Here is a 72089-nt window from a genome sequence, read left to right as displayed (position 1 = left end):
TCGCCCCACTCCGGAAATTCCGAAGATGCGAAAAAGGGTTTTGTTACGACTGAGTTCCCAGGATACAACTAGTCTTGAACCTCAAGAGAGTCACTGCTTCGCAAGAACAGATGACCTCTCCCACACATGAACTCTGCAAGCCAAACCGAGAAGAAAGAAAGGAGAAAAACTGGAGAGTCAGAAATTCTGATGATTTCAAAAGACGAAAAGAGAAGATATTTATAACCTTTTAGAGAGGCCAAAACGTTTTGCGATAAATGAGATTAAATGCCATAAATCTGACAGTTTGAAATTTGGATGAAAGGTACCTGAACGGTCACCCACCTTTGACTGTCAATCAAAGGCCTCCAAAACCGTCCAACAGTCACAAAGAGCCTTAAACTCAATATAAATGCTATTAAAACCTTTCAAACGGCCAGATGTCTCAAAACCGAAAATCAAAACGGATATTTGCGCCTCATATGCACCTCGCACCGCTGCGAGCGTGCGAAGTGCAAAGTGCGCCATCAAAACGCCACATTGCGCCTCAAGCGCCCTTGCGCACGCACGCGCGCGCGCGCGTGTGCGCGAACGGCGCATCCGTTGCTGCACGATGCGCAGCAACGTCCGCAATCCACCTAAATACTCAAGGCTTACCAAAGTAAAGAATAGATTACAAACTCTCTATTTAAACCTCTCGAAAAACTTTTCTCTCTTAGATATGGGACTAAACTTTTTCAAAACACTTTTGGTAGTAACCATTAATAATTTAAAACTTTCCTAACAATCCCCCACTAGTTTTAAAATATATTTGGCTTGCATAAAAACTTATGCATTAGTGAGAGTGTCTGCATAACTTGAACCCCCACTATTTGAAAGAAAACCTAAATTAACTAAGGTACTAAGTGGACTTACCTTGAACTTAGCTCCTTATATTGTTAACGGAGTTTTCAATCATACATAGGTTTCCAAAAGTTTGATTGTGTGGATTTCATGTTGGCACATTTAGAGCCTTGTGCTTTCCTGGATTCATGAGTGCTCTAGAGAATTGCCAATTCTCATAAGAAACGGCTCACATTTCTACACTCATATAGGTGAGTTTGTCTAGGTGTACTGTAACAACCACCTTAGCCTTAAGGCCTACAAACTCATTAAGAGCTATTTGCTCAACCCTCATATTAGTTACAGCTCATGAGCACACATCAGTAATGGGCTTACATAAATATGCTCAATATCTGTCATTCACCAATTCGTTTCCTATTGAACCTATGCATGTGGGATCTCCAGCGCTCTAGGTTGGGTATCCTTAGGTGATGACTTAATTGGCTTAATTCCCATTCTCCTTGATGTTTTATTGATGACATCTCTCGAAAGGCCTTTCGTAAATGGGTCTGCCAAATTTTGACATGACTTCACATATTTCAATGAAATAATATTGTCATCAATCATTTGTCTTATAAAACTGTGTCTTAGACTAATATGTCTAGACTTCCCATTGTATTTCATATTACCTGCTTTACATATAGCTGATTGACTATCACAAAACATTGAAATAGCAGGTATAGGCTTCTCACCTAGTGGAATATCCACTAGCATATTCTTAAGCCATTCAGCTTCTCTACAAGCAGATGCCAAGGCAATAAACTCAGATTCCATTGTAGAATGAGTTATACAGGTATGTTTCTTAGACCCCCATGCAACTGCTCCTCCTCCAAGGGTAAAAACCCAACCACTCGTAGACTTGGAATCTTCAAAGTCAGTATTCCAACTTGCATCACTATACCCTTCAATAACAGCAGGAAACTCGGTATAGTGAATTCCATAGTCTAAAGTATGCTTTAGATATCTAAGAATCCTGTTCACTGCATTCCAGTGTTGATGACCAGGATTATTAGTGTATCTACACACTTTACTCATTGCATAGGCAATGTCAGGCCTTGTGCAGTTCATTGCATACATAAGGCTACCTACAACACTGGCATATTTTAATTGTTGAACACTAGCACCATTATTAGGAGTCAATTTCATATTTGGATCATATGGGGTGCATGCTGGTGAACTATTAAGATATCCATACTTTGTAAGAATTTTCTCAATATAATGTGATTGACATAATATAATGCCATTTTTATTTCTTATTATTTTGATTCCTAAAATAACATCTGCAACACCCAAGTCTTTCATACAAAACAAGGAAGATAAAAATCTTTTTGTTTGATTTATGCATTCACTATTGTTACCCAAAATAAGCATATCATCAACATATAAATAAATAATAATAATTGAGCTACTATCTACTTTACTGTAGACACATTTGTCCGCATCATGAATTTTAAAACCATTATGCACCAGAGAACTATCAAATTTTTCATGCCATTGCTTAGGGGCTTGCTTTAATCCATATAAGGATTTCTCAAGTTTGCACACTTTGCGCTCTTGCCCTAGCACTACAAAACCTTCAGGTTGCTCCATATATATCTCTTCATCTAATTCTCCATTCAAAAAGGCCGTTTTCACGTCCATTTGATGGATTTGAAGCTTATATATGGCAGCCATGGCAATCAGAATTCTAATAGTAGATATTCTGGTTACAGGAGCAAAAGTATCAAAATAATCAATACCTTCTTTTTGTTTAAAGCCTTTTGCAACCAAACGTGCTTTAAATTTATCGATTGTACCATCAGCTTTTAATTTCTTTTTGAAAATCCATTTGCAGCCAATAGTTTTGCAACCAACAGGTAAATCCACTAATTTCCAAACATTATTAGACATAATTGATTCTATTTCATCATTAATCGCTTCTCTCCAAAAGGCAGCATCTTGAGAAGACATAGCCTCTTGAAAAGACACAGGATCATTCTCAATTAGAAATGTATAAAAGTCAGAACCAAAATTAGTTGGTTTTCTAATGCGTTTACTGAGTCTAACTTCAGTTTCTGGTTCATCAACACATTCATTAGAATATTCAATCATGTCATTTACAGGAAGTTCATCTACTATAATCCGGCTGCCATCAAGAAGAGAATCAAATGCATTTTTATGTTCTATGAAAGATGCATCTCTAGATTCTACAATAACATCATTAACAATGTCCAAAAATCTATATGCTTTACTATGTTCAGCATACCCAACAAATGCACATTTAAATGCTTTAGGTCCAACCTTCTTCCTTTTATTTTCTGGAATTTTAACATATGCTAAACAACCCCAAACACGAAAATAACTAAGATTAGGTTTCTTACCAAAACATAATTCATAAGGTGATTTATCAGATTTGGAATAAGGAACTCGATTAAGAATATAACAAGCAGAAAGTATAGCTTCTCCCCATAAGTTGGAATGCAAACCCGTATTAAGAAGCATAGCATTCATCATTTCTACAAGTGTTATGTTTTTCCTTTCTGCTACTCCATTCTGTTCAGGAGTTCTAGGAGCTGACGTTTGATGGATAATACCATTATCTTCACAGAATTTATCAAATTCTCCACCTAAGTATTCACCTCCTCTATCTGTTCTTAAATGTACAATCTTTGTTTTAAACCTATTTTGTACTTCAGCTAGATAAAGAAGAAATTTGGAAAATGCTTCAGATTTATGTTTCAACAAATAAACATAACAAAATTTTGAGTAATCATCTATAAAGGTAATAAAGTACCTATTGCCACCACGACTCAAAACATTATCCATCGTACACATCAGAATGCACTAATTCAAGCAATTTATAATTCTTTTCTACACTAGGAAACGGAAGTCTAGTTAGCTTAGTTTGAATGCATGTCTCACACTTATGTTTATGTTCTATTTTCACATGACACGGAAGAAGACCAAAGCTATTCATATTATGAATGCAACGAGAATTTATATGTCCTAATCTTGAATGCCAAAGAAAATAACAGTCAACCATATAAACAGAAGTAGTAGCTTCATTTATGCTCATCTTGAACATACCACCAGTGGCAAACCCTTTTCCTACAAAGATTTTCCCTTTGGTCACAGTTACAATCCCAGACTCAATAACAATCTTAAAACCATTTCGTGACAGGAGATCTGCAGAGATTAAATTTTTTCGAACTTCTGGAGCATAGTGGACATTCTCAAGTGTTAGGACTTTCCCGGAGGTGAACTTAATTTCCACACTCCCTTTTCCCAGCACTTTAGTTGAGGAAGAGTTTCCCATAAAGAGATTGCATCCCTCCCCCACTACTTCATACGACTTGAACAAGTTCCTGTCGTTTGCCACATGAACAGTGCTTCCAGTATCCAGGTACCAGTCCTTATTTGCAGCCACCATAAAGGTTTCAGAGATTACAGCAACAAGCCTCTCTTCTGACTCATTTGGCTTAGGACCAGTCCTCTTCCGTTCTCTGCATTCTCTAGCAAAATGGCCAAACTTGCCACAAACATAACAACTAATTTTCTTTTTATCAGTTGGCTTTTTCCCTTTCACAAAATTCTTTTTTATTTTCTGGGTTTTCATGATTTTGCCACCCTTGTTACTAACAAAATTCACTTTAGGATAACCTTCTTTAGGACTCGAATTCTTTTTGTCACGAAGACGAGTCTCTTCCTCAATTCGGATGTCCTTAAGAAGACCATCTAAAGTGATTTTCTCATTTTTATGTTTTAGGTGATTCCTATATTCTTTCCAGGAATCCGGCAGCTTCCCAATGATGACAGCAACTTGGAAGTCATCATCAAGATACATACCTTCTCCTTTGATCTTATATGCCAGTATTTGCATCTCATGAATTTGAGCAAGTATAGGATTATCATCAATAATAGAAAAATTAACATACTGATCTACTATAAACCTTTTGTTACCAGCATCTTCTGCATTGTACTTGATCTCGAGAGCATTCCATAACTCTCCAGCCGACTCCAATGGTGAATACAGGTCAAAGAGTGAATCGGCTAAAGTGTTCAGGATATGCCCTTTGCATCTGTAGTTGTCAGTATGCCACTTCTCTCGCTCTTTCTTCTATTCTTCTGTCTCAACTTCTCCAGCAACGACAGTGGGACAAGACTTTTTGAGGACATAGTCGATATGCAGTTCGGACAGCAAGAAAGATACCTTTGATTGCCACCGCTTGAAGTTTGACCCATCAAATCGATCGAGTTTTTCAAGGTCACGACTAAGCAGATTGATGGAGTTGGATGTCGAACCAGAGGCCATAATTGAAGTTCTAAAATTGTTATTCCAAACTGGTGAAAACTGGATTTCAGAAAAGAGAATTCAAGCCTAGAGGCACGTTCTTAAGATCGCTATCTTTAGAACTTCAATCGCCCCACTCCGGAAATTCCGAAGATGCGAAAAAGGGTTTTGTTACGACTGAGTTCCCAGGATACAACTAGTCTTGAACCTCAAGAGAGTCACTGCTTCGCAAGAACAGATGACCTCTCCCACACATGAACTCTGCAAGCCAAACCGAGAAGAAAGAAAGGAGAAAAACTGGAGAGTCAGAAATTCTGATGATTTCAAAAGACGAAAAGAGAAGATATTTATAACCTTTTAGAGAGGCCAAAACGTTTTGCGATAAATGAGATTAAATGCCATAAATCTGACAGTTTGAAATTTGGATGAAAGGTACCTGAACGGTCACCCACCTTTGACTGTCAATCAAAGGCCTCCAAAACCGTCCAACAGTCACAAAGAGCCTTAAACTCAATATAAATGCTATTAAAACCTTTCAAACGGCCAGATGTCTCAAAACCGAAAATCAAAACGGATATTTGCGCCTCATATGCACCTCGCACCGCTGCGAGCGTGCGAAGTGCAAAGTGTGCCATCAAAACGCCATATTGCGCCTCAAGCGCCCTTGCGCACGCACGCGCGCGCGCGCGTGTGCGCGAACGGCGCGTCCGTTGCTGCACGATGCGCAGCAACGTCCGCAATCCACCTAAATACTCAAGGCTTACCAAAGTAAAGAATAGATTACAAACTCTCTATTTAAACCTCTCGAAAAACTTTTCTCTCTTAGATATGGGACTAAACTTTTTCAAAACACTTTTGGTAGTAACCATTAATAATTTAAAACTTTCCTAACAATCCCCCACTAGTTTTAAAATATATTTGGCTTGCATAAAAACTTATGCATTAGTGAGAGTGTCTGCATAACTTGAACCCCCACTATTTGAAAGAAAACCTAAATTAACTAAGGTACTAAGTGGACTTACCTTGAACTTAGCTCCTTATATTGTTAACGGAGTTTTCAATCATACATAGGTTTCCAAAAGTTTGATTGTGTGGATTTCATGTTGGCACATTTAGAGCCTTGTGCTTTCCTGGATTCATGAGTGCTCTAGAGAATTGCCAATTCTCATAAGAAACGGCTCACATTTCTACACTCATATAGGTGAGTTTGTCTAGGTGTACTGTAACAACCACCTTAGCCTTAAGGCCTACAAACTCATTAAGAGCTATTTGCTCAACCCTCATATTAGTTACAGCTCATGAGCACACATCAGTAATGGGCTTACATAAATATGCTCAATATCTGTCATTCACCAATTCGTTTCCCATTGAACCTATGCATGTGGGATCTCCAGCGCTCTAGGTTGGGTATCCTTAGGTGATGACTTAATTGGCTTAATTCCCATTCTCCTTGATGTTTTATTGATGATATCTCTCGAAAGGCCTTTCGTAAATGGGTCTGCCAAATTTTGACATGACTTCACATATTTCAATGAAATAATATTGTCATCAATCATTTGTCTTATAAAATTGTGTCTTAGACTAATATGTCTAGACTTCCCATTGTATTTCATATTACCTGCTTTACATATAGCTGATTGACTATCACAAAACATTGAAATAGCAGGTATAGGCTTCTCACCTAGTGGAATATCCACTAGCATATTCTTAAGCCATTCAGCTTCTCTACAAGCAGATGCCAAGGCAATAAACTCAGATTCCATTGTAGAATGAGTTATACAGGTATGTTTCTTAGACCCCCATGCAACTGCTCCTCCTCCAAGGGTAAAAACCCAACCACTCGTAGACTTGGAATCTTCAAAGTCAGTATTCCAACTTGCATCACTATACCCTTCAATAACAGCAGGAAACTCGGTATAGTGAATTCCATAGTCTAAAGTATGCTTTAGATATCTAAGAATCCTGTTCACTGCATTCCAGTGTTGATGACCAGGATTATTAGTGTATCTACACACTTTACTCATTGCATAGGCAATGTCAGGCCTTGTGCAGTTCATTGCATACATAAGGCTACCTACAACACTGGCATATTTTAATTGTTGAACACTAGCACCATTATTAGGAGTCAATTTCATATTTGGATCATATGGGGTGCATGCTGGTGAACTATTAAGATATCCATACTTTGTAAGAATTTTCTCAATATAATGTGATTGACATAATATAATGCCATTTTTATTTCTTATTATTTTGATTCCTAAAATAACATCTGCAACACCCAAGTCTTTCATACAAAACAAGGAAGATAAAAATCTTTTTGTTTGATTTATGCATTCACTATTGTTACCCAAAATAAGCATATCATCAACATATAAACAAATAATAATAATTGAGCTACTATCTACTTTACTGTAGACACATTTGTCCGCATCATGAATTTTAAAACCATTATGCACCAGAGAACTATCAAATTTTTCATGCCATTGCTTAGGGGCTTGCTTTAATCCATATAAGGATTTCTCAAGTTTGCACACTTTGCGCTCTTGCCCTAGCACTACAAAACCTTCAGGTTGCTCCATATATATCTCTTCATCTAATTCTCCATTCAAAAAGGCCGTTTTCACGTCCATTTGATGGATTTGAAGCTTATATATGGCAGCCATGGCAATCAGAATTCTAATAGTAGATATTCTGGTTACAGGAGCAAAAGTATCAAAATAATCAATACCTTCTTTTTGTTTAAAGCCTTTTGCAACCAAACGTGCTTTAAATTTATCGATTGTACCATCAGCTTTTAATTTCTTTTTGAAAATCCATTTGCAGCCAATAGTTTTGCAACCAACAGGTAAATCCACTAATTTCCAAACATTATTAGACATAATTGATTCTATTTCATCATTAATCGCTTCTCTCCAAAAGGCAGCATCTTGAGAAGACATAGCCTCTTGAAAAGACACAGGATCATTCTCAATTAGAAATGTATAAAAGTCAGAACCAAAATTAGTTGGTTTTCTAATGCGTTTACTGAGTCTAACTTCAGTTTCTGGTTCATCAACACATTCATTAGAATATTCAATCATGTCATTTACAGGAAGTTCATCTACTATAATCCGGCTGCCATCAAGAAGAGAATCAAATGCATTTTTATGTTCTATGAAAGATGCATCTCTAGATTCTACAATAACATCATTAACAATGTCCAAAAATCTATATGCTTTACTATGTTCAGCATACCCAACAAATGCACATTTAAATGCTTTAGGTCCAACCTTCTTCCTTTTATTTTCTGGAATTTTAACATATGCTAAACAACCCCAAACACGAAAATAACTAAGATTAGGTTTCTTACCAAAACATAATTCATAAGGTGATTTATCAGATTTGGAATAAGGAACTCGATTAAGAATATAACAAGCAGAAAGTATAGCTTCTCCCCATAAGTTGGAATGCAAACCCGTATTAAGAAGCATAGCATTCATCATTTCTACAAGTGTTCTGTTTTTCCTTTCTGCTACTCCATTCTGTTCAGGAGTTCTAGGAGCTGACGTTTGATGGATAATACCATTATCTTCACAGAATTTATCAAATTCTCCACCTAAGTATTCACCTCCTCTATCTGTTCTTAAATGTACAATCTTTGTTTTAAACCTATTTTGTACTTCAGCTAGATAAAGAAGAAATTTGGAAAATGCTTCAGATTTATGTTTCAACAAATAAACATAACAAAATTTTGAGTAATCATCTATAAAGGTAATAAAGTACCTATTGCCACCACGACTCAAAACATTATCCATCGTACACACATCAGAATGCACTAATTCAAGCAATTTATAATTCTTTTCTACACTAGGAAACGGAAGTCTAGTTAGCTTAGTTTGAATGCATGTCTCACACTTATGTTTATGTTCTATTTTCACATGACACGGAAGAAGACCAAAGCTATTCATATTATGAATGCAACGAGAATTTATATGTCCTAATCTTGAATGCCAAAGAAAATAAGAGTCAACCATATAAACAGAAGTAGTAGCTTCATTTATGCTCATCTTGAACATACCACCAGTGGCAAACCCTTTTCCTACAAAGATTTTCCCTTTGGTCACAGTTACAATCCCAGACTCAATAACAATCTTAAAACCATTTCGTGACAGGAGATCTGCAGAGATTAAATTTTTTCGAACTTCTGGAGCATAGTGGACATTCTCAAGTGTTAGGACTTTCCCGGAGGTGAACTTAATTTCCACACTCCCTTTTCCCAGCACTTTAGTTGAGGAAGAGTTTCCCATAAAGAGATTGCATCCCTCCCCCACTACTTCATACGACTTGAACAAGTTCCTGTCGTTTGCCACATGAACAGTGCTTCCAGTATCCAGGTACCAGTCCTTATTTGCAGCCACCATAAAGGTTTCAGAGATTACAGCAACAAGCCTCTCTTCTGACTCATTTGGCTTAGGACCAGTCCTCTTCCGTTCTCTGCATTCTCTAGCAAAATGGCCAAACTTGCCACAAACATAACAACTAATTTTCTTTTTATCAGTTGGCTTTTTCCCTTTCACAAAATTCTTTTTTATTTTCTGGGTTTTCATGATTTTGCCACCCTTGTTACTAACAAAATTCACTTTAGGATAACCTTCTTTAGGACTCGAATTCTTTTTGTCACGAAGACGAGTCTCTTCCTCAATTCGGATGTCCTTAAGAAGACCATCTAAAGTGATTTTCTCATTTTTATGTTTTAGGTGATTCCTATATTCTTTCCAGGAATCCGGCAGCTTCCCAATGATGACAGCAACTTGGAAGTCATCATCAAGATACATACCTTCTCCTTTGATCTTATAGGCCAGTATTTGCATCTCATGAATTTGAGCAAGTATAGGCTTATCATCAATAATAGAAAAATTAACATACTGATCTACTATAAACCTTTTGTTACCAGCATCTTCTGCATTGTACTTGATCTCGAGAGCATTCCATAACTCTCCAGCCGACTCCAATGGTGAATACAGGTCAAAGAGTGAATCGGCTAAAGTGTTCAGGATATGCCCTTTGCATCTGTAGTTGTCAGTATGCCACTTCTCTCGCTCTTTCTTCTATTCTTCTGTCTCAACTTCTCCAGCAACGACAGTGGGACAAGACTTTTTGAGGACATAGTCGATATGCAGTTCGGACAGCAAGAAAGATACCTTTGATTGCCACCGCTTGAAGTTTGACCCATCAAATCGATCGAGTTTTTCAAGGTCACGACTAAGCAGATTGATGGAGTTGGATGTCGAACCAGAGGCCATAATTGAAGTTCTAAAATTGTTATTCCAAACTGGTGAAAACTGGATTTCAGAAAAGAGAATTCAAGCCTAGAGGCACGTTCTTAAGATCGCTATCTTTAGAACTTCAATCGCCCCACTCCGGAAATTCCGAAGATGCGAAAAAGGGTTTTGTTACGACTGAGTTCCCAGGATACAACTAGTCTTGAACCTCAAGAGAGTCACTGCTTCGCAAGAACAGATGACCTCTCCCACACATGAACTCTGCAAGCCAAACCGAGAAGAAAGAAAGGAGAAAAACTGGAGAGTCAGAAATTCTGATGATTTCAAAAGACGAAAAGAGAAGATATTTATAACCTTTTAGAGAGGCCAAAACGTTTTGCGATAAATGAGATTAAATGCCATAAATCTGACAGTTTGAAATTTGGATGAAAGGTACCTGAACGGTCACCCACCTTTGACTGTCAATCAAAGGCCTCCAAAACCGTCCAACAGTCACAAAGAGCCTTAAACTCAATATAAATGCTATTAAAACCTTTCAAACGGCCAGATGTCTCAAAACCGAAAATCAAAACGGATATTTGCGCCTCATATGCACCTCGCACCGCTGCGAGCGTGCGAAGTGCAAAGTGCGCCATCAAAACGCCACATTGCGCCTCAAGCGCCCTTGCGCACGCACGCGCGCGCGCGCGTGTGCGCGAACGGCGCGTCCGTTGCTGCACGATGCGCAGCAACGTCCGCAATCCACCTAAATACTCAAGGCTTACCAAAGTAAAGAATAGATTACAAACTCTCTATTTAAACCTCTCGAAAAACTTTTCTCTCTTAGATATGGGACTAAACTTTTTCAAAACACTTTTGGTAGTAACCATTAATAATTTAAAACTTTCCTAACAATCCCCCACTAGTTTTAAAATATATTTGGCTTGCATAAAAACTTATGCATTAGTGAGAGTGTCTGCATAACTTGAACCCCCACTATTTGAAAGAAAACCTAAATTAACTAAGGTACTAAGTGGACTTACCTTGAACTTAGCTCCTTATATTGTTAACGGAGTTTTCAATCATACATAGGTTTCCAAAAGTTTGATTGTGTGGATTTCATGTTGGCACATTTAGAGCCTTGTGCTTTCCTGGATTCATGAGTGCTCTAGAGAATTGCCAATTCTCATAAGAAACGGCTCACATTTCTACACTCATATAGGTGAGTTTGTCTAGGTGTACTGTAACAACCACCTTAGCCTTAAGGCCTACAAACTCATTAAGAGCTATTTGCTCAACCCTCATATTAGTTACAGCTCATGAGCACACATCAGTAATGGGCTTACATAAATATGCTCAATATCTGTCATTCACCAATTCGTTTCCCATTGAACCTATGCATGTGGGATCTCCAGCGCTCTAGGTTGGGTATCCTTAGGTGATGACTTAATTGGCTTAATTCCCATTCTCCTTGATGTTTTATTGATGACATCTCTCGAAAGGCCTTTCGTAAATGGGTCTGCCAAATTTTGACATGACTTCACATATTTCAATGAAATAATATTGTCATCAATCATTTGTCTTATAAAACTGTGTCTTAGACTAATATGTCTAGACTTCCCATTGTATTTCATATTACCTGCTTTACATATAGCTGATTGACTATCACAAAACATTGAAATAGCAGGTATAGGCTTCTCACCTAGTGGAATATCCACTAGCATATTCTTAAGCCATTCAGCTTCTCTACAAGCAGATGCCAAGGCAATAAACTCAGATTCCATTGTAGAATGAGTTATACAGGTATGTTTCTTAGACCCCCATGCAACTGCTCCTCCTCCAAGGGTAAAAACCCAACCACTCGTAGACTTGGAATCTTCAAAGTCAGTATTCCAACTTGCATCACTATACCCTTCAATAACAGCAGGAAACTCGGTATAGTGAATTCCATAGTCTAAAGTATGCTTTAGATATCTAAGAATCCTGTTCACTGCATTCCAGTGTTGATGACCAGGATTATTAGTGTATCTACACACTTTACTCATTGCATAGGCAATGTCAGGCCTTGTGCAGTTCATTGCATACATAAGGCTACCTACAACACTGGCATATTTTAATTGTTGAACACTAGCACCATTATTAGGAGTCAATTTCATATTTGGATCATATGGGGTGCATGCTGGTGAACTATTAAGATATCCATACTTTGTAAGAATTTTCTCAATATAATGTGATTGACATAATATAATGCCATTTTTATTTCTTATTATTTTGATTCCTAAAATAACATCTGCAACACCCAAGTCTTTCATACAAAACAAGGAAGATAAAAATCTTTTTGTTTGATTTATGCATTCACTATTGTTACCCAAAATAAGCATATCATCAACATATAAACAAATAATAATAATTGAGCTACTATCTACTTTACTGTAGACACATTTGTCCGCATCATGAATTTTAAAACCATTATGCACCAGAGAACTATCAAATTTTTCATGCCATTGCTTAGGGGCTTGCTTTAATCCATATAAGGATTTCTCAAGTTTGCACACTTTGCGCTCTTGCCCTAGCACTACAAAACCTTCAGGTTGCTCCATATATATCTCTTCATCTAATTCTCCATTCAAAAAGGCCGTTTTCACGTCCATTTGATGGATTTGAAGCTTATATATGGCAGCCATGGCAATCAGAATTCTAATAGTAGATATTCTGGTTACAGGAGCAAAAGTATCAAAATAATCAATACCTTCTTTTTGTTTAAAGCCTTTTGCAACCAAACGTGCTTTAAATTTATCGATTGTACCATCAGCTTTTAATTTCTTTTTGAAAATCCATTTGCAGCCAATAGTTTTGCAACCAACAGGTAAATCCACTAATTTCCAAACATTATTAGACATAATTGATTCTATTTCATCATTAATCGCTTCTCTCCAAAAGGCAGCATCTTGAGAAGACATAGCCTCTTGAAAAGACACAGGATCATTCTCAATTAGAAATGTATAAAAGTCAGAACCAAAATTAGTTGGTTTTCTAATGCGTTTACTGAGTCTAACTTCAGTTTCTGGTTCATCAACACATTCATTAGAATATTCAATCATGTCATTTACAGGAAGTTCATCTACTATAATCCGGCTGCCATCAAGAAGAGAATCAAATGCATTTTTATGTTCTATGAAAGATGCATCTCTAGATTCTACAATAACATCATTAACAATGTCCAAAAATCTATATGCTTTACTATGTTCAGCATACCCAACAAATGCACATTTAAATGCTTTAGGTCCAACCTTCTTCCTTTTATTTTCTGGAATTTTAACATATGCTAAACAACCCCAAACACGAAAATAACTAAGATTAGGTTTCTTACCAAAACATAATTCATAAGGTGATTTATCAGATTTGGAATAAGGAACTCGATTAAGAATATAACAAGCAGAAAGTATAGCTTCTCCCCATAAGTTGGAATGCAAACCCGCATTAAGAAGCATAGCATTCATCATTTCTACAAGTGTTCTGTTTTTCCTTTCTGCTACTCCATTCTGTTCAGGAGTTCTAGGAGCTGACGTTTGATGGATAATACCATTATCTTCACAGAATTTATCAAATTCTCCACCTAAGTATTCACCTCCTCTATCTGTTCTTAAATGTACAATCTTTGTTTTAAACCTATTTTGTACTTCAGCTAGATAAAGAAGAAATTTGGAAAATGCTTCAGATTTATGTTTCAACAAATAAACATAACAAAATTTTGAGTAATCATCTATAAAGGTAATAAAGTACCTATTGCCACCACGACTCAAAACATTATCCATCGTACACATCAGAATGCACTAATTCAAGCAATTTATAATTCTTTTCTACACTAGGAAACGGAAGTCTAGTTAGCTTAGTTTGAATGCATGTCTCACACTTATGTTTATGTTCTATTTTCACATGACACGGAAGAAGACCAAAGCTATTCATATTATGAATGCAACGAGAATTTATATGTCCTAATCTTGAATGCCAAAGAAAATAAGAGTCAACCATATAAACAGAAGTAGTAGCTTCATTTATGCTCATCTTGAACATACCACCAGTGGCAAACCCTTTTCCTACAAAGATTTTCCCTTTGGTCACAGTTACAATCCCAGACTCAATAACAATCTTAAAACCATTTCGTGACAGGAGATCTGCAGAGATTAAATTTTTTCGAACTTCTGGAGCATAGTGGACATTCTCAAGTGTTAGGACTTTCCCGGAGGTGAACTTAATTTCCACACTCCCTTTTCCCAGCACTTTAGTTGAGGAAGAGTTTCCCATAAAGAGATTGCATCCCTCCTCCACTACTTCATACGACTTGAACAAGTTCCTGTCGTTTGCCACATGAACAGTGCTTCCAGTATCCAGGTACCAGTCCTTATTTGCAGCCACCATAAAGGTTTCAGAGATTACAGCAACAAGCCTCTCTTCTGACTCATTTGGCTTAGGACCAGTCCTCTTCCGTTCTCTGCATTCTCTAGCAAAATGGTCAAACTTGCCACAAACATAACAACTAATTTTCTTTTTATCAGTTGGCTTTTTCCCTTTCACAAAATTCTTTTTTATTTTCTGGGTTTTCATGATTTTGCCACCCTTGTTACTAACAAAATTCACTTTAGGATAACCTTCTTTAGGACTCGAATTCTTTTTGTCACGAAGACGAGTCTCTTCCTCAATTCGGATGTCCTTAAGAAGACCATCTAAAGTGATTTTCTCATTTTTATGTTTTAGGTGATTCCTATATTCTTTCCAGGAATCCGGCAGCTTCCCAATGATGACAGCAACTTGGAAGTCATCATCAAGATACATACCTTCTCCTTTGATCTTATAGGCCAGTATTTGCATCTCATGAATTTGAGCAAGTATAGGCTTATCATCAATAATAGAAAAATTAACATACTGATCTACTATAAACCTTTTGTTACCAGCATCTTCTGCATTGTACTTGATCTCGAGAGCATTCCATAACTCTCCAGCCGACTCCAATGGTGAATACAGGTCAAAGAGTGAATCGGCTAAAGTGTTCAGGATATGCCCTTTGCATCTGTAGTTGTCAGTATGCCACTTCTCTCGCTCTTTCTTCTATTCTTCTGTCTCAACTTCTCCAGCAACGACAGTGGGACAAGACTTTTTGAGGACATAGTCGATATGCAGTTCAGACAGCAAGAAAGATACCTTTGATTGCCACCGCTTGAAGTTTGACCCATCAAATCGATCGAGTTTTTCAAGGTCACGACTAAGCAGATTGATGGAGTTGGATGTCGAACCAGAGGCCATAATTGAAGTTCTAAAATTGTTATTCCAAACTGGTGAAAACTGGATTTCAGAAAAGAGAATTCAAGCCTAGAGGCACGTTCTTAAGATCGCTATCTTTAGAACTTCAATCGCCCCACTCCGGAAATTCCGAAGATGCGAAAAAGGGTTTTGTTACGACTGAGTTCCCAGGATACAACTAGTCTTGAACCTCAAGAGAGTCACTGCTTCGCAAGAACAGATGACCTCTCCCACACATGAACTCTGCAAGCCAAACCGAGAAGAAAGAAAGGAGAAAAACTGGAGAGTCAGAAATTCTGATGATTTCAAAAGACGAAAAGAGAAGATATTTATAACCTTTTAGAGAGGCCAAAACGTTTTGCGATAAATGAGATTAAATGTCATAAATCTGACAGTTTGAAATTTGGATGAAAGGTACCTGAACGGTCACCCACCTTTGACTGTCAATCAAAGGCCTCCAAAACCGTCCAACAGTCACAAAGAGCCTTAAACTCAATATAAATGCTATTAAAACCTTTCAAACGGCCAGATGTCTCAAAACCGAAAATCAAAACGGATATTTGCGCCTCATATGCACCTCGCACCGCTGCGAGCGAAGTGCAAAGTGCGCCATCAAAACGCCACATTGCGCTTGCACGCGCACGCGCACGCGCACGCGCACGCGTTGCTGCACGATGCGCAGCAACGTCCGCAATCCACCTAAATACTCAAGGCTTACCAAAGTAAAGAATAGATTACAAACTCTCTATTTAAACCTCTCGAAAAACTTTTCTCTCTTAGATATGGGACTAAACTTTTTCAAAACACTTTTGGTAGTAACCATTAATAATTTAAAACTTTCCTAACAGATCTCACTGTCATGCATTATACATAAATGACTTAAGATGCGGGCTTTCCTCATGGAAGGACTAATTGTTGGCTCAAGAGAATAAAAAACCTAATGACTCAACTATGGGAATTCAAAAATAGAGTAAAAAAAAAAACCCAGCAGGTAGAGGTGGGTGAAAAAAAAAGATTACACCTTCAGAAATATTGGCATAAAAAGCTCCGAAATGCCTATTTTATATACAACCCTATCATTGACCCTTACCTGTGAAAATATTAGAACCTGTGAGCCACGTACTTTTTAGCTAGCTGAGAACCATCACTGATTTTCTATCATGCAAACTTTTCTACATACAAGGAACTGAGTCACCATCTTGATCACTTTGATCAAGCTAATTCCATTGTAGCCCTTCCAGGATGTACTTTGAGTACCTGTGTTGTCTTTAAGAAAAAACTTTGCTTTAAGGTGCACATACTGAAACTTGTATTGTTTAGAAGTTGGAATTTAGAAGTTGGAATACAAACATACGAGAGACAGGTTTAGGTATTTACAAAAGCAGAAAATAACATATCTATGATTGACTCCACCAACTTCGGCTAGAACATACGGACAGCTTTACACCTCTTGTTTGTGGGAATTGGTACAACCTTCACAAACAAACAGTGCGCCAGAAGGAGGAGGAAAAGGGCGTCCGGCGGCAAGGTGGGGCAGAAGGACGACGAGGAGGATCAGGGTGTCCTTCATTGTGGGGGTTTGGGGTTTTCGAGAGGGAATGAAAAGAGAATGGAGGGAGCCCTCCCGCGAAAACATTTCACGAGTGTACGCTGCGTTAAAAAAAAAAGTGTGGTCTTGACTGGCCCACAAGAAAATTCCTGGCGCATTGCTTGAGTTCGCCGGAAAAAATTGTTTTTTTTCAAAAAAATTGAGTCTTCACTGGCGAAATTTTCAGTGCGCCAAAAAAATCAAATATGACAGTAAATTTTAGCTTTTCACTGGCGCTAGTGAAAAGATACTTTCATTGGCGCACCAGTAATTCTGTTATTTATTGTAGCGTAGGGAAGGTCATCCCGGATTATGTACGGGATGATAATTGCCAAGATGCTGACCACGATGACTTTGAATTTGGTCATTGTCTCTAATATCTCAAAGCTGACAAGATGCACTTGGATATTTGGAAAATGCTCATTTTTTCTTTCCTTGGAAAGAAAATGTCCAGGCATTTATATACCATAGGGTTGGGAAATCCTAAAGCAATTGTATACTCAAAACATAAATGCATCCATGACTGCTATAAGCTAGTTATTTTAGGGGGTGTTTGATAGGTCGATCAGCCTGGACAAGGACACCATGTCTTGTCCTGTTCTGTCTGCATGTATCCTTGTCCAAGGCTGGATAATGACACTTTTTTGTTTTTGTTTTTTTTTCAAGTGTCTAGGGTGTTCTGTCCTCCCTTGTTCCAGGGAGAAGTCCGAACACAAAAAAGCATATCAGAAGGACACTTTTTTAAAGGTGTCCTGTCCATCCGCACATCCCATGTTTCCATGAGCACGCATTAGCCCCATGAATTGCGCGCGGACGGCCCCTGACTAATATATTACTTGGAACCCCCAAAAGAATTATATATGATCCAAAAGGGCTGCAACTTAGAGGTGAGTAGCTCGTGGGTCACACCGTGGGCCCCCCTTCTTCTTGGTACCCTTCATCTAAGAGATGGATGGCGATGGATGATTGTTGGTTTTGTCAAATCCTTCAGTAGAGGCAACCCAATAAGAGGAGGGAAGGGCTCATTGTCAATCACACTAAATAAATGAAGGCATGATGGCCGGCTTTCTAGGAGCAACAGGACAACCGCTGAATGAACCCAAAAGTAGCTGCTATACTGACTTAACAATAGGTACCCAAAGTCAAAAGTAGTCCTTTCAGTATCAATGCAAAAAGGAACACAAGAGAGAAAGAGACAAGAGCCTTCAACAAAATCGTTCTGGCCAAATTTCTATGCATATATCACCCAAACTTACAATTTCTTTTGATTTGTTAAATTCTAAACACACTCTTTAGTGATGGGAATATGAGATCATTGAGTTTCGTTAAATTCTAAACACATCTCTCACGATGGAGGTGCTTTCTCCGAGTAAATATACAAAAAAAATCAAACGGTACGAGAAACCAAAAAAAGTCATTTTTATAATTTTAGGGGTATACTCAGGATATGGCAAAGGCTTGTGCGGTTGTGAACTGGAATTAGGAAAATGAAAGCCTTAAATACCTAGAATTGGCAAAGGTGGCAACTGTCAAATTCTTTTTCAAGTGCAAACACAAAGGGGGCAATTGTCCATCATCTCTCCTCTCAATATCTTTTTTTTATGACTAAGAACCCTTGATGAAGCAAGGGAAAACTTCAGGCGGGACTCCACGCTCCTCAAAATTTTAGAAAAACTTTTTTTTAAACAGTGAAAACAACATTTTTTTTTGGGTTAAATATTTTAGGCGAGTTACAGTATAATCAATTATCACAACTGAATTAAAATGTGAACATTAAGATTTAATTTAGTCATAATAATTTAAAATATATATTAGAGTATTTTGATAATAATAATTATTTTTTTCAAAACTATCTCTGATAAAAGAAAAGACTGACCCTTGATGCCTAAGCATTCTGCATCCGCTCTGCAGTCGAACATCATAATTTATCTAAAACCCTATAAAATGGGTCAAACTCATGAAAGCCTGGTAAAAAATAAGATACTTGCATAAATGCATGATATCATAATACATTCAAAGACAACTTCAGATATATCAATCGTGTAATATATATTTTGCTAGACAATAAATATAAAATCATGCTATCAACAAAATAACAGTTCAATTTAATGTGCAATCCTTCATGCTAAGTTTACATCAATACAACAAATTATGCACATATATAAACATATACAATATGCATGAACTTACTATTCCAATGTTATGAGTCTTTCATGCATGAATAACTTCTTATTTTCACTTATTGTTCTCTTGCTTAAATGATGCATGCCGTATTCTATCTATATGCAATTTAAAATTTTATTTCACTTACCAATATTTGTTTATGGGTACAACACACATTCTCTCAAATGGAGGTATGACCCAGATTTGTATTTTCAAACAATTGTGTCGTATTAACCTGCGTGACGCCCCAACTATGCATACTCTTGAGAGAGAATATAATTTTATAAAGAGAGATCTCAACTCCTGTAATTTTGATATATCAGATTTTTCTCATTAGTCTTACCTACCACACCGCAAACAAATCATGTTAGTTCCTTCAGTTACTGGTCCTGTAGATAGGAGACAAAGGCAACCTTCCATGCTAAACCAAATATCCCACAAAATTTGTCAGTACCATGCTTACTCTATCAATAAGCCCTAAAAGAATTAATTTTATTTTAATTTTTTTAATTAACTCTCTTATTAATCGTGCCAATGCAAACATACAACAACATTCAGGGTTTAAATGCAATACTATTCATCGTACTCTATGCATACTTTTGATTAGTCTCTATCATAAAATCAATACAATAATGCAACCATTATGCATTTACACAATCAAGATAGGTTAATCATTGATATCTATGTATGCTCAATTCAATCAATAATGAAATGCATTCATTTAATATGCATATCAGTCCAATATCACATTTAAACATAAACAAACATGCTGCAAAAAGTAAACTACAACCCGACATTAAAATATGTCATATTGTGCAGTTCGAATCTTTGTTAACCCGATTTTTAAAAACCCACAAAAAATCATAAGTACTAAATTTAACTCTCAAAATTTTACTGGGATTGCTCAATCATCTTAGAAACACAGTCCAAGAAACAGAATTGCAAAATTTATTGTAATAAAATCAAGAAATTTTTGGGACTAAACCCTATTCAGAAAAAATATCAGACATACCTTGTTAACTGCAGAAATTTAATCCAGTTTAGGAAATTTATCAAGATTTACAAAAAACTCTTTTGACAAAATCCTTTTTACAAATTTTTTTTATATATATTACCTTTTACTCAGATTTTTCATCATTTATTTTGATTAGATTTGTTTGGGGTTTTAGATCTTTCAAAATATTTGGGGGGAACAAACATGTTGAGTGGGCATAAAATCTATGCTCTATTGCAATGAACATTTTGACCTTCAAACTGAACCAAATGGGATGAAACAAGATTCTAAATTCAAGTCATAAATGTGTAGAACACCCTAGTAGTTTTATTTTTATTTATTGACTTCGTTTGCATAAAGATATCAATTTCGTTTTAGACTGGTTGAAACAAAAAAATGAGGATTGAATAACCAAGATCCAAACTCATGCAAGATCTATTAAGCAAGAACAATAAACAAGGTGAAACTCATACAATCACGAGTTTTAGATGTTCTAAACACATTTACAACATCATACAATACATCTTTGATCATATTTAGGCTAATCTTGCTAAAATATTAACAAACATAATCTAAAAATCATAAAATCTTCATGAAATATCTCAAATACAATTTCATCTGTGAAAGAATCACAAGAGACATAAAAATAATGCATAATCATGAATTATTTATGCAATAATATGATATTTGATCATGCTATACATGTCATAATCTACCATATATGATCAGATTAACTTTCTTTATCATAAAACATCAAAACTCTAAAACGTTTTTGGCAAAACCTTTTTTAAAATAAATTTTGCATATCTTTAACCAAGATCTATGCAAGAGACATATTTTTAACATTAAAATGTATACAAAATACTAAAAAACATACTTCTACATTCATTATTCATGTTGAACAATCAAATAAAATGTAGATCTATTTATTCGCATGATTTTTGCTTTTTAGGGTTTTAAAACTAGTCTTTTCCAAATCGTTTTCTTAAAATTGATCTTTCAAAACACCTTTTTGGGTTTTCAATTTTTTCCATGTAGATCTAATATCCATAGATGTTCTTGGCATAGATTAAATTAAAATTTAAGCCTTGGATAAAAAAGAAGGTATGCTAATGCATTCTAAAACTGAACATCATAAAAGTAAATATTTTCTTAAAAAAAACATACTTTCTGCAACGATACCGTCATTTTTTTCTCTACTCGTACATAGTTTTAAGCTGAAATAGACCTTCACCAAGGTGATTGCAGGTCTCTAATGGAGGTCTGAATTTTTCTAATGGATTGGAGGAAAAAGGAGATGTAAGGAAGAAGAAGGGAGATATGCACATCCCTATCATGAAGGTCTCTATTTATAGATGGCGTAGACAAGAGTCTCATATCTAATATAAGAGATTAATATCTATTAATTATTTTTATTAATAAAATAAGTAAATCAATTATGGGTCTCAACTTATTAAATTTTGAAAATGATTAAGTTGAAGAGAAAGGTAGGGTCTTCTTACCCAAGCTTGGGTTCTAGTGACATGGTAACTTTTAAGGAGGCCTACAAACTCAAAGACTGCACAAAATTTGATGTTTAAATAGTTAATTTAATAGCCCTTGAAACACAGATCATTGTGATGGACTTAGATTTAATTGTACGCACACAGATTGACAAGAAAATTTAGTCAATAACGAAAAATGATGATTTTCGACCTAAAATTAGGCATGCACTTTGGCCGATGATAAAACGCTCAAATCGACACCAATTTGGGCATGTAGATAATCGATTTTGATGCTCTCAAAATGAGAAACTTCAAAGTTGACTCTGATTTAATAAGTGAGTCACTGATTGACTAAAATTTTTGTCAAAACACAAATGGTATTGTTTAGAGCATCAAACACTATAGGTCCAATTCAATCAGATTGGATCCAAAAAAATTATGAGTTATATCCAACCCAATCCATCTCTAATTAGATCCAAATATTATAGATTATATTCAACCTAATTGGGTTGGATCTAAATACCATTAGTTAAATCCATTAATTTAGGGTCCAAATCCATATTGGATCGAATGCTAGGATTTCAATATAAATCCAATATCCATAATCTAAACTTATAAAAATCATTTACTTTATTATTTAGTCTACATATTTTAAAATTTTTAATTATTCTTGCAATGTTCTTGATAACTTGAGACTTAATTTGATAAAAATTCAAAATCAAGAAAATCAAAAAATTCAAGAATTTTAAGAAAACTAAAAAATTGTACTCATGTCATAGATTCAGATAAAGTTCATCATTTATTTATTTTAATTGCCAAAGAAAAATCTCAGGTTTTATACCCACGATCACCCTACCTTACGTGGCTTACATTTGAAAGCTACGGACACACCCACGCACCAGTGGAGTTTGATGCGAGGCCTTTAACTCAATACCTTCACAACCACCCCGCTGGCTACACAAGTGACCCCGACCATGGTAAACTACTTTCTCAATATCATTTTCTCACAAAACATCCACCATGAGAATACTTTGACTGAAATTAAACCCAAATTATCAACTCCCATGCCGAACATAGACCAAGGCATCAACATGATAAATTATGTAGGTAATGGATTTCATAATAGCCAAATAAGTAAGGTAATTAGTCTCTTTGTTAGTAATCTTTTCGAGAGGTTAATTGACTTTGGTTCTTTAGGCTTATCTTGATTTTTCTTAGTAGGCTTTGCATAAAGAGATGCATGGGCCTGAGTAGGGGTGTCAACGGGTTGGGTTTACTCAAACTCGACCCAAACCAAACCCTATAGGGTCCGGGTATGGTCATAAATAAGATCAAAGTCCAAACCTGAAGGTTTGATTAATACATAGACCAAAGTATATTTTATGAAATTTATACCAGGCTTGAGCTTGACTCGAGTTTAGATTAAGACTCGTAAATTTTCATTGTAAAAATGATAGAAAATATTATTTTATCAGGTATGATCCGGGTCTGGTTCATGTAGGTCTTATCAAGTTTGGGTATAGTTTCTCTTATGGTTGATCAGATTATACTCGAGTCTGAACCAAATATACTCAAAAATTCGAGCCAAGTCTGATTTTATCTGGGTCTGAACCAAACCCGACATGAAAAGATCAGGTGCAATATGATTGCACAAATATTTATGCATTAAGCAACTGATCACCCTCCATCTTGGGGACACGCCTGTCACTTGTGGGGCCCAAGGCTTGATGGAGGGCGATCATGTGCTTAATACACAAAATTTGTGCCATGTGATTGCACCTGATCCGTACTCAAACCAACCCCTTGAAACTCGTAGGTCTGACATGGGATCTTGATATGGGGTTATAAACATAAGGCACTACTGGAAGAGAAGGTCGTCCAGGAGTTGAAAGGGGAACTTAAAAAAAAGAGTTTTTTTTTAAAAACCCCTTTTAAGAGGGCGATATTTTAAAAAAGTACTTTTTTTGGGTCCCTTTCTTTTTCATGAATGACAAACCTCAAAGCGAGCCAGGATCAGGTGCCATGACATGGCACACTTTGAGTGTGCCTCTGCACCTGGCTGCCCGCCTTCTGCTTTTGGGCCCTACAATTGACGACGAAGGGCAGACAGGGGTAAAGGTACACTCAAAGTGTGCTATGTGATGACACCTGATCCTGGCTCCCTCAAATCTCCCTTTCGTACAAACTACACAACTAGCTTTTTAGTAAAAATTTCATGTAGAGACACATCTTTTGCTTGGTATTTCTAACACATACTCATGTTTCATCAAAAGACATTTTAGAACCCAACTTTTCAAACTGTTAAAGAAAAAAATACGGATTTTTTTTGAGTTTTTATTTATTTATTTATTTCTTATTTCTTATTTCTTAGTCAACAACAACTTAAAATATGAATTTTAAACTTTTGCTTAGAAAATGTGTTTTTGCTTTTTCATTATGCAATACGGGCAGTTTATTATTATTACTTTTTTTAAAGGCAAGCTGGGGTTAGGCAGACCCCTACGAGACCAACAGCCTTACCATATGACTGAAGGATTAGCCACATGGAATGCCACCCGGTGGTACAGTTTATTAATTCTATTATATACTATTCACAATTCAGTGTAAACAGGAAGTTACTTCCATAATTTTTTCTTTCCTGAAGACAAGACTTTTTTTTTTCTTTTTCCCTGAAGACAAAATTACATACAAATAATATTCTTAAAAGCGTGATCCGACTGGCATTCGAATTCTATCGACACTTACACGATCACTCTTACTTTCTTTAAGCTCTAAATTTAGGGTGAAGAGCTCTTATTTCCAATCTTTTTTCATCAGATGCAGAAACATCATTTAAAATTCAAACCCTGAATCAACTCTACCACATGATCTAGCTAGGACGCGGGTTTCTTGCTTGACCCAACTTGGTTGCAATCGCAGTTCGATTCTTTAGTATTCCAACCCTTATTCCTGTCCTGAAGGAGTGACCGAACGAAAGCTGAGAAAACAGAAAAAAAACAGGCTCGGCTCGGCGCATGCAGCAGCCGCCTTCAACCACTACAGCCTAGATGTCAAAGTCAATGACGCCTAAGAAGAAAAGAAGACGAGAAAGAAGTCGTTGTAAGAAGACGAGGAAGAAGTCGTTGTCTCTCCCTCGTTCTCTCAGAGAAGAAGAAGAAGATAAAGGACAGGAAGAAGGAGGAGAAGAAGAGGGAATCAACGGAGGAAGATTGTTGTCATGGTGATGTGTTATAGTTTCAGAGGAGGACGAGGATAAGGTTGGGTGGTGGGTCGAAAGATAGTGAATTAGTGGTTGGTTTTGAAGGGTGGTGGTGGTAGGGGGAGGATGGCGGAGAAGGAAAAGCGAGGGGAGAGCGATAGTGGTGGTCCTGCTTTGGCTGCTTCGCTTCCTCCTCCTCGGCCGACGATCACCCTTCCGGGAAGACCCTCACTGGAGGGGTTCTTCAAGGGGGGGGTCAGCCCCGGCCCCATGACCCTCGTCTCCTCCTTCTTCGTCGAGAACGACCCCGAGTCAGAGTGCCGTTCCTTCTCGCAGCTGCTCGCAGGCGCCATGGCCTCTCCCAATGCCTTGACCGCCCCCCGCAGCGGCGGTAGGCAGGTGGGTTTAGCCGGGAAAGGGGAAGGAGACGGCGGAGGTTCCGAAGGAGGGTTGAGGTTCAAGCTTGGGAACCCCTTGGGGCTCGCCGTCATCGGCCCTCAGTCTCCGTTCATCTCCATCCCACCGGGCCTCAGCCCCACCACTCTGCTCGATTCGCCCGTGTTCCATCATCCTGCTGGCCAGGTTAGTTGGTTACGCAACTTTTTCCATCTTCCTCGAGGCGTATGTACTCGATTACACTCGCTTTAACTCGAATTTTCTTGTTTGGAATAGAATTGGATCCTTTATATTTCTTAACTTTGATTTTTCTTCGCGCAGAAGTAGTTAAGTCACATATTTGTTGATTTTACCGTTGTTTTTTTTGGAGGGGAGGTGTTATCGATGTTAAAACCAAGAATTTTGGATGATTACAAAATACAATTGCTGTTCTTTGTGTTAGAGATGTGAATTGAAGCTCAACCTTTTACTTTTCTCCTCTAATTTCCCTCTTCTTTTATTTTTACGTTCCCAATCAAGAAGTAGACTTGAAGGCCATGGTGCCGAGTATTTTTCTTTGCAGTTTTTTCGTCATGATTCAAATTTCGTGAGGCTAATGGCTGTCTAAAAAGTTTGTGACTTAGTGTCTTTAATATTCTCTTTCTATTGTAACAGAAACAGATATAGTTTTTCTTTGGGATTCTGTTGGGTGGTTTTTAGGAAGTTCAATTCTAATCATTAACGATGGTTTCATCCACATTTGATCATCTTTTTTGTATGACCACTGCAATTTTTTTAATTATAATTGTTTCTGGTTATATGTTTAAATCATGTAATTTGCACTTCTTGAAAACTAAAAGCTAGCATTTTCCTAATAAATAACATGGAATCATTCTTCCTGTGTTATTTGAGCTTTAGTTAGCTACCATTTCTATCTCTCAAACAAAAGAAAAAATGGTGGCTTTGTTATGTTCTGCACTAGGTTTATCTCTCAATTTGAAAAATTCAGGGCCCTTTCGGAATTTCACACCAACAAGCATTGGCACATGTTACAGCTCAAGCTGTTCAATCCCAAGCCCAGATGCACTGGCAAGCAGAATATGTATCTGCACAACCACCCATGTCACTGTCTCCATTGGCACATGCAGTAGTTCCTGTTGCCAGTTCAGCTCCTGTTCAACAGGTGCCACCCAATTATGCAGATGAGAAAAACAATACCTCGGGAGCAACTGAGCTGTCACATTCGAATCAGAAATCTCAATCGCACCTGATTGCTGTTGATAAGCTTTCGAGTGATGGCTACCACTGGAGAAAGTATGGGCAGAAGCAAGTAAAAGGCAGTGAATTTCCTAGAAGCTACTACAAATGCACTCATCCTAGTTGTCCTGTTAAAAAAAAGGTGGAGCGGTCTCTTGATGGCCAGGTGACAGAGATAATCTACAAATGCCAGCACAACCATCAACCACCTCAGCCCAGTAAACGTGCAAAAGATGGTGGGTCCATTGACATGAATGGGAGCTTGAATTTGTTTGGGAAAGCTGAAATGGGAACACGGGGATATGAGGGAGATCAAAACATAGATGGTCATTTGACGGTTAAGAAGGATCAAGACATAGCACATGAGCAATCATCTGCATTGAGTGAGGGCGAGGATGTAGGTGATGATGCCAGGACAGATGATGGGGATGATAATAAACCTGCTCCAAAGAGAAAGTAAGTACTTCTGGACCAATTCATTGGCCTGCTGATAATATCTTTTGTGTTTGAAGAATTGTTGTCAAGATTCCATCACTTTGTGGCTGATGCTAGGTTTTCCTCTTCTCTGGACAGGAGCATCACCACCTGTGTAACACAAACAGCTTCCTCACATAGAACAATCATGGAACCCCGTGTCATTTTGCAGACAACAAGCGAAGTTGATCTATTATATGACGGCTATAGGTGGCGGAAATATGGACAGAAAGTTGTGAAAGGAAACCGACATCCTAGGTAGCTACATTCTCATGGACTCATGGGTGGTTATTAAAACTGCCCTCGCCCCTAGGCAAGGACAGCTTAGTCACCAACTAGGCACCTTAGTCTTCAAAATTGGTACCTTTTAATGTACCCACCTAGGAATTGCAAAGCCTAGGCATTTTACTTATGCCTAGACCGACTAGGCGGACTAGTCGAGGCTTTTGACTACATAGATTATAGGTAAAAAATCATGATATTTTGAAAATTTTGCCAATTTGATCACGATTACATCACGATATTCTCGTGATCATATCATGATATTATCAATTATTGTTACTTTTTTTATTTATTTTCTACATAGATGTGTTTTTCTTCTTTATTTTGCATTTTTACTTAATTTTTTATTATATTTGTATTTTATTATTAAAACACAATATTTTCTTACTTATTTTTGTATTTTTTTTTATATTTTTTAAACCTTAAGATTTTTCACCAAACCGACAATACGCGAGAAATAGCTTCGCCGAGATATAGACAATACAACTATTTGTGACAGAGTAAAATTCAACAGTTGAAACTCAAGCTAAATCTTTTCAATTTTGCTGTCCTAGCTCTTTACTCTACTGATTGAATTAGCATCTGCTAATCTAGTTTGCATTTAGACTACTTAGTCAGTTTGCTCAACGGCTTTGAACTATATAACAAGAAGCATTTCAATTGTGTACATGTAGATCATATAAGTTGAAAGCCTATCTTTAAGTTAGTGTGAACAAATAAGTTGCTTGTGAATAAATAATTTGGTGGCATGCTGTGGTCCATTTCTCTTGTTTGAGTACCACATTTTAGCTCGTGTCTGCCGTTTGGAAGGGCAATTGTGTAAACAAATAATTTGGAAGTCATTAAGTTTTTTTGTAACTCATGTTTTAATGCTAATTTATGTGCTTCTTGGCGGTATAATGAAATGATGCAGATGTTAGGTGTTACCAATTGTAATGAAATGGATTCAACTCAATAAACATGCAAGAACACACTTCAATCAAGTAGAATACTTGATTGAATAATCGCACCACCCACACAAGGGTCAAATAACTTGTTATTGCATAGAGACTCTTGAAAAGAGTTGAGAATACTAGGCCACAAGAGGCCTATTTATAATACAAATGAATGGCAAAAGGGGGCAGCCCATGTGGCTATTGGGGCTGCACCCAACGGTCACATTTGTGACCGTTGGGGCAGCTCCAACAGTCACATGGAGCTGTCTCATCATGAAAAGAAAAAAAACAAAAAGGTAAAAACGACAAAAATACAAAGAAGAAAAAAGACAAAAAATACAAGAAGAATAATCAGCCCATTAGGGGCTGCCACCTATTCAGTGAAAGGATCGAAATACCCTTGATAGGTATATATATATCTTAACACCCCCCCTCAAACTCATGGTGGAAGCACTTTAGTGAAGAAGTTCGCTAGTTGGTACTCTGAGGGAACGTAAGGCAATGTGATAGTCTTCTTCAAAAATTCTTCACGAACATAATGACAATCTATTTCAATATATTTTGTCCTCTCATGAAATGTATGATTGCTTGTAATGTAGACCGCGCTCTTGTTGTCACAACACAGTTTGGAAGGTTCTGTAATGTGAGTTCTTAGGTCCTCTAGTAGTTGCTGCAACCATACTAACTCCGATGTGGTTGTTGCCATGACACAATACTCAACTTCAGTAGAGGAAAGCGATACCTTCTGCTTTTTCTTGCATCGCCATGAAATTAAGGAATCACCTATAAACACACATAAACTAGTGGTTGAGCGTTTATCATTTACATCTCCTCCCCAATCAGAATCAGAACATGCAATAACTTTTAATGAGGATACCTTCTGCTGCTTCTTGCATCACCATGAGAAAGAGGATGATAAAAACAATCCATGATTAATGCATTTCTTAATATATCTAACAATTCTCACTACAACACTCATATGCATTGTAGTGGGAGCATGTTGAAATTGACTAACAGAATTAATAGCATGAGATATATCAGGACGAGTAATAGAAAGATAAAACAAAGTTTCAATCATTTGTCTGTAGGGAGTTGAATCTTGTAGAGGCTCGCCGTCGTCTTTCTTCATTTTGGCATTTATGACCTCCGGAGTATAAACCCGTTTTTCATCCAAGAGTCTTGATCGTTCAATGATCTCTATTGCGTACTTAATCTGTGACAAAAAATAACCACGAGGTGAGTAGGCAACTTCTATTCCAAGAAAATACCGTAACAAACCAAGATCTCTCATATTAAAGTTGGCTTTAAGCACATCTTTGATATGATTAACTCCCTCTTTATCACTTTTTGTGATTATCATGTCATCTACGTAAAGTAGTAAGATTATCATCTCTGCATTGGAAGACTTAACAAACAATGCAATGTCAGTAAAAAAAGATTTAAAATGAAGTTGTGTCATCACATTATTGAACCTATCATACCAAGCTTTGGGAGCTTGTTTTAAGCCATACAAGGCTTTGCGTAACTGAAGAGTTTTTTCATGTGCTAAATTTAAGCCTAGTAGAGGATCCATGTAAACCTTCTTATACATATTACTATTCAAAAACACATTCTTTACATCCATTTGAAATATAAGTCATTTTTTAATTGAGGCTATAGCAATGAGAGTTCTAACAGTTGTCATTCGAGTAACTGGGGCAAACGTCTCATCGTAGTCTATTCCATATTCTTGACTGCATCTCTTGGCCACTAACCTGGCTTTGTATCGTTCTAATGTTTCATCGTATTTAGTTTTTATCTTGTAAACCCATCTACAACATATAGTTTTTCTTCCTTTAGGTAATGTTTGAATTTTCTAAGTTTTTGCTTTTCCAAAGCTTCTAATTCATCATTCATGGCCTTAATCCATTCTAGATGATGTTTAGCCTCATGATAAGATTGTGGTTTGGAATATAAGTGTATAGCCATTAGGCATGATCTATACTTTGGTTCAAAGAAATCATAGGATAAAAATCTACTAGGGGCTTTTGAAATTCTTATGGATTTTCTAAGACTAGAAGAATCTACTTCTTGATTTTGGGAATATCTTTCTAAAGCACATGGTGGATGATCTTCGGTACGTCGAGCATAGGTTTGTATATTATTGTGAGATAGGTCTATATTATTAAAACCCCATTCACATTCTCATTTGCATTATGCATGTCTTCATTTTCACTCTCATGTGTGTCATGAATATTTTCACACCATTTATGTTTATTGACAAGGTAAAAAAAAAACGAGTAGTTACAACTTTCATGGATTTTTTTCTTGCTAAAACCAATTTCATTTTCAAGAAAAGTGACATTTCGAGAAACATAAAATTTGTTTCTTTCAATGCCATAACCTAAAAAAACACAAGAGATTGCTTTTAGAGAAAATTTGTCATTCTTATTAGTAAGGACAAAGCATTTGCATCAAAAGACCCTTAACCTTTTATTATCGAGAGATGTTTTAAAAAGTTTTTCAATAGGAGAAATATTTTCAATGTTTTTGGAAGACATTTTATTTATCAAATAGACTGTCGTACGGGCGGCTTCGGCCCAAAAAACTTTTGGAACATTTCTAGACACAAGAAGTGTTCTAGTGGTTTCAATAATGTGTCTATGTTTCCTCTCGGCTAGTCCATTTTGTTGAGGAGTATATGAACACAATTTTTGGTGAACAATCCCATTTAGGCCAAGATAATTTTTGAATTCTTCCTGTTATCGGTTCTAAAGATTTGAATATTAGTTTAAAATTGTTTCTTGATATAATAATTGTATGTGGGTAAGATATTCTACGCCTTATCCCATTATTTTGAAGAAATTCAATAAATTCCTTTGATAGATACTTTCTCCCTCTATGACACTGAAAATGTTGAATATTTATCGAGAATTGATTGACAACAAGAGCATGGAATAAACAGAAGAATTTGAATAACTCAGATTTGTATTTCATAAAATAAATCTAAGTGTATCTGGTATAACTATCAATGAATGTGACATAATAACAACTACCAGACAAAGAGGATTGTGGAGTAGGTCCCCAAACATCAGAATGAACAAGTTCAAAAGGAAAAGAAACTCTTTCATTTATTGAATTAAAAGGAAGCACATGACTCTTACACGACTGACAACTAGAACAAAGGAAACCATCAACCTTATTACACTGACTTGACTTTGAAATAAGACCACTCGACACTAATTTCTCAAGAACGAAATTATTACAACGACCCAAACGACGATGCCAAATATTTGACTTATTATACGAGGACAGACTTAAACAATCTTTAGATGAATCCAACTTGAATGGTTGACCAATGGACGATTTTGGTCCAGCTCTACCAACAGAAGAAGAAACTTCTTTTAGGATATACATGTTTCCCTTTCGATCTCCCTCAACGAGCGTTTTCTTCGTGAGTGGATCCTTGACACAGACAAAAAGAGTAAATTCGATTCAAGAATGAATGTCATCAACTAGTTTAGAAACAAAAATGATGTTTTTGACAATATTAGGAGAATGAAAAACATTGGACAATTTTAGGGAACCATCGGAAAGAAGAATATTCACATTTCTAGTGTAAGTTATTGGATGGAGATCTCCATCTCCAGTTTTAATACTTGCATTTCCATGATAAGGGATGGGTTTCGAAATCTTACCAATATCGCCTGTCACATGTGCTGCAGCTCCAGAATCAATGTACCAAGTTCCTTGATCACCCTGTTTAAAATTTAATCCTGGCAAAGCTGATATCAAAAGATTCTTGACACTGTCTTCATCCCATTGATTTCCTCAAACTCTTCCCCTGCTTGACGATCCTGTCGTATTCATTTTACCTTTGTATTGCGGGTTGTGCCAACAATTTGCCTTGATATGTCCCTTTTTGTTGCACAAATAACATGTTGAAACATTTTTAAAATTGTGATTTCCAGAAAAGCTCGGTGTGCTAGGCGTGGGTAACAATCCACACCCCCCTTGATTATTCCTTATCTGTCCATGTCCTCCTCGGAAGTAACCACATCCTCTCCCTGAATTTGTCCCTGCAAACAATACTTCTTGGTTTCCTGAATTGTTGCCTACATCTTCGCCTTTGATGAAAATTTCATATTGTAGTAATTTCGCCCGAAGATCCTCAAAGTTAGGAAGTGAAGGAAGACACAAGGGAAGCTCAGTGTGCTAGGCGTGGGTAACAATCCACACCCCCCTTGATTATTCCTTATCTGTCCATGTCCTCCTCGGAAGTAACCACATCCTCTCCCTGAATTTGTCCCGGCAAACAATACTTCTTGGTTTCCTGAATTGTTGCCTACATCTTCGCCTTTGATGAAAATTTCATATTGTAGTAATTTCGCCCGAAGATCCTCAAAGTTAGGAAGTGAAGGAAGACACAAGAGAAGCTCGGTGTGCTAGGCGTGGGTAACAATCCACACCCCCCTTGATTATTCCTTATCTGTCCATGTCCTCCTCGAAAGTAACCACATCCTCTCCCTGAATTTGTCCCTGCAAACAATACTTCTTGGTTTCCTGAATTGTTGCCTACATCTTCGCCTTTGATGAAAATTTCATATTGTAGTAATTTCGCCCGAAGATCCTCAAAGTTAGGAAGTGAAGGAAGACACAAGAGAGATGTAACCAGCATGTGATAATCTGACCCAAGCCCGTTTAGCACTTGTTGAACTTTATCCTTATCAGAAATCATACAACCCACCATAGCCAATTGGTCTGTGATGATCTTTCATATACTCTGTAACAGTCATGCTCCCCTTTCTTAGGAGTTGGAACTCCCTCTTCAAATGCATAATTCTTGCTTCTGAAATTTGTGAATATGTCTTTGCAAGCTGTTCCCACAGCTCCACCGCTGAACACTCATCTGGAATACCTACAAGAACCTCTTGTGAAAGAGTAGAGGTAACGTAGGCTACAACAGCCTGATCTTGTTTTCTCCAAGCAGTAAATTCAGGGTTTTGAATCAGCCTGTTAGAAGCCTCTCCTTTATCATCCATAACTTCCTGCACAATAAATTTTGGTGGTGCAAAAATCGTTCCATCTAGGTGTCCATAGAGGTCGAGACTCTTAATAAAAGGCAGTATCTGCCTTTTCCAGGTCAAGTAGTTGTTGTTATTCAATTTTTCAGAGATAAGTTCACCTAGAAAACTAGATGGCAGGGTAGGAGAATCCATGAAAACTGAAATTGAAACAAGGAAAATATGGCAAACGAACCTGTCTGACTGCTGTCAAATACTTAAGAATTAACGTCAGATTTAAGATAGATTCTGACGGATGGAATATGAATGCAGGAGAAGTTTGGAAGGAAAACTCAAGCTGGATTGTAACAAAGGTAGAAGGAATAGAACTAGAAGAAAGAATTCAGATCTGAATTTGGGTTCAAATCTAAACAAAACGAGAATATTTAAACTAGTGAAAGAAATCACGCCTGGACAAATTTAGGCATCGGGAATCTTCAGATTCAAGACTGATAAAATAAATCACACACGATCTGATCTAACAATCAGATCTGCAGTCACACAAGATTTGGGTTCAAATCTAAACAAATGAGAATGTTCAAAACTGATAAAAGAAATCACGCCTAGACAGATTAAGGCCTCGAGAGTCTTCAGATCCAAAACTAATAAAGGTAATCACGCACGATCTGATCTAATCGATCAGATCTGGAGTCAGATCTGCAGTCATGCAGGGTCTGATCTAATGATCAGATCTGTCCCGATCGAGGGTACAGAAATCAATATTGAGATAAGAGAATAACACGACCTTAAACAAAAAAATATTGGTGAGAAATAGAAGGACTGGGGAAGGATTCAGATAGTAGAAGAGAGAGGAAGAAGAAAACTGGAAGGCACTACTCACCTGGAACGTCGGTCTCACTGGACACCTTCTTTGGAGACGATTCAATGCACAGAGGCCTGGTGCTCTGATACCATGTTAGAATGGACCACCGTACACGTGAAGTGCAAGAAGGAAGGAGGCAGGATGAAAAGAAGGGCTGCGGCAGCAAAGGGAGACTCCTTTCTCTTAGGAGTCGTGCCCTATTCCATGTATGTATTCATATACAAAAAAACAGAAAGTGGGTTGGATCAATTATGATTTGGATCCAGATTCCATACCCGAATACATTAAAATTACATATTACATCAGAAACAGAAAACCCGATCCATATTAGAGACCCAACTTCAGTTTTATGATACAGTCTTAATAGCATGAATATATACATGTGAAAAGAAAACATCAATGTAACCTGTGTAATTCTAGACTAACATATATATAATTATATAGTGTTTCTTCTCTCTCTCTTTTTTTTTTTTGAAACCACTCAGCTGTACCCAGCCGATCCACTCGGCTGGGCTGCCGAGTGTCTAACCACACCAGGTCGGGTCTGGTCCGACCAGACCCCCAGCCGATTCTGATGCCAGCTGAACTGGTCAGACAGCCAGCCCACCAAACTCTGAAATATTTTCTTTTTTTTTTAAAGCATGCCCAGCTGACTACTCGGCTGGAGCCCAACATAAAAATAAACTTATAATTTTTTTTTCTTCACACAGCAAGCACCCAGTTGGCTGGGCCAAACCCCCAGCCCAGCCGACCCAGTTGGCCGGGGCTGTCTGCACATGGCTCAGCCGACTATGGTCGGCTGAGGCCCAACACAACAGGAAGATAATTTTTTTTTTTGATAAGGAATACATTCATGTTCAGTAAACTATTTTAGCATGCGTGTACAGGTTGTTTTATGAGCAGATATGCTTAAATATGCAGGCTTGGAAATCAACCAAACATGTATATGCCTTGTCACTTTATGAAATATGAGCATACTCATATTTTCATAGATCAAGCAACAAATAACTAATGTTATGCAAAATCTTCCGTTAGGCATGCATGTACAAACATATTCATTCATGAGAACACATGCATATGCTTGTATTGAGATCCCGTTATTGAGGGTTTTCATGCACTAAATCTGGGCCAGATTTATGCATGTTACAAACATGGCAAATCTGTGTTGATTTAGGGATCCACCAATACAAACATCAAGATATGTATTTTTTCCAAAATAAACTTTGAAAACAATGCAAATACATTAATCTTTAACCATGAATCTTAAAGTAAGCTTCTTAGGGCTTTTACTAAAACATTGCATGGGATACGAATCCATGCTCTTTTTCTCACTCGAAACAAAAGAGAAACCCGTACCATGAGAAGAAAACGATGGTAGATATCGAAAAACGTGGATGGATGGCTGGAGAAGATCAAATCTCCTTCTCTTCTTTCTCCTTTTTCGTCTATTTTCCTCACTTTCTCTCTCCTCCTTTTTTTTCTCTTTTTCCTTCCCTTTCTCTTTCTTCCTTTCTTTCTTTTTGATCAATTTATAGAGCTCTAGATGGGTTGAAGAAGAGAGTGCAACCCCAGTTGAAACTCTCTTTTCTCTCACCCACTTTCTCGAATTTTTCGAAACTCTTAGTGTTGACTTTTCCAATTTGAGTATTTTTAAAAGTCTTTTTTAAAGCTTCTAAGGCATGAACAAGGGTCCTATAAGGAGTCCTAAACACTCTTAAAATAAATCTCGGAATTAATTAAAATTAATTAATTATTATTTATTAATAAATAAATACCTAAAAGCTTCCAAAAATCATATTATTGAACTAGAACACTTATAAAGTGATTTTATATGGGTTTAAGGGCTCTACCAGAGTTACCAGTCGAGGAAGCGGGAGCGGGAAGCGATACGGCAAGCGGGAAACGAGGCACTTTCAAAAATTTAGGAAGCGGGGAAGCGTGGGACCACTTAGAAGAAAATTCCGAACCGTCTCGGAAGCGACCTAGGAAGCGAACCGGAAGCGACCTAGGAAGCGAACCGGAAGCGAGGGGGAAGCGAAAAAATGAAAAAAGGAGGAAGCGAGGGGGAAGCGTGGGGGAAACGCGGGGGAAGCGTGGGGGAAGCGTGGGGGAAGCGCTTTCCATAAAAGGGAAGCGCGCTTCCCAAAAAAGGGGGACACTTCCCCTCACGTTTCGGAAGCGCGACGTTTCGCGCTTCCGAAGTGCGCTTCGGGGAAGCGCGCTTCCCCTTTTGCCTAGGCGCTTCTGGTAACTCTGGGCTCTACTTAGAGTCCTAAACAATTGTCAAATTAAAATTTTGGAATTACATTAATTGATTATTTATTTAATATTAAATAATAAATAAATTTCCAAAAGCTTCCAAAAATTATCAAATTAACTTGGGAGGCTTCTTAACATTAATTAACTTCAATTTAAAAGTTTTTAATGAATTTAAAGTTGGAAAAATCGTTGGGCATGGATTTGGATCTGGATCTTGATCCAAATTCATCTCATAAATCCAAATGGGTCTTGGGCTGGATCAATACCAGATTAATATGGGTCTTGGATAAAGTCCAAATCCATATTAATTTGGATCAAATCCATCAGATCCGGTTTGATCCAAGTCCAGATCCGAACCAACAAATTGCTCAATTTTTTGAAAAAAATCCAAATGGGTCTTGGGCTGGATCAATACCCTAGGCACGATTCTTGAATCCTGTTATTAATCATTATACAGTCGGGTCCGAACCGTGACCCGAAATGCCGGATCCACTCTAACGTGGATCCGGGTCGGCTTTATAGTGTTGGATCCATTCTAACATGGATCTGGGTCAACATAAAATGAGGGATCCAAATGGATCCGGGTCGGCATTGAACTGCAGAGTCCACTGGCTGGGTTCATTTGGCTCCAATGTGGGTCCAAACCCCAATTACCAAAATCTTTTTAATTATAACACTTTTAAAATTATTCTTTTATTAAACCTTATTATTACGTATATACCTTTAATACCCATATCTATATATTTCCTTTTGGATCTGGGTAACGGATCTCGGACCCAACAACAACAACAACAACAACAACAACAACTACGCCTTCATCCCAAAACAATTGGGGTCAGCGATATGAACCAAAAAAGAAATTCATTTTGGGTCTTCCACATGAATCCTTTTCCTCCAATCATTTCTATCCAACGCCATGTCCTCGGTGAGGTTCAAAGCATTCATATCCTTTCCTATCATCTCCATCCAAGTCTTCCTAGGCCTACCCCGACCTATTTTAACTAATATATTTTCCCATTTCTCCAACCTTCTAACTGGAGCATCATTAGGCCTTCGCCGAATATGTCCAAACCACCGTAAACGATTCTCTCGCATCTTATTTTCAATGGGTGCAACACCTACCTTCTTACGTATCTCTTCGTTCCGAATCTTATCTTTTATTGTATTTCCACACATCCATCTAAGCATCCGCATCTCAGCTACACTCATTTTTTGAATATGATGTCTCTTGGCAGCCCAACATTCCGTACCATATAGTAAAGCGGGTCTAATAGTCGTCCTATAAAACTTTCCCTTCAACCGCAATGGCATTCTACGATCGCACAGCACTCCAATAGCACTTTTCCATTTCATCCACCCAACCTTTATCCTATGATTTACATCTCCATCAATTTCTCCATACTTTTGAATGATGGATCCCAAATATTTGAAATAACGGATCTCGGACCCAATATGAATAAAATCACTCAAATTTTTACGGGTATTACAGGTGGTGGGGAGTGGACCTCACCATTTTCTCTTGGTAAGAAACATTCCTCGACCTCCACCTTGAGGAATGTTTCCTGTCAAAAAGTATACTTTTTAGAAAAACTCAAAAGAGAAATTTTCTATCATTTGGAAGGGTCGGAAAAACCGTACGGACTTCCCACTTTGTATCACTTTTCCTACATCTTTCCCACTTCCAAACATGCCCTAAGTTATGGAAGTGAAGAAGTAAATGAACTATTTGTCAGGTTCTCTTTCTGATTAATCTGTTGTCTTAATTATAGCTGCAACTAGAAATCAGTAAGGTCCTATGTGTAATGAAGTGCCGGCCGGATGAAGTCTCCAAGCGCAAAATAAGAGAGCACGCACATACACAAACAGCCACTAATGGGCAAAAGAACAACACAACCACTTAAAGTGGTAAGGCACCCAAAAGAAGAGGAAAAATATATATTCCACTCAAAAGGCTTCAAAGAAGCATACTTTACAATGGGGAGAAACCCCTTTATTTATAGACAAAAGAGGAGGCCTTGGAAGGGCTCCTAGAGGGACGTTGGAGCCCTTCCAACGGTCATAAATATGACCGTTGGATGCTCCAACGTCCTCCTAGGTGGGGCCCATTCCAAGGTGGAAAAGAAAAGAATAAAGAAAATAAAAAGAAAGAAAAAAAAAGAAATAAAAGAAAAAAAGAAAAGTTACAATATGCGATAAGAAGTAAAAAGACAGTTTTACCCCTATGTGTCTATTTACAAAAGATAAATATATATATATATATTTATATATGTAGATGGACACATAGGCATATATATAATTAATATATATATGTGTATGTGTCGTGATCTATATATATAAATATATATATATATGTACAACATATTTTAACACCCCCCCTCAAACACACGGTGAGATCACCGAGAGTTTGCTAAGGAGAAAGAAGAAACGAGGCGATGGCAAAGCTTTGGTGAAGAAGTCCGCCAACTGGTACTCGGTTGGAACATAAGGCAATTGAATGGTGCCTCGTAGGAACTCATTACGAACATAATGGCAATCCATCTCAATGTGCTTTGTTCTTTCATGAAAGGTGTGATTGCTAGCAATGTAGATGGAGCTCTTGTTGTCGCAGCACAGCTTTGAGGGAGTTGAGAATGAGACTCCCATATCTTTAAGCAAACTTCTTAACCATACGATCTCCGTGGTGGTAGTGGCCATCGCACGATACTCTGCTTCAGTAGAAGAGAGTGAAACTTTCTGTTGCTTCTTACACCTCCAAGAGATAAGTGACTCTTCAAGAAACACACAATACCCTGTGGTAGAAATACGATCATCGGGGTTACCACCCCAATCAGAGTCAGTATAAGCAAGTAAAGTAAGAGGTGAAGAAGAGGGTAAGAATAATCCTTTTGTTATGGTGCCTTTCAAATATCTCATAATTCTCATGACAGCAGCCATGTGAATGGTGGAGGGAGCAGTCTGAAATTGACTTGCACTATGAACTGCATGAGAAATATCAGGCCTAATGATGGATAAGTATGTGAGCGACCCAATCAATTGACGATAAGGTGTGGGATCAGCTAAAGGAGTGCCATCACTGGCTCTCATCTTGGCATTGATAATTTCTGGCGTCTCCACCTTCTTGTCATCAGTCAGTCCAGACCTATCAATAATGTCGGAGGCAAGCTTCATCTGAGAGAGGACATACCCTTTGGGAGAGTATGCAACTTCAATACCTAAAAAATATCTTAGATAACCAAGATCAGACATATCAAAATTTTCTTTGAGAATATTCTTAATAAGGTTAATACCTCTCTTATCATTACCTGTGATAATCATGTCATCAACATATAATAACAGAATTGTAATGTGATCATTAGAATTTTTAACAAACAAAGCAGTATCAGTATAACATGAGGAGAAACCATTATCAAGAACTACTTTGCTAAAAAGATCATACCAAGCTTTAGGTGCTTGTTTAAGACCATAGAGAGCTTTATTTAACTTTAGAATATTTCCTTTACCAATTTCAAGACCTGGCGGAGGATCCATAAGGACTTCTTCATGTAAATTTTCATTTAAAAAAGCGTTTTTAACGTCAAGTTGATATATAGGCCATTGTTTAATGGAGGCTAAGGCAATTAAAGTTCGCACACTAGTCATCCTAGCTACGGGAGCAAAGGTTTCCTCATAATCAATTCCATATTCTTGGGCATAGCCTTTTGCAACCAAACGAGTTTTGTATCTCTCAAGAGATCCATCACACTTGGTTTTAACTTTATATACCCATCTACACCCAATTGCCTTTTTTCCTAATGGTTGGGGAATAATACTCCAAGTTTGAGCTTTGTTAAGAGCCTCTAATTCAACTTTCATTGCTTCAATCCAATGTGGATGATCTTTAGCTTCTTTAAAGGAAGTAGGCTCATGATATGAATGAATTAACATGAGACAAGCCCTATAATTAGGTGAGAAAGATTCATAAGATACAAATTTTTGTGGAGGTCTACTATTACGAGAAGATCTCCTAGGTGCATTAATAGGTTCTTCTAATGAGAGATCTTGAGAATATCTTTCAAGAGCAGGTTGATGTTCATTTCCTGACCGCCTGGTATATACATTTGTTTCATTAAGATTCTCAATTTGAGAATCATTACCATGTTGGAGTATATCATTATGATGAGAGATGTCATCACAAGTATTATCGCAAGTAATTGCATCTGGTGTTTCAATTCTAGGAGCAAGATTAAATAGGAAGGAATAGTCAAAGTTTTCTCTGGATGTGTGAATATCAAATCCATTTTGTTCTTCAAGAAAGTTTACATTTCTTGATATATAGAGTTTATTATTTCGAGTATCATAGCATCTATAACCTTTTTTATTTTCACCATATCCAATGAATGCACATTCAATAGCTTTAGGTGATAGTTTATCTTGTCCTTGAACAAGCACAAAACATTTACATCCGAATATCCTTAATCTATTAAAATCTGGAGTAATTTTGAATAATTTTTCAAAAGGTGATACATTTTTTAATGAAGCAGAGGGCATACGATTGATTAAATATGTTGCGGTAAGAAGAGCTTCGGCCCAGAAGTTTTTAGGAACATTTTTAGAAACAAGAAGTGTTCTTGTAGTTTCAATTAAATGTCTATGTTTTCTTTCCGCAAGGCCATTTTGTTGCGGGGTTTTAGGACAAGATCGTTGATGTAAAATTCCATTTGTTTTGAAATAATTTTGAAAATCTTTAGACATGTATTCTCCTCCAGAGTCGGATCTAAATATAGCTATATTGTTTTGAAATTGGTTTTGAATAAGAATATGAAATTCTTTAAAGTTATTAAAGACATCGGATTTGTTTTTAATAATGTATACCCATGTATATCTAGTAAAGTCATCAACAAAACTAACATAGTAGGAGTAGCCTCCCTTGGACAGAACGGGTGCCGGTCCCCATACATCGGAATGCACAAGTTCAAAAGGTCTTTTTGACACAAAATTACTATGAGAATACGGAAGCGAATGAATTTTTCCAAGGATACAATCATTGCATGTGAATGTATTTGTATTACAAAATTTTTTCAAAAAAGGAAAGAGATACAATTTAGAAACACTAGGATGTCCAAGTCTTTTATGCCAAGTCTCAATATCTTTGGATTGAACATGATTACAAAATGATTTGGTTGGCAATGACAAAAAATTCATATAATAAAGATCCCCTCTTCTATGGCCTTGCCCAATCCGCTTCCCGGACCGGAGATCCTGCACATAGCAATGGGTAGGTGAAAAAGTGACATTACATTCAAAATCGGTAATTTGGGAAACGGAAAATAGATTTAAATTAAGTTTTGGAATAATTCGAATTTTGGGAACAAAAAATTCTTTGTTTTCATTATAAGTTTTCTCAAGATTTCCAATGCCTTCAACATCCAAGGATGTTCCATCGGCAGTGGAGACAAAAGATTTAAATTTGTTGAGACTTGTTTTTTATAAGAGTGATGCATTCGGAGTCATATGAAAGGAGGCACCCGAATCAAGAATCCAAGAGGTCATACCTGGGAAGGAAGAGATAGCGGCGCCGGAAGTGGATGGTGTAGAGGAAAACTGAGAGGAGCTCATCTTCATGAATTGTTGAAGAGTTTCGGTAAGATGAGCAAGGGACTCTTTTATGTCACCATCTTTCTTTGAGTCTTCATTTGGAGGAGCTTCACCAACGGAGGCCACCTTCTTTTTAAATCTTGGGCAATCCGGACGAATATGGCCCGATTCATTACAATTGTGGCAAACAATTTTCCTTCCTCCACCACCATTATTTTTGAAAAAATGAGGTGGTTTGTAAGGCCTTACATTATTGCCGGGTCTAGATACGGCATGAACTTCATCAACATCTCGTTTTAATGCTAAACGAGTCTCTTCTTGGCATAAATCGGCCAAAATATCACTTAGAGGAGTAGAGGCCCTATGGAGAAGGGATCCTCTAAGTTGCTCAAATTCGGGGCGAAGCCCATGAATAAATTGGAAAAATCTTTCCTTTTCCATTTGCTCTTGCCTCATAGCAATAGCACTACCTTCCCATTGGGGTTCGAGAAGGACAAGTTCATCCCATAAAGAAGATAGGGCACTATAGTAGTCTCTAATACTCATATCACCTTGTTTGGTAGCTCTTACCTTTTCTTGTAGAAAGAAATGCCTAGCAAGGTCTCTTTGAGTGTACATGCCTTTCATAAAGAACCAAGCTTCATTAGCCTTCTTGAATTTGGCAAGATTTGCACAAATCTTTAACTCAACATTGTTCATGAACCATGCTAAAATTTTAGCATGCTCACTTTCCCAATCTTCTAATTTAGAAGAGTAATCAAGAATAGCCTTCTCTTTTTCCTCTTCGTTCAAAGCTTTTTCCTCATTACCTTCAAACTTAGTCAACTTCAATTGTGGTTCCGGAATGGTTCCACATACATAACCCCAAAGTTTTTTACCTTTGAGATTGTTTTCCATAGCGGCCGCTCACATGCGATAATTGGTTCCATCCAATTTGAATGAGAGATCGATTTTTGCATCCTTGTTGGCCATTTGTAGAAGAGGAATATGAATGCACGAAAGAGGAGGATATTACTTGTCAAAAGAAGATCCGATGAAGCTTTATCAACCAAGGCTCTGATACCATGTAATGAAGTGCCGGATGAAGTCTCCAAGCGCAAAATAAGAGAGCACGCACATACACAAACAGCCACTAATGGGCAAAAGAACAACACAACCACTTAAAGTGGTAAGGCACCCAAAAGAAGAGGAAAAATATATATTCCACTCAAAAGGCTTCAAAGAAGCATACTTTACAATGGGGAGAAACCCCTTTATTTATAGACAAAAGAGGAGGCCTTGGAAGGGCTCCTAGAGGGACGTTGGAGCCCTTCCAACGGTCATAAATATGACCGTTGGATGCTCCAACGTCCTCCTAGGTGGGGCCCATTCCAAGGTGGAAAAGAAAAGAATAAAGAAAATAAAAAGAAAGAAAAAAAAAAGAAATAAAAGAAAAAAAGAAAAGTTACAATATGCGATAAGAAGTAAAAAGACAGTTTTACCCCTATGTGTCTATTTACAAAAGATAAATATATATATATATATTTATATATGTAGATGGACACATAGGCATATATATAATTAATATATATATGTGTATGTGTCGTGATCTATATATATAAATATATATATATATGTACAACATATTTTAACACTATGTGCCTGCTCCAACCTGAAAGCCAAAACCCTTATTCAGATTTCTAGTGCAATTAGAGTCATAATCACCATAAACATCTTTCTTTTATTGGTAATCTTGGGTACTTGTTCTTTTCCATTATGTTATTTATTTTTCATACTTGATTTTTATTTACTAAATATTTAATCATATTGTATATTCTACCGTTTGATGCTTAATTTTGTCTGTTGCTTTATTATAAGTTACACTATGCTACATTAAGATTTGAACATGTTTATTCTTTTCATCATTATTAGTCTTATTTGTTTTTCATTTCTGGTGGTCTGTTTATTGTGTGTCCTTTTCATGATTTAAACTCTACTTGTTCCTGACTTGTTGACAAGTTTCCAATTCAATGGATGATGCTTGACTCACACCTGAGTTTGTTGATAATTTGGTTAATCTTAGTGTTTGTCTTCATCTAGCATAAGGCTACCAGGATTGAGCCTCAAAGTGAAGCCAACTAACACCTTGGTCAAATCCTTTATGTTTTAAATGTCAGCTGACTATTATTTGCACAGTATGGCTTCATTCATGCTAGGTCTAAATCCTCAACCTACTCAAGTATATGCTATGTTTGTGGTCTTTGCTTCATCCCATCACTCATATAATGCATCTCACCCTAGTGAGGCATCACTGTGGTGCATCTTATGGCAAACAATCATTTGGAATTTTATTCCATGAGTGTGTTCACTCACTACTTTGCACGCGCTCACCATCTTTGACTAAAAACTCATTCATTTCTCTATCAAGTATTATACATGTTATAATTGTTAAAATATGTATTCATACATCCAATAGGGGTATTTATGACTTTTCATATAGTTGTTTTATAAAACAACTATATTTCTTTTGAATTAGGTTTTTTTAATTCTTTTTATTTTTCTTTTTTTTTTGTAAAAGCCAAAAAGGGGCCCCACCATAGAGTTGTTGGGGCTCTCAACGGTCACAAATGTGACTTGGCTAAATAGATGAGAGACCCCTTTTGGGCTCTTCTTTTGAGGCTCTTGGCCCTCCTTTTGACTTTGATTCTTTGTATAAATAGGGGTGACCTCTTTTGTATATTTTCATGCTTGAGAGCTCTCTCTCTCTCTTTATCAATAAAGAGGCTTTTATATTTTGCCTTCCTCAAGGCTTGTGTATGTGTTGTCTCTTAGTGGACTTGGCTATCGTCTCGTTTGGTTGTCCATTGTAGGACATTACAAGTGCTTATAGCACTCTTTATATTTCCCCATATCTCATTACATGGTATCAGAGCCACTCGGTTCTTAGAGGAAGAAGCGTGATATGTATACTTCTCATCTATTGTAACGATCCCAACTCATGCCCTTGCAAATGCAGTTTTTTTTTTTAAATCATTGCGGAAATCTTCCAAAAAACCTGGAGCCTTTACAATTCCACTCCCAATTGGATAAAACAACCAACCACAAGAGAGCTTACAATTATCATTCATACGAAACCAAACCTTTATTGAAAGAATAAATGATAAGTTTCGAGACAATTGCATAAATGAAATTCAGAGTGAAATAACAACTAAATGAAACAAAAAAGAAATAAAAGTAGAGCCACGCTGTCTATCTGTGATCTATCTAGCAAGTGCGAGACACTTGTAACTCCCCCAGAAGCAGTCGCTTCACTGATCACCTGCGGCGGCAAAAAACTGTAGAAGTAGGGTGTCAGAACCGAAATCCTGAGCACAAATGAGCTAAAGAATACAGATAAGATTTCATGCAATAATTTAGAAGAATATAATTATGACAAATTCATAATTCAATTAAATATTCATGCAAAATAAAGCATTTATTAAGCATGAAGGAACATTTAATAAATAACAGGGATCACAAATTTAGCAATACGATAATTTAATATGCTTTAGGGAACAATATTCTGCATTCACCAACACTTAACAATTAAGAGAATATATAAACATGCATGATCTAATGCATAGTAGGAATATGCATGATTTATGTGCAATGCATAAACACTTTATTATTTTTTCTTAAAGTTTTCTTTTCCATATGCATGCTCTATTAAATGCACACAATTTAAGTATCTCTTTTTAATTACCATTGTCTGTGGATATACAAAACAGGTAAGATTTTTCGAGGTCAAGTAGGGTTATCAGGGTAACTTAGTACACAAGTTGTATTTTATTACTGGGTTCTAAACTTAGCCCTCGACCGAATCACCTTCAGAACATTAGACCTTCACTTCTAATGTTGGGACACTAGGGACCCTCCACGCCCGCAAATGTTACTTTCTTGGTATACCAAAACAATAGCTGTGCCGAACACACCACCTTTAGGTAAAGTGACAGATTCTCCCTAAAATCGTGGTCAGGAAAAAGAACCTCAATATCGGGTTCAGGGTAAACATTAATGCACACAGAGTTTTTTTTATCCTCGTGGTCCTATAAAACCGAAACCCTATGATTCTAATTCTTTCGATGAAAGATCTCAGAACGTATATTACACTGTTCTTATTCATTATTTTTTTAAAGAGTAATTTGCTTTTAGTATTTGTGTTCTTGGCTCTTGGAATCACTTTTAAAGAGTAATTTGCTTTATTGATGCTTCCGCCGCTCCCCCTTTTCATTACATGGTATCAGAGCGAGGTTGGTAATCCGGCTTCTACCTTTTTGGTGCCTTGGGACGCGTGACTCTCAAGCTTTTGAAGAAGGAAAGAAGATCTTCCGGCTCCTATGGAACGTGATTCTAAAGTTGAGCTTTCTTTCAAGCTCAATGGATCCAATTATCTTATGTGGGCTTCTGCTATGGAAAATCATCTAAGAGGTAAGAAACTCTGGGGTTTTGTTATGGGAACTACTCCCGAACCCTCTCTTGTTCTCACTAAAATTGAAAATGATGTTGAAAAAACTTTAGATGGCGATGAACGCATCAAAGCTATAAATGATCATCAATCCAAAATTGAGGATTGAGAAAGTAATCATGCCAAAATTTTAGCATGGTTTATGAACAATGTGGACCTCAAAAATTGTGCAAATATTGCAAAATTTAGAAGAGCCAATGAGGCATGGTTCTTCCTTAAGGGTATGTATACCCAAAAGGATCTTGCTAGACAATTTTTTTGTCAAGAGAAAATTCGTTCCACTAGACAAGCGGATATGAGTGTCCGTGACTACTTTAGCTCTTTAACCCCTCTTTGGGATGAGCTTGTTCTTCTTGAACCTAAATGGGTGGCTTCGGAAGATATTGAGTTAAGAAGAGAACAAATTGAAAAGGAGCACTTTTTTCAATTTCTTCATGGTCTACGACCGGAATATGAACAAGTTAGGGCATCTCTTCTCCATAGAAGTAAAGCTTTACCCATTGAAGACGCCATTGCCGAAGTATGCCAAGAAGAAACTCGACTTGGCCTAAGTATCAAGAGTGATGAAGTTTTGGCCGTTTCTAGGCTCGGATCAAATGTAAAAGCATATAGACCTCCCCACTTTAACAAAAATAATGGATATAGAAAGGAAGTGATTTGCCACTATTGCAATGAATCGGGTCACATTAAACCGGTTTGCCCAAAGCTTAAAGGAAAAGTGGTCACGGTTGGAGAAAATTCTCCAAAGAAGGAAGAAGAAAGTGTCAAAGAGGGAGATATCAAAGAAACTCTTAATCATATCTCCGAAATTCTCCAACATCTTCTCAAGACTTCTTCATCTTCAACATCCGGAGCCACCATCGCCTACTCTTCATCACCCCCAGGTACGTGGATACTAGACTCTGGTGCTTCTTTTCACATGACATCTCATAAAAACTCGCTTTCTAATGTTTTTTCTGAACCCATATCTTCTTATGTTTCAACGGCCGATGGGACATCTTTAAAAATTGAAAGTATTGGAACACTTGATTTTAAAACTTCTCAAACCTTCTTTGTTCCTAAAGTAAGAGTCGTTCCAAAAATTAATCTAAATCTTTTTTTTGTTTCCCAAATCACCGATCATGGATGCCAAGTCTCTTTCTCACCTAAAGATTGCACCGTGCAGGATGTCCAGTCAGGGAAGCTGATTGGGCAAGGCCATAGAAGGGGTGATCTCTATTTTATTGATTTTTTGACTCTTCCATCTAAGTCATCTTGTAAAGGACAAAAGTATTGGAATTTGGCATGAGAGACTTGGTCATCCAAATTTTATAAAAATGTCTCTTTTTCCTTTTTTGAACAATACTTGTAAAGACAATCACATGACTTGTAAAGATTGCATTTTTGGGAAATCTAAAGCTACTCTATTTCCTCAAAGAAATTATTTCACCACTCGGCCTTTTGAACTTGTTCATTCCGATGTATGGGGACCTTCCCCTATTTTGTCCAAAGGAGGATTTTCGTACTATGTGGTCTTTATCGATGACTTCACTCGATTTACATGGATTTACTTCTTAAGTCGCAAATCTGAAGTTTTCTCCTTCTTTAAAGAATTTCATGCGATGGTTAAAAATCAATTTTTGGGAAATCTATCAATTTTTAGGTCTGACTCGGGAGGAGAATACATGTCCAATGAATTTCAAAACTATTTAAAAGAAAACGAAATTTTCCACCAACGTTCTTGTCCAAGCACTCCAGAACAAAATGGTTTTGTGGAAAGAAAGCATAGACACATAATAGAAACCACAAGAACCTTATTAATCTCAAAAAATATTCCAAAATCTTTTTGGGCCGAAGCGGTTCTAACCTCAACGTATCTTATCAATAGAACTTCTTCATCTTCTTTAAAAAATCTTTCTCCATTTGAGAAACTTTACAATATGTCTCCCGATTATAAAAGACTAAGAATTTTCAGATGTAAATGCTTTGTTTTAACTCACAAAAATGATAAACTTTCTTCTAGAGCTATTGAATGCATTTTCTTAGGATATGGCGAAAAACAAAAAGGTTATCGATGCTTTGACATATCAAATAATAAACTTTATATCTCAAAAGATGTTACATTCTTAGAAGAAGAAAATGGTTTTTCGCATAAACCAAATGAAGATATCGATTATTCCTTTTTATTTGACTTATTGCCTCAAGAAAAGGTCATTGATGATAATGTTGAATCTAGTTAATCGCTCATAGACGATTTTTTGAACCTCCAAATGATGACCAAAATTTACAAGAAAATGTACAAAGACAAATACAAGTCTACTCTAGAAGAAATGAAAGTAATCCTCCTTGTGCCCTTGAAAAATTCTCTCAAAATGAGTTAACTGAAGAAACCTCTCAAAGAAGATCAAATCGTATTTCAAAAATACCAAATAGAGTTGTATCTTATGATTCCTTTTCTCCAAATTTTCGAGCATGTTTGCTTGCTCTTCACTCAATTCATGAACCAACTCATTATAATGATGCTAGAAAATATGCCCATTGGAATGAAGCAATGGAACTGGAACTTAATGCACTTCATAGGGCTCAAACTTGGGAAATTGTTGATCCACCCAATGGCAAGAAACCCATTGGATGCCGATGGGTTTTTAAAGTTAAAACTAAGTGCGATGGATCTTTAGAAAGATATAAAGTCAGGTTAGTGGCCAAGGGATATGCCCAAGAGTATGGGATAGATTATGATGAAACCTTTGCCCCTGTTGCTCGAATGACTAGTGTTTGAGCCCTTATTGCAATAGCCTCTGCTAAAAAATAGCCAATTTTTCAACTAGATGTCAAAAATGCATTTTTAAATGGAAATTTAAATAAAAAAGTTTACATGGAACCACCTCCGGGTATGAATTTAAATGGTAAAATTTTGAAATTAAAAAATGCCTTATATGGACTTAAGCAAGCTCCTAAAGCTTGGTATGATAAGTTTAGTAATGTATTAATCAATTTAGGATTTACTTCTTGCTATACTGACACTGCTCTTTTTGTTAAGAAAACAGGTAATTTCATTGTTATTCTTCTGTTATATGTTGATGATATGATCATCACTGGGGATGACAAAAAGGGGGTAAATGATGTAAAGTCTATGTTAAAAGAAACTTTTGATATGTCTGACCTTGGATTCTTGAGATATTTTTTAGGAATTGAAGTGGCTTACTCTCCGCGATGATACATTTTATCTCAGATGAAATTGGCAGCAGACATTTGTAACAAATTTGGAATATCGGATGAAAAGAAAGTTGAGACCCCCGAAGTTATCAATGCAAAACTGAGACTTGAGGATGGTGTTCTTCTTGAGGATCCAACTCCCTATCGACACTTAATTGGATCTCTCACCTACTTATCCATCACCCGTCCAGACATAGCTCATGTGGTTCATGCTGCAAGCCAGTTTCAGCATGCACCTACTACAGTTCATATGGCGGCTGTAATAAGAATTGTGTGATACATCAAAAATACCATCTCCAAGGGACTCTTCTTATCCTCTTCCTCATCTCTTGAATTAACTATTTTTACTGATGCTGACTGGGGAGGAAATCCCAATGATCGTATCTCAACTACTGGTCTTTGCATTTTTTTAGGTGAATCTCTCATCTCGTGGAGATGCAAGAAGCAGCAAAAGGTTTCACTATCATCCACTGAAGCTAAATATCGGGCTATGGAAATGACAACAATGGAAATCGTGTGGCTCAGAGGGCTCCTTGGTGACATGGGTGTCCTCATTTCCTCACCCACCAAGCTCTGCTGTGATAATAAAAGTGTGATCTACATTGCAAGCAACCATACGTTTCACGAACGAACCAAGCATATCGAGATGGATTGCCACTACGTTCGAGATGAATACCTCAGAGGAACTATTACATTACCATACGTCACTTCAGAATATCAACTGGCTGACTTCTTCAGCAAAGCGCTCTCAACTCCACGATTTATGTTTCTTCTTGGCAAACTTTCGGTCTTCTCCCCGTAAAGTTTGAGGGGGCGTGTTAAATTATGTATATATAAATATATATGTATACATATACTTATATATATACATATGTATATATATAAGTATATATATACATATATGTATATATACAGTTTTTTCCTTTTTTGATTCTCAAAATACCCGATAGGGGTATTTTGGTAAATCCACATGTAACCCCTTTTTCCTTTTTCTATTTTTCTTTTCTTCCTTTTCTCTTTTTTCTTTTTCTTTTTTCTTTTTTCCTTTTCTTTTTTTCTTTTTTTATTTTTACCTTTTTGTAAGACCACAAGGGCCCCACACATGTAGTCGTTGGGGCCCCAACGGTCATATTTATGACCGTTGGGGCTCCCAACGACTACATGGGAGCCACTTGTTGTCCCTTCTTCATTGCTCCCTCCTCTATAAATAAAGGAGGTTTTCCTCTTGTATTGCAAGGGTTGTTCACCCTCTTTTTTCCTTCTTCAATAATATCCAACTTATGACTTTTGGTCATTTTTCCCTTTTGTGGGTTTTTTGTATACACTTTTAGTGTTTGTGTTCTTGGCTCTTGGAATCACTTTTAAAGAGTGATTTGCTTTATTGGTGCTTCCGTTGCTCCCCCTTTTCATTACACCATGCACACAAAAAAAACCAAAGAAATTGTAGATATTGTATTTAGAAGTGAATTATGGGATTCATGGGTGAAGTTATTGAGAATAACTATACCCTTGGTGAAGGTGTTTTGATTGATTGACAGTGAAGACAAACCAGTTATGGGTTATCTCTATAAGGCTATGGATAAAGCAAAAGAGACCATTAAAGATAATTTGAAGGAGAAGAAAAAAATTTACATACCTATATGAAACATCATTGATCATAAGTGGACTGGGCAACTTCATCAACATCTTCATGTTGAAGCATACTATTTAAATCCTACATTTAAATACCTCCTACTTTTAAAATAGACAAGGAAATTAACAAGGTACTTTTGGATTGCATCAAAAAGTTGAACACTGATTATAACATTCAAGATCAAATTCATAAAGAAATAAAAACTTATGATAATGCATTGTATGATATAGGAAGACCTGCAGCAGGTCAAAACCGTGTTACAATGCGTCTAGGTAATTTATTTTGTCTATTTCAATTTTAATTTAAAATTGTTATTTAGTTATAATGTTTTATATGATTATATATTTGTTATTGTTTTCAAACTTGTTTTTTTACAGACTTGTGGTGGGCTAGGTTTGCAAATGATGTTTCAAACCTGAAAGCTTTTGTCATTCGCATTCTAAGCCAAATATATAGTGCAAGTGGATGCGAGAGAAACTGGAGTATCTTCGAGCAAATTTATATCAAAAGAAAAAAAATTGGAGAACAAAAGGCTCAATGACCTCGTCTACGTTTGCTACAACTTATGATTGAGGCAAAGGTATATAAAATTATAAAGTTTATTTATTATTTTCATTCAAAACTCAACTAATTTTAATTTTTTCATGTCATCTTTTTAGGCAAATTAAAAAGTTATCAGCAAGGAGGCACAAAGAGCAATTTGATCCCAGCAATTTGGAACATTTTGATAAATTGGATGCATAGGTTGAAGAAGAAGTAGAGGCTCTTTTGAATGAAGAGACATTCAATGGATTAACATGGAAAGAGCATAAGAGGTAGATGATGAAACCCCCACGTATCTTGGAGACGATGTGGATATCGAATAAGGAGAAGAGGAAGAAGATAATAAAAATAATTATGATTATTGATGTATCATGTATTCATGTTTTATTAAAAAACTTGTTCTTGTAAGATGTTTTTGTTTATGTAATATGAAAGTATGACTCGTGTGGCGTGTAATTATAATGAAATGGTGATCTTCTACAAAAGCACAAAAGCTTATAAAGGGTGTCTATTGAAGACACTACAAGAACAACCCACAAAAGGATATAAATGGAAGAACACAATATAAAAATAATAAACTTTTATTTCTCATGAGAAATGCTTAAGAAGCATTATATTACAAAGGAGGGGGTCACCCTTATTTATACAAGAAAGAAGAGAGGGAAGAGCTCATAGAGAGTTCTTCCTAAGAGTCGTTGGACCTAGTCTAACGGCTCTATTTATAGTCGTTGGACTAGGTCAAACGACTATATTATTAGTCAAGATCTAATTAGATCTTGAGGGCAGCCTTGTGGGCCTGTTTGGAACCCCAGCTGACTGGGTCGGCTGGGTGTATCTTCAGACAAAAAAAAAAAGAACCAGAAAGTTTCTGTTTAGCCAACATTCTGGCCAACACGGGCCAGACTAGGATTCAAGGTCAAGGGACCTGCTGGGCCAACCAGGCCTGTTGGGCAGCAGGCTGTTTAAAAAAAAAAATTAACTTTTTGTGTGGGTTTTGAGCTGACTGGCAGCCAGCCAAGTGGACCTTGGCTGACTGCCAGGCCCTGGCATAGCCTCCCACAAAGGCCCGAGTTGGGGCCTGTGTATCGGTAGTCAAGCCGGGGGCTGGCTTGACATCCCTAGGCTTTGATTGAGCCCCATCAAGCCCAGTCCAGCCACTCGGCTGGACTGGAGCAGGCTGGGACCTGACAGGGACAGTCCAGCTGAGTAGCTGGGCTGGTATGGGGGCCTGTCCAGGTCACCCTACAAAGAAAAAAAAACAAGAAAAAAGGGGGAAACACCTCATGTATACCTATGTTAATCCAGAATTTGCACAGTTGTTGCTGATTCTTGTACACATATAACTACTCATGTGTAGGTGCATAATTGATTCATGTTCATGTATTTTGTTCATGCCCATTTACATTGTGATCAAGATACATAGGTTATGAGAATATTGTTAGGCATGCATATGTGAAATTAATGTAAATGGATAGCTTATGCTGAATTAAAAATGTTAACACTTACTGTTTTCTCATGCATGAGTCTACATGGAATTGAAACGTGTCTCCAGGCGAATGGTTGCATGAGTGTTCACATAGCTGTTTTTAAGTGTGTATTGCAGGAAAGCATGCGTACAAATACTAAATGAAATCATGCATTTGACATGAATATGCGAATCAAAGGAAAGCATGCGATGAATATGAAATTGTGAACTCATGCACATGCATATGCTTATCATTGTTTTATGCGCATTTTTAATTGGCATACATGAATGTACATTGTGAAGCATTCAAAAGTAATGCATTGTGGTATGTTATTCATGGTTTTTGCATATGGTGTATCGATGATCGAAAGGAATTGGCGTGGGTCGGGTGGGCCTTGAGTTGTGGTTTGCTCTTTTATTTATTTTAAATGCATCGCAAAAATCACATTAATATTTTGCACTGTATTGCACTGTTCTATGTGTTTTCACGGGCGGAAGTCCCGTGACGGCTCTCGCAGGGATAGATGCGAGCTTTTGTCTTTCTTTTTATATGTTGAATTGCAAAAAACCCACAAAAGGGAAAAATGACCAAAAGTCATAAGTTGGATATTATTGAAGAAGGAAAAAAGAGGGTGAACAACCCTTGCAATACAAGAGGAAAACCTCCTCTATTTATAGAGGAGGGAGCAATGAAGAAGGGACCACAAGGGGCTCCCATGTAGTCGTTGGGAGCCCCAACGGTCATAAATATGACCATTGGGGCCCCAACGACTACATGTGTGGGGCCCTTGTGGTCTTACAAAAAGGTAAAAATAAAAAAAGAAAAAAAGAAAAGGAAAAAAGAAAAATAGAAAAAGGAAAAAGGGGTTACATGGGGATTTACCAAAATACCCCTATCGGGTATTTTGAGAATCAAAAAAGGAAAAAACTCTATATATATACATATATGTATATATATACTTATATATATATACATATGTATATATATATATATAAGTATATGTATATATATATTTATATATACATAATTTAACACATGGGGATATACATTTCACTCATCTGATGAAAATATTTTTTTAGTGCAACTTTATTCTTTACTAAACTTTGCATTGTCAAAAAATTTGTAGCAAATCTAGTAACTGCACTACGAATCAACTTAGTACAACTAGTGTTCTTTCTCATTAAGCTTAAAACTCATGCACGATTGAAAATAAATTTAGTAATTTCTTGGCAGCATTCAACTGTCTAATGTACCTTATCCATGCTGTCAATTCCTCAAGCATGAGGTCTATGCAATGAGGGCAGCACATGGGGTCCAAAAGAATGACTCAAAATTTTCTGCCAATTCTTTACTTGCTGTTCTATAATTTGCTGCATTATTAGTAATGAAGTATACAATGTTTTAAGGTTGAACCTCTTCTATAACCTGGTAAAAAACTTTCAACAATATATCTATTGTCTTAGGCGTATTAGATAAATCAATAGATTTAAAAAACATGGTTCTTTTGAGGCAATGGACAAAAAAAATTATCAAGATCCTTAACTTTTTATCTGTTCACCCATCTGCCATGATGCTACACCCAGTCTCTCTCCATGATTGTCTCATCTCATCATAATAAGCCTTTATATCATTAACATTAGCACTTAAAATCTTTTCTCTTAAAGCATGATATAAAGACATCTTGTATCCAGGCCCGATACTGGTTATAACATCTGTCATGACCTCAAAATGAAAGAAATTTGTTGCATTTAAAAGAATGCAAGTATTATAAAACCATCTCCTAACTGTAACATCTGCCTGCCCGACTAAATGCTGAGGAGTTATAGCAGTACAAATGTTGGGCTGTGCCCTAGGAGCAGTCCTAGGAAGAGAAAAGCTCTTAAAAGAGCCTCTAGCTTTACTTCCTGGTCCTCCTCTCCAAGAACTCCCTCCTGCTTCTCTTCTTTCTCCTCTTCCTCTTCTTTTTGTACCCGCGACACTATTACTGTTACCGGCCATACCTTTTCTCTTTACTGCAAGACTTCCTACTGATCCTATGCTATAGGTTGTAGGATCAGAAGTAGGGAACTCAGCTTTGTAATACACATCCTCCCAGGGCTTCACATATCTCATTTTGCCTCATTCATCTCTCTTTCTTGTTTTTTTTCTCTCAAATATTGTTAGCATTACCATTTTACGACATCCGACAATTTTCTTGACGTGCATGCTTGCACATTATGATGTGTTCCAGCTAAATGATGCTTCAACTGAGAGATACCACCCGAAAACTATTTTGGCAATAGTTGTATTTGATTCTTAATCGGTTTCCACTCGTTACTTGAGTGCACTATTGTCATGTCGGATCTTTTGATGCCCTTTTCCCCAAAAACACTCAATAACAAGTAAAGAATAAAGATTTTTTTACCTTAACCCACTTTCTTGAATGAAAAAATTGGTGAAAATGCACTCTTGAGAAAACCGCAAAAGCCATCTTCCTTAAGCACGAATTGACCTTCAAATCGATCTCACAGAACCTAGGGTGCGTGGGTTCCCTTATAAGAGCATCTGCACGTGTAGAAGTTGGCCCTTAAGAGGGCTTTTAAACCCAAAACAAAAAAGCATAAGTTTTGAGTCTTTTTAAGTATGCCAGATCCGTATCGTACGATACAGTATGCATCGATACAAGGGTGTATCGTAAGATACATCTGATACGGGTACGATACACACTTGTATCACGATACGAGTGTGTATTGTATCATTAGACCAAAATGTTTTGATACGTACGATATGTTACGATATGGACAACCTTCTCCTAAACCGCGTGGTCCAAAAATATCCCATTCTTATAATTTTGATTGCTATTGAAAACTGGCTATTGGATTTTGGGTTGTAGGGCATAGTTTTGAAGTTATCTTGCTTTGTCCACTCTGAAGTTACACATTTTATTTATATCTTAGCATAGAGGTTAGCGTTGGTTAAAGCCTAAGTGGGCAATGCCCGTCCTGTTTTATCAAATTGTATGGGTTTTGAGGGCCTTGAGAATATTTGAAGCAATATTTTTTTTCTTTTTTGGTTTAATTCAAATTCATGTATCCACTATCATGAAACTGAAACATTTGATATGTTTGTAGTTGTGAGATCTGGTATCTTTTATAGGTATTTTCGTCTATGGAGTCTGATATGAGATGAATCCTAGTGTACCAACTCCTCATGGCTTGGGTGAACCCAAGTGAGCTGGTGTGGAGTATAAGGTGAGAGTTGTAGAAATTCAGTCAACCTGGTAGATTCTTATGTTTAGACTAATCTCCTATGGGTTTGGGGAACTTGGTTGTCTTAGTGATATTCATTCAAATCGCACATGGTTGACACTTCATCTTATTGAGCCAAGTAATCTGTAAATATAGATTAGGGCATCTTTTTCAACTTTGTTTGCATAGTTAATCTTGCTGTATCTTTTCCTTTTTTTCAGGAGTTAAAAATTGACCTTGCTGTGTCTTATTTCAGGAGTTACTACAAATGCACAAATGTGGGTTGCAATGTTCGAAAACATGTTGAAAGAGCATCAACAGACCCAAAGGCAGTTATAACAACATATGAAGGAAAACATAACCATGATGTGCCTGCTGCTAGAAGCAGCAGCCATAACACAGCCAACTCAGAAAGTTCCAGTTACAGTGCATCGCCAAAGCCAGTGAATCCCCCTGTATCAGATATACCTGCTACTCTGAAAATGTTATCTTGGGGGGAAAATGATCATGTAATGGTCCAGAGCAGCAGCATGTTGTTGCCAAAAGAAGAGCAAGATGCAGCACAGATCTACTAGACAAGCGGAGCCCCGTTGGTCACAAAACAGAAGTTTTGCCATACATCTTTTGGTTACTGTGTGCACCGTCGCCTCTTGTGGAAGCATAGAAATATCTCCAAGCTGCATAAAGAGCTGGTTAGGGAGAGTTGTACTACCTGATAGCACAACAGCAGTTATTGTATTGGATTTGTATGGTAGTTCTGTTCATCTGTATATTATGGTGCTTGTTGATCAGGAAAGTGACCATACTTGTGATACCTTGGCCTGCCCACTACTATCAGACACGTTGAGATAAGTTGAAAAAGAATTCTTTTACCCTTTTCCAGTGTGTTCTAGGGCTCATGCATGATTTCATTTCACTACTAATTGGTGGGTGTTCTTGTTTGTTCGAGCTCATGCATGTCGTGTTTTTCTAACATGTGTGGATGATACAAATGGCATGCCCTATAGCAGTCCTTATAAGATGCGCTTGCCATTGCCTAAACCATGCTGCTCCATGTCGGGGCAAGCGTGGGCCTTATTCAAGATTTCATGGCCGTACATTCAGCAGCCTGAAGCACTTTAGTTTTGGATTTTCAGGGCTCCGATCATGGTGAGTTAGGAACCTGATTGCATTTCAGCAAGTATTTAAATCATAGAGGAATGGTTTCTTGTTCCAGATGTTGGATTTGGGAAACAGGTCTTTTCAGGTGCCTTGTGCAATCTACAAAAAAACTTTTTCCTTCTCCCAAAAGTACCTCCATCTTTCTGTTTATGTCAAAAGTACAGTTGAAGTTTGTATGACCGCAGGAAATAATGGCCGCTTGATGTTTGGTTTGTGGTCTCGGGCACCATATGACTAGTAACTGTCTCTTTTAAATATATGGAATTGTTCCCTGCAGCTGGCTAACATTGAAGGGCTTTTGTTTGTGCACTTTTTTTGGCCACCTTCTTCTAGGGGTTCCAACAGTTCGGATCTGGAACAGCTAAATACATTGGGCTTCTTCCCTTCCTCGTCTTGTTTACATTTGCTATACTTGGCTGATCTGGGTGTGGGGAGGTCTACAGCTGACTTCCTCATTGGGTGAATAAAGGATAAATTTAAAGCATTGGATTCAGTTATGAAGGGGTACGGGGATCTGTTCCCGAATGGCTTCATTTTCCAATGTGTCTGAATTGGTGGAAGAGAATAATTCACAGAGCATCGGATTTGCAGCATTGAACAGGTTATTGGACAAAAAACATCCGTTGCAGTTGCTCGTATTGCTGCATGTAGAAAAAGACGGCCTTTGCGTGCGAATCCTGGTCATGGAAAATATGTGAAGAAATTTTGAGATTGACAGAAAATGATTCCATTAACAAAAAATCTTGCGTCAAATAAGGGTAGTGAAGTGAAGGAAATAAATGCAAGTAGATAACTTTGTTAACGAAGGGAGCTCTAACTAGTCACAAAAATGGATCAAGTGATAAAGATTGCCCAAATATATGGCACCAAATGAGAAGGGGTAGACTAGTGGGAGTACAGAATGATCGAAACAGGGGGTAGACGTGCAGGTTTATGCGATTTAGGGTATGCTTTGAGTTGAAAGGATACATGCGAAGTTTAGGGGTCCAATTTTTCAAATGTAGGCAATTCTGAATCCAACTTAATCTTTGAAGCCGGGATTTAGAAGCAGGTACCCTCAAGGCTATAGCTAACTCTACGTCCAGTTAGCTATTAAAGCTAGTCAAATACACTTTACCAGGCATTTTGTTTCTAATGATGATCATTCCATATTTTAAGATAAAACCCTAAAGCCAAAGTCAACTTGTTTGGTTGATTGGATGCCCAATGCTTTACCAAATTCAACTAAAGTAATTGATTGGTCAAGTATCCAAAACGAACTGGATTCACCGACATCCCTATATGGAGGATCCTCCTGTTGAATTCGGATGAAACCAAACAGCCCGACGGGAGTCCCTCCAATCTACCCTAATAGTAATAGATCGGGAAGCATCGGTCCAACTATAGTTGGATGACCAACGGGGGCTCCGCTTGTCTGGCGGGAGCAGTTAGTTGCCATCAAATGTTTCAAACTAAGGAAGTTGATTAGGTCATATTTATTAAAAAACATTTACTAATTGGATATGGACCCTATATAAATCTAGTACATAAAATCTAAACTGACCTTACATTGCATTCATTCAATTCTTTCACAAAATGAAGTTGCTCATGCATTGCAATCATTTCATTCTTTTACAAAATGAAATTGCTCATATATTGCATTCATTTACAAAATGAAGTTGCTCAAACATTGTATTCATTCCATTCTTTCAAAAGAATGTTGTTTCTCACTGTCTATTTGATGGAGAGAAAACAAAGTATGTGCAGAGGTACCTTCATATCTTGGGCCTTAAGAATGTTGTATATCATCGTATCTTTGATAGAGAGAAAACACAGTATATCATCATTGATTCTATACTCTGTATTGTTCTCTTGATGTTTCCTATCCCACCCATACCATGAATCGAATGATGACTGTGAGATATGTTGACTCTGTGTTGATGGAGAGAAAATACAGTATACATCATCATCGTTCATGTTTTCTATGATGATAATGGGTTTTCAGATGATCAAAGTAGCGCTCATGAACAATTTGCAGACTTTTGTTTCCTATCTCACCCATACCATAAGATGTGCTTACCAAAAAAACTGATCGTCAATGATTTTCTACCGATGAAGTGTCATCGATATTCTCACCATCGATGCTTGACCGTGGAAAAATGGCCATAATTTTTCATTGGTTGAAGACCACAAAAACTCTAGTTTCTATGAAACCCTACCTTTGCTTTTATACTTGTCAAAGAGGAAGAGGTTTGGAGACCACTGGTTGGGGACTACAAGAACCCTAGGTTATGCGAAAATAGCCCTGAGTTGCGCATAAAAGGTTTTAAGAAACACAATGTCACTTTTAATGCTTGGAGAATTCTCATGCTGAAAAATTTTTTTACATCACTTTATGCAAAACTTTATGATTTTCACAAACCTTTAAGAAATTTTATGAATATTTGAGGAATTTTGCAACCACATGAAACTCTTGAAATTTTTTCCCCTCTAAACGACTATATATAGGTAAATTTGCATGCTAAAACAGAATCTTGCATCGCTTAAAGTCGACAACATGCGAAAGTATGTGAATTCCATAATTTTTTTTATGAATTCTACATCAAAAGGCAGACTTTTGTAACCACCAATGTAAAGCTCTTAACGAAATGCGTAAGTAATGGATTTTCGTAAGCAGTATAACAATATTCGTACTATTTATGCAAAAATTCATGATTTCTACAAAAATATCATGAAAAATTTATTTATTGAGATTTAGCGAGACAGAAGAGCATTGCGATGTAATGCACAAAAATTGGGAGACATTTGCACGTGCTAAGGGTAAAAATGTCCTACAAGTTGAGAACCTACGAAATTGGACATGGGATGGATTTTGAAATTTATGGGGCATTTGGGGAAACAAGTCAAATTTATCGCACAATACAACCATTTTTCATTTAGATTAATGTTGTAAGTCATCAAATGTTTCAAACTAAGGAATCTGATCAAGACATTTATTAAAAAATATTTTCTAATTGGATTTGGACCCTATATAAATCTAGTACATAAAATCCAAACTGACATTATCCACTACACCTTAATGAGGAAATAGTGACGACCCTAAGCCATCACTGAAGATGCCTTGAGCCATTACCAATTCAATTTGTGATGGCCCATAGTCCATTGCGCGACTATTGGCATCACTAGGGATCCAAGTTTGAACAACCATGTCTCGAGATTGACCTTTATTATAAAAATGTTTTTAAAATTTTAAAAATTATGTGAAATGTTTTTTTAAAAGCGAGGAAAACAGTGAGTGTAATGCCTCAAAATTTTAACCCAAAAATACAAGAATTTTTTTTATGCAAGGCTTGATCGATGGCATTGCTCCAACTAGACTAAGCACTAGAGAGCTCACTTGTGTGCAAGCGCTAGTGTATATTAGCCCACTAGAACTAAGTTCAAGAAATGGATAACTAAAAACAAAAGCCCTTTATCAAAGAAAAACAAAAATATAACAAAAATATTCATTTTTTGTTTTGGTTAGAATTTCGGGCGAGTTATAGGTATGATAACTCAGCATGGGACTGGATCCATTTTCATATTGGACTGGGTCCAAGTTTAAATCGTGAATTCGTTCCAACACTAAAATTTGAATTCAAAATATAAAAATGACAGGACAATTTATGAACTAATTTAAACCATTCATCAATTGATTTGTAAATAATTGTCAAACAATTTATCAAGTCTTGATAAATCATAGACTATTGCTAAAACAAAATCCTGGATCCAAAACTATTGGTTACTTAGCACCACCTGCAACATTCTGCCATCGTTTAAGCTCTTTACTCATTACCTATATAGACTCATCAAGTCTAAGTAGAGACACAATAACATTACATGTATATACAAAGATAAACATACATAAAACACATACACCTTTCAGAACATGAGTAATGCAACAATATATCATAATGCATTCCAGTGGGCAAGTATAAAAATGTATTCAACTGAGCAATTATAGCAAATTCATGCAACATGTTTCAAAATTCAAATATATCCATGATTAAGCATTTAAATTTTTAAGACATAAATCAAACAAACCTCAACCTTAGAGAATGTTAAGGTACATAAACCAATTTAAATATGCTTGCAATTGCAGATGATACATGAACCAATGCATAATGCATGAGGTAGATTTTATCTTTCATATTACCTCATAAACATGCTACTTGCAATTAATTTTAGTTTCTTTCTGAATCCCCTCTGTGGGTACTGTTACAAGTAAATACTGAAGTACAAGGCAATACCAAGGAGTATTTTCACATACACACAATTTGTATTTTATTAACCTTGCTTTCACATGTTCCTCGGGGTGACATCAAGCATCCTCACTGTAATAAATCACAGTGTGGCATCATCGGGCATCCTCAACTTGGCCACTACATGGCACCATCAAGCATCCTCACCCTAGCCAATACTTTTCGTTATCAGGCATCCTCACCTTAGATAATTCTTGGTATCATCGAGCATCGTTACCCTAACCAAGTCTTTCAGTCATCAGGCATTCTCACCCTAGACAATTATTGGTATCATCAGGTATCCTCACTCTAACCAATTCTTTCCGTCATCAGACATTCTCACCCTAGACAATTCTTGGTTTCATCAGGTATCCTCACTCTAACCAAGTCTTGGTATACCAATACACTATAAGCTAAAGCAACCACACCATTACCGAATCTCAATGGTGAAAAAGTCCTCTACTACCGTAGCTAAAGACATGAACCACAATATCTGGATCTTGAAAAAACCTTCACAGAGTTTAGTACCATAGTGTCCCCTATATCAATTACTCAAAGATCTCAACATCATCAGAGGGCAACTAAGGCGAAAATTATTATCATATTATTTGGGTATCTTTTTATATTTTTCAATTTTCATACATTCTTTTCACCTAGAACATTTTTTGATCCAAAATATTTATAGCATGCACTCATGGCACATAATCTCTTATCAACTCAAACATGTACATCACCATGCATCATTATCCAGTTCAAACATGCACATCATCATACATCATTACCTAATTCAAACATGCATATCACCATGCATCATTATCCAATTCAAACATGCACATCACCATGTATTATTATTCAGTTTAAAATATGCACATTACCATGCATCATTATTTAGTTCTAACATGCACATCATGCTGCATATCATAACATTATATTGCATATCAAAACTTCATGTTACATATCATCATGTTGTATATTAACACATCATGTTTCACATTATAGCATTATGACATAAATTTACAACATGAAATTCAAAATATATTTACAAGTGATGGCACAACTACACAACCTCATTAGGCCCACATATAGTACACCAATAGGTCATATGTCTATCTGGTTTATCTCTTGAACCAAACCATGTTCATTTGGTTCACTTTTGGAACCATGACATGCATTCAACCACAAGTTTTCAATTTGAAACTATTAGAACATAATTTCTTCGACACTAGAAATTCTGCCATAAATCATATAAAATAATTTTGGTTCTGATATTTTTATTTTAGATTCATACAATGTTAACTGTATGCAAGAAAAAACCTAGACCTAAACTCATTTCGGCTCAAGAATAAAAATTCTGAAAACACTAACTATTTTCTGTTCCAAGAACAATTTTGTCTGGTTTGATCTTTTCAATAAAAAATCAGCCATACATCACACAAAATAAAATAAATACTGATATTTTTATTGTGGGTGGCTTGATATGTCTAATACAAGTCTCCAAAAACCTAGACTTAAATTTATTTCTCATAAATAATTAAAATTTTTGTGATACAAGTTATTTCTATTATTTAAAAGATTACTTTTTAGAAATTATAGGTTCTGGATCGAACTTTCATAATTTTTAATTTTCAAATCATTAAGAATCAACCTACAAGATTTTTATCATGTGTTTATCCATATACAAACTAAAACAAATAAAAATCTCAGCCATAAATCCTGATTATCTTGAGAGGTATGATTTTTACAAAAACATGCAACCTACAGGGACAGAAATTTGGTGTCGACTTGTTGAGGCCGTATCTCCAAAACCATGAATCATTTGAGTCCATTTTTTTTGAAATTTCTTCCATATGTCTGGAAAATCTCTATAATTTTATAAGATTTATGAGTTCACCATTTTGGAGAACTAGATTTATCTCTATGACTGGTTAGAATAAATTTACAAAATATGCAGTTTTCAAGAAACATATCAAGAACTTTATATTTTTCATTTAAAAACACCAAGAGTATACATATAACAGTTTTGATTCATTAAAAACATATTATATTCAATATATCTAAGCATGTTCTAAAGACAAAATTAGCATACATATTATGAATCAAACACAAGATCCAACATTTTACTTAATAGAACATGTTTTTCTGAAAACCGATTTTTGAAAAGGATTTCGGGTTTATTAAAACCCTTCATGGTCAAACCCATATCAGTACCTAGGTGAATCTAGTCTGATATGCATGTTGATACGTATTTGGGGATCATTTTCATGGCATGCTCATGCATCTAACCCCATACACACATGTAAAGCTATGATGTACCTACCTCAAAAACGTTGAATCCTATAAATTCTTCTTCCCGAAACTTGTCTCCACCGAACGTCCTTCTTAACTACTATTGTACCCTCAATGGAGATGCAACCACACCCTCTACCAGATGTCCTTCTCTGAGAGGGCGTGTGGAGGAAGAAGAGAGAGAAAGGGATAGAGAGAAAGATAGGGAATAAAAAAGTAAGAAAGGAAAAGAGAAGGAAAGAGGAAAAGAAATAAAAAGGAGAGAGGGGAGTGTGATAGAGAAGGAGGAGAGAGTTCTAAAGAGACCCCTATTTATAGATGGGAGAGTCCCATCCTAAGTAAAAACAAAATAATATTAATTAGCTAATAAAACAACTTATAAAACCTAAAATAATTAGGGGACCTAAATAGAAGAGAAAGAAGGTGGGGGCGTCCTACCATGGCTTGGGGATAGAGTCCTTTTCACATGGACTTTGTTAATCCCCTTCTTAGATTCTTATTCCAAGATGATTATCCACAATGGGCATCCCACCCTTGGGTCCCATTTACAACATCTGAGGTACATTTAGAATATTCAAGGTCTATTTATAATATCTTAAGTCCATTACTAGATCCAGGTATTAAAATTATAATTATCCAAACCCAAATTGAAATGAACCAAATTTTGAGACATGATTTTCATCTTTATTTCTCAAAAAATTATGAAAAAATCTCAGTGTTATAGTGAGATTTGAACCCATGCCATTTTCAAAGATGACCTTTGACTTATCCATTAAGGTAATATCCTTCTTTGTGTTAATATTATGAATAAAATACATACATATATAAATCTAAAATTTTTTATAACTATGTGAGCCGAGTTTAATCGGGCTTAGAGCTCAACTGCCTGTCCAAGCTAAGCTTGTTTATGTGTACCGATCCTGAACCCTTGTTCAAGATCGGCTCATTGATTTTTTTGAATGAGTACGAATAGAGCTAGCTCGGCTCGTTGTGCATCCCTATGCGTTACTGTTACTTGTGATTCAAATTGGACGTTAGCCATGTAAGTCGGTTATTTTGTAGCCTTGAGCTTGGTTGGTTGGTTGGTTGACATTGCCTACTCCTAAAATTGGCAAGACATGGGACTTAAAATTCATAATTATCCTCCATTAATATTGGTTGTAATGAATATTTAAGTATGGTGAAATGGGTGGTGTAAACCGTGCCACCACTAGTATGTATACATGTAATGTTAATTTCTCATGCATGTATTCACTCAAGCATAAAAGTTGAAGCATTTCAGAAAAAAATTCTCTTGTGGTTGCTAGAGTGCGAGAGGAGTGTTTCCATGTATGGGCTTTGTTGCTTTCATTTTTTTTTTATAAGCAAGCTGGGATTAGGCAGACCACCACCAGTTATACAATGTACCATTGGGTTTTGAACTTGCAACGTCCGAATACAAGGTGGCGTGCACTAACAGCTTTGTTGCTTTCATTTTACGTGTGAGCCTCCTTGTGAGTACGAGTGCATGTGAGTGCTTTATTAAGTGAGCATCCCTTGTTCTATCTAGGGGTGCACACAAGCCAGGTTCCAGTCAAGCTTGAGGTTCAAAAGCTCGTCTCAACAAGATTTTCTACTGTACAGGCTTGGCTCAAGCTCAAAGCCGAGTTGGATACCAAGCATACAAGATCGGTCAATAGCTGAGCTCAAGCTTGGCTCAACTCGGCTCGTGTGTGTGTGTGTGTGTGTGTTAGAGAGAGAGAGAGAGGATGTCAAGTAGGGGGCACCACCGAGTGTGGCTTAGAGTGGCTCGGCTCTTTTACATGACCGGGTGAACACGAGTTGGGCTTATACTGAGTCAACCTCAGGCTAACCCGACTCATTATGCAGCCTAGTTTTATCTCATCCTCCTGTGTCCTACACTTTTGTTTCATCAATAATATTTTATCTAATCAATTATTGTTTATATTCAATCTTTACTGTTGGGAAATGTGTACTGGAACCTACTCTATGAGAAGGAAAGGCTTGATCTTGGTGGTTTGGTTAATCAGGCAAGTGGCCGTGGTAATTTGGCAAGTGGTCCTAGTGATTTGGTGAATTAGGCAAGTAGTCAAGAAAAGCAAGTGTATGACAATCATGTAAGAGCAATATGTTAGCAGGGCATCATATCTAGACAAGAAAGACAACATGTGATTCAAGGTGGTCTTTCCACAAGATGGCAGGAACGCCAGGATGGCACGCCCCACCTTGTATGGAAGCTGCAATCCCCCAAAAATATAGTAATAGAGATTCAATGCAGATTAGGAAGTTTGTCTTGTGAGAAGACTTCCTTTATTGAGCCATGTAGTCTTGTTGTATATTAATGGAGTCTCTCCAAAAATTGTGTAAGAGTGATAGAGAAGAAGAAAAGAAGAAAGAAGAGAAAATAAAAGAGTGCTATTTCCTTTTTGTGGATGTAGGCATACATTGTTGAACCACGTAAACTCTCTGTGTGTTATTTAGGTGTATTGAGTGTCTTTCATATCTCTCATAACCTTTACATGGTATTAGAGAAGGTACAATCACTCAAGTAAAATCATCTCTTGTAGTGCACTCTACGTTTTCTCATAGCAGACTTTCAGCCTTGCATTGTCCACCGACCCTGTTGTTCAGTGGAATGCGTTTTTCGCTCTTGTCTCTATCAAGCTTGATTGTTCAAACTATCTACTATGGTGATCATAGATAAAATTGATCACGTATAGTCAAGACCTAATCAAGTATGTAGATGAGTCTTATCTACCTTCAAATCAGTATATTGTTCAAGGTGAGCAGTCATCTCCTAATCCAAATTTTTATTCTTGAAAAGAGCATATCAACTGGCCCTTACCTGGATAAAGGCTACAATCTCTGAGCCTATTTTGGGTCAAATCATAAGATTCTCCAGTGCTCGAGAAGCTTGACTTGCACTGAAATGTTCATATTTGTCCCAGTCTAAGTTAAGAGTTTTTCAATTAAAAGAACTCCAAAATGTTAAGAAAGAAGAAAAGTCTATGGTTGAATCTCAACCATGTCAAATTTATTGCACTGAGTGCTATAGGTGAAGAAGTAAAAAATGAAGATCTTGTTCTTCATGCTTCTTATGAATACGAAAGCTTTATCAATACAATCTCTGCTTTTCAAGATAAGCTTCCTACCTTTGTTGACATTTTTTATGTGCTCCTTACTCAAGAAAAAAGATAATTATTTATGCATAAGTAGCCACACCAATTGAAATCCACCTCTACTGCTTTCTTTTCACAAAGAGGTAGAGGTCATGGAAATAACTTTTGAGGCCGCAAAAAAAGAGGTCATAGATTTGGTAGGAATGCGCAAAACAATTTTTAGGCCCAGAAGTCCCTTTTAATCAAGCTCTCAATTCTAACCAAGATGGTCGTGTGGTTTGTCAATTTTGTGGATGCAAAAACCACACGGCTCGCTAGTGTTATGACATACCCAAGGCTTTTGCTGCCATGTCTATGATCTCCTCCTCTCAAGATGATGTTTGGTACCTTGATATTGGTGCCACAAATCATATATCTTATGAGTATCATGGTATAACAAATAAGAAAGTGTACCAAGGAAATGACTTATAAGTGATCTGTACGGAACTCTCGATGCATCTATCCATGTCAGGGAACTTAGATACATAACTGTTCAAGATATCATCTCACCACCTTATGTAGAAATAGTTGATACTACACAACATATAGCTATCCTAACAGAACCAGTTGATTTATGCATTGAATTAAAAATTGAGAGGGGTCGTGGATATTATATGAGAACCCCCAATAACTATCAAGACAAAAGTTATCCTATAGATGTTGTATCCATGCCTGTTCAAAATGCAAATCATAGTATTCATTCTTATGGGAATGGGAATGAAAAACAAGAGATACTTTTTCTTGAAATATGGCATCATGGTTGGAAACAATGCTAGTATGCAAATCTCTAATTCTAGTAATGTTACCCTCAATGCATACTCAAAGTCTTTTATTCAAAAAGATGTTCTTCAGGTTTCCAATATTAAAAAAACTTTTATTTGTGGACAAATTTACTCATCACAACAATTGTTTGTTTGGGTTTATCTTTAATGGATTTACTGTGAAGGATTTGCAGAAAGGAACCATCCTATAAAAAGGACCGAATAAAGCCGACCTACATGTGTGGTATGATTCTTCACCCAAAAATGGCAAGAGGAAGGAGGCATTCATTTCTGTTAATGAAATAAGTTCAGACACATGGCATTGTTGGTTAGGCCATCCAGGGAGGAAGGTGTTAGATACACTTAAGAAAAATAATGTTTTGTCTATTGATTTGGACATATTTCCTAATTTTTGCTCTGCATGTGTGGTTGCCAAAATGCACAATTTACCTTTTGATCATGCTAATTTTCATGCATCTCAACCACTTGAATTAATTCATGCTGATTTATGGAGACCTGCTCCATGCATGTCTAGAGAGAGATTCAAATACTATCTTCTTTTGGTTGATAACTATTCAAGATTTTCATGGATTTTTCCATTATCTAGAAAGTTTGACACCCAAAGATGCTTTAAAATTTTCAAAATCATTGTTGAAAAGCTAGGGCGCGAGATCAAAATTTTCCAGTGATGGAGGTGGTGAATTTTTTAGTAACAATTTTTCTGAAATTTTGACAAACTATGGTATTAAAGGGTAGTTGTCCTGTCTTCACACACCACAACAAAATGGAGTGGTTGAAAGAAAACGCAAACATGTAGTTGAGATGGGTATAAGTTTAATGATTTATGCTTTCATATGAATGAATTTTTGGGTTGATGCTTTTCATATGGCCATTCATATTATAAATCGACTCCCAAGTTTCATATTGAATGGTAAGTCGCCTTTTGAGATGGTGTTTAAAAGGTCACCACGATATGATTGTTTTATAATCTTTGGATGCACTTGTTACTAGTCTAAAATGTTTCCCCAGTCCAGGCCTAGTGTTTTTCTTGGATATGAAACTTGTCATAAAGGATTTATATGCTATGAACCTATATTCAAAAGAATCTCTATCTCTGGCCATGTTACCTTGACAAGCAAAATTTTTTCTATGCAGGAACTCAAGAACCCACTATTGCCACTGAAGTGAATTCTTGGCTTAGAAACCAACAATTCAAAGAATTTTACTCTCCTAAGACGACCACCAACCAACCAGTTTATCTAAACATCCCGATCATTCGCCCTGATAACCATCATACATCATCCCTTGTGCAGCTAATCCTACCACTCAACCCATGTCTCAAAAACCTAACCCTGTTGTCCAAATCGATATTCCTACTGAACCGACTCCCCAAACTGAATTTCAAGAAACCGACCCTATTGGGTTCGATGTTCCTACTTCTAGTGCAGGGATCAATCTTGTTGTTGATCTCTTATCTATGTATCCACTCCAGACTCATCCCATGATAACTCAGTTCTAAGATGATACTAGGAAACCCAAGACCTTCTTTATGAGTCTTTATCCTCTGCCTGAAGTACTTGTTTGTATACTAACTTCCGATGAACAAGAGCCCTATAATCATAAATAAGCCTTTCAAGATCCCAAGTGAGTGCAAGCCATGAAGGAGGAGATGCGTGCTCTCCTTAAAAATTATACCTCGACTTTAGTTCCATCAAACTCACAATTTAATATTATTGGATGTAAATGGATCTATTGTATCAAGACACATGTTGATGGTAGAATTGCCCGTTATAAAGGTAGACTTGTAGCTAAAAGTTACAGTCAACAAGAGTATTGAATATTTTGAAACTTTTAGTCATGTTATCAAATCAACCACCATTAGAGTCACTTTATCTATTGCTACTAGCTATGGGTGGCAAATTCGACAGTTATATGTTAAAAATGTTTTTTTACATGGTTTCTTCAAGAAAGAGGTTTATATCTCTCAACCTCTTGGTTTTGAAAGCAAAGAATACCTACACAATGTATATTATTAACTCACTAAAGCTCTTTATGGTCTTAAACAAGCCTCCCATCCCTAGTTTGAAAGACTTAAGCACTATTTGGTTGGCCTTGCTTTTGTAGAATCTAAAGCAGATTCCTCTTTATTTATTAATTAAGAGATCTGTTCACTCTGTCATGTTTTGGTACACGTGGATAATATTATCATTATAAGGAGCTCACAACAAGAAGTGCAAGACCTTATTGACAGTGTTGGTAAAGAATTTTCTATAAAAAGATCTTGGAGATCTTCATTTTTCCTTGGAATTGAGGTTCACAAAGTTAACAATGACCTTATTTTATCCCAATGAAATATATATTTATGATCTCTTAGTTAAAAATCAAATGACTCCAAAGCCATGGTCACTCTTGCAGCTCCTAATGTTACTCTGTCAGTGATAAACCAATGGTGGATGGCACACAATATTGAAGTATTGTTGGTGCTCTTCAATATGTCACCCTCACAAGTTATAATGTTGCTTTCTCTGTTAATAAGGCTTGCCAATTTATGCATGAACCTTATGAGGAGCATTGGTATCATGTTAAAAGGATCTTAAGCTACTTAAAAGAAACCATTAATTTTGGTCTCAAAGTTGTCAAGAGCAACTCGTTGGATCTCTCAGGTTACTCTGATGTTGCTTGGGCAGGATGCCTAGATGACAGACAATCCATAAGTGGATATTTAACCTATTTAGGTCCTAATATTTTATGTTGGAGATCTAGCAAACAATACATTGTTGCTCGATCTAGTACCAAAACTGAATACAAAGCCCAAAGCCTTCGCAGGTGCTGTATGAACTTATGTGGTTAAAAAGTCTTTTATTAGAAATGGGTATACATTAAATATCTGCTCTTACCTTATGGTGTGACAATCTTGGCACAACCTATCTTGCCGCCAATCCATTTTTTTATGTAAGGACAAAAAATATTGAAATAGACTATCACTTTGTTCGTGAAAAAAATGCTAACCAGAAAATTCAAGTCAAATTTATTCCTTTTGATGATCGGCTGATGTTTTCACTAAAGCTCTAGTAGGACCCATATTTTGTAGGTTGTGTAGCAAGCTCAATCTCCAAGACATGGCAATTGGCTTGAGGGGGCGTGCTAAGGAAGATGACACGAACATGGTGGACACGTTGGATTTGAGGAGGCATGAGAAGGAAAGGAAGGAATGACTTGATCTTGGTGGTTTAGTGAATCAGGCAGGTGGTCCTGATGATTTGGTGAATCAGGCAAGTAGTAAAAAAAAACAACATTTGAGAAAAGCAGAAGCAGGAATTGCAGCATAGGAAATCAAAGGAGCAAGAGTTGTCACCAACCATTACCTGCAGAAAGAAGCCACACCAACAGGTGATTCAAGGTGGCCTTTCCACAAGATGGCTGAAATACCAGGATGGCACACCCCACCCTGTAAGGAAACTGCAATCCTAGAAAAATATAATAACAGGGATTTAATGCAGATTAGGAAGTTTGTCTTGTGAGAAGATTTCCTTTATTAAGCCATGTAGTCTTGTATATTAATGGAATCTCCAAAAAATTGCGTAAGAGAGATGGAGAAGAAAAAAAGAAGAAAATAGAGAAAATAAAAGAGTGCGCTTTCCTTTACGTGGATGTAGGCATACATTGTTGAACCACGTAAACTATGTGTGCTATTTAGGTGTATTGAGTGTCTTTCATATCTCTCGCAACCTTTACACTTGGCATGCCTGTATCAAGTGAGATTTGCAATGCGGAATGAAAATTACTTAATAAATCTATT

General features: G+C 36.8%; 1 protein-coding gene across 3 annotated transcripts; it reads left to right on the top strand.

Moving 5' to 3' along the window:
- Positions 1 to 24996: 24996 nt before the first annotated feature.
- LOC149837620 (putative WRKY transcription factor 4) lies at positions 24997 to 57538 on the top strand. 3 transcript variants are annotated; one of them, XR_016431915.1, is made up of 5 exons: positions 24998 to 25679; positions 26482 to 27185; positions 27303 to 27461; positions 56574 to 56668; positions 56922 to 57538. XR_016431915.1 is itself a non-coding variant. In XM_090006157.1 (4 exons), exons 1-4 carry the CDS (start codon positions 25224 to 25226, stop codon positions 57238 to 57240), a joined length of 1638 nt encoding a protein of 545 aa, XP_089862283.1. In that variant the 5' UTR covers positions 24997 to 25223; the 3' UTR covers positions 57241 to 57538. The 3 variants fall into 3 exon arrangements, 2 of the variants coding, with proteins under 2 accessions (XP_089862283.1, XP_089862284.1); XM_090006157.1 differs by lacking the exon at positions 56574 to 56668 and having other exon boundaries at positions 24997 to 25679; XM_090006158.1 differs by lacking the exon at positions 56922 to 57538 and having other exon boundaries at positions 56549 to 56632.
- The last annotated feature ends 14551 nt before the right edge of the window (positions 57539 to 72089 follow it).

This window comes from Nuphar pumila, chromosome 5, assembly GCF_984573655.1.
Source record: "Nuphar pumila chromosome 5, dmNupPumi1.hap1.1, whole genome shotgun sequence".
Classification (NCBI taxonomy): domain Eukaryota; kingdom Viridiplantae; phylum Streptophyta; class Magnoliopsida; order Nymphaeales; family Nymphaeaceae; genus Nuphar; species Nuphar pumila.
The sequence above is the reverse complement of the archived record's forward strand: the minus strand, read 5'-3'. Positions and strand labels throughout refer to the sequence as shown.

Coding starts and splice junctions, on each gene's coding strand:
- LOC149837620 (XM_090006157.1), top strand. CDS start 25,224: ATGGCGGAGAAGGAAAAGCGAGGGGAGAGCGATAGTGGTGGTCCTGCT. Junction 25,680..26,481: donor TCCATCATCCTGCTGGCCAG/GTTAGTTGGTTA, acceptor TGAAAAATTCAG/GGCCCTTTCGGAATTTCACA. Junction 27,186..27,302: donor AAACCTGCTCCAAAGAGAAA/GTAAGTACTTCT, acceptor TTCTCTGGACAG/GAGCATCACCACCTGTGTAA.